Consider the following 72,089-nt stretch of genomic DNA (forward strand, 5'->3'; position numbering starts at 1 on the left):
GAGACAGAGACTTTGCACTGTGATAAAGATGACATGACACTGTGTAGGTGAATTGATTAATTAATCAGACTCATATTTTAGCCTACTAATGGCAATGTTTCATAATTACATTCCATTTAAGATGAGGAGGAGCAGTCACATGTAGGGATTTTCATGACTCAAGTCATGTTTTTCTATGTTATTATTAGTAGTAGGGGAGAGTGGGGCACAACCTAACGCTTTTTGACTTTCTCAGTTTGTGTAAATCCACTTGGGGTTCAGAGTATTTATTGTTTCCCACATTAATTGCACACATGTCTAGTACAATTATGTGGTTTTGTTTCATTAATACAGTGTATACTTTTTTCTTGATTTACCCCGAAAGAATGGAAGTGAAATGTGACAACATGCCCCATAGGTGGGGTACATTGTAACATGAGCAAACAACAGCTTAAAATATTACCTGATATAAGCAAAAAAAATATACAAGACAAACTAAAATATTTTGTCACCAAAATACAATTATTAACTTTTTAAAATAAAATAATGGCATTTTTTAATCATTAAAAATATAAGCATTTTTGAGTTTGACTACGAACACATCGCTAAATACAGCTATACAGCATAGTTCAAAACATAATAATAATTAATAATTTCTGAACATTAACTCAGTCATTATTCAGTATTTTCTCATGGTTTTTCAAAAGAATTCATAAAAGTATATAATATAATGGCATATATCTAATAGGGGCTCATTGTAACGCAGTGTTAACACACACACCATCTGCACAACTGGGATTTAAACCCGGCTCGTGTCTTCTGCTGTTAGATCAGCATTAAAGAACGATCTCAACTGTTAAATAACAGATATAAGATTAAAATAATATCGGATTTGTCTTATTTTAAATAAACACAAAAAACAGAGATGAAAACTAAACTTAAGTAAGAAATTTACTTTTTGCTATGGTTAAATACATGTTCAGTAATATCTTCCAGAGATTTTTTAATTTTGGCGCTATTTTTTCTCTAAATAATGCTGATATGGCAACTATTAAATACACCAAGTTTCGTCATTCTGGCATGTGCGGAAAGGGTTAAAACTAACCCCGCGTTAGGTTGTGCTCCGCACTCCCCTAGTAGTTAAGGTGATTGAGTGCTTTATTTCAGTGTTTCTTTGTGTATATATATTTTAATAAAGACCCTGTTATTCTAAGTCATATAGCCCGGGAGTTGGTAGGGGAGTGCCCTTTTTTTTTTTTTTAGATCAGAGCAACTGCCCCTCAAAATTCCTGTGCACGTCCCTGATTGTATTCATCGTTTTTATTGTTAACAAACAAAGCACATCCATCCCCCACACTTTTGAAAAGCTTGCTACGCCTCTGCTTTACACCACTGCTTAACTTTCACTTTCACTTTCACACTTTCATCGATTGATCCAGAGGATGAGGAAGACCATGACGGTCCCCTGACAATCTGTGCTGTTGTGTCCAAACATTCGTGTGGCTGCTCTCCATCAACAAGACTACCTGTAAAACATTTAAACAGGTTAAAATGTTTAAAATGCGGTTTCAAACGCAGCCAACGTGAGCAGGCTATCTTGGTCCTGTCCCAATTGCGGATCGAGGGCGCATATGAACCGCATGGTTGCGCTCGCGAGCACCCTTCTGAGACCTAAAATTACAAACGGGACACCCTACGGTCGCGTGGACTTAACGGACACACACACACACACACACACACACACACACACGCACACGCGCGCGGCCACTGGAAGTCCACAAGACCGAAAGTGCAAGTGTGGCATTTTGGACAGGGCCATACCTACTCTTTTAGCACTGGTTAAGTAAGTACTTATTGAAATTAAGTACCTATGCATTGAGTACGCGGTTTTGAACGCAGCCAGTGTACCAGCGCCATTTTACGCGCGGTTTTAAGAATCTTTAAAAAAAGAAAATCTGAACGTTCAAGTATCCGGTGATGTTTTTATATGTAAGTATGTTTATGTATGAAATTAGTTACGTGCCATTGATGTGAAAGCTCGAGGTGTTTAGAATAATAACGTTCATATAACGTATAGCAAGTGTTCAGGTGTGGCGCATGGAAAATGACTTCCTCAATAACGCAAGTAAGCATGAAATATTAAAGTAAATTGCGCATGAAATGCTTAATATGCATTTTGCTTATCAATTGTGTTGATTGTCTTTGCACATAGACCCTATATGTTAAAACACACCTTTACACTTTTTTTATAGGCCTAATTTCCAGCAAAAATAGGGGAGCATTAATTAAATTACTAAAAGTTTCTAAATTATAAACCACAGTTGCAACACTTTTCACTTTATCATCTGTAGTGTTTGTTTTAACTGTGTTTGTGCTGTGTGTCTCAAACTTTGATATAATTTTCTGTGTAAATGAATGTCGAGTATAAAGAGTGCTCTTGTTATAAACTCACTTTAGGTAAAGTCAGTTTTATTGAACATTTAATTAAAACTAATCAAATAGGAAACAATTTATTTTAAAACATTTTACACAGTTGAAAATCTTGATCAGATATCTGTGCATGTTAGTCAGTTTCACAGATGTATTAAACGTGGGCTTACAGGAAACAGTCCTGTTTGTACAATATTTGAGGCTTCAGTGGAAGAACATTAAACTCTAGTGTTACACAAACTTCAGTCTGTTCAGACGAGATATTTCTGTTTTATACACACACAGATGAAATACTGGAGCAAACGTTACATATCTGACTGAACAAGAGAATCTGCTGATTCAGATGAGACCAGTACCTCAACATTAATTAACATGATTGTATATCAAATTAAATGAAATGTATTGTATGTGAATGTGTTTCTGTACCCGAGCAGCTCATGAAGACTGAATGAATCATGGACGACACACACACATTCAGAGATGGAGATTCTTCTCCAGAATGCAGGTACTTCAATCTTCATATGATCTTAATGTTATAGAAGACATATTTTCTGCTCATAACAGGGTGTTGTGGGTGTTTGCCAGGGTTGGTATAGTGATCTGTTGTCTCTATCATTTTCTGGTGCCTGATATACAGTATTTGGAGCCACTCAGGGTCTTTAAACACTGTCCAAAGACACACAGATACAGTAGACAGCTAGATGATATATGACATTATCATTGGACAGTCTCATCCCTATTCAACACACTATCTTACACTTTTATTGATAGAAAACCTCCTCATGTGGAATTTATTTTCATGTAATATCAACCAAATTGTTTCTTTTCTCTATCGATGGATAGATAGATCTCTAAGTGAGGTTTATCTACTTGTATTGTAATATAATCTAAGAATTCTTGTCTCTATTCTTTTGTCTCTATTGTATTAAAGTCAATGTGAGGGTGACAGACCAATCTCACCGGCGCTCAGCTGTGTGTCCATGAGGAGTGACCGGTCTATGGACAAGCCAGTGCACTTTAAGGGAAAACACACATCAACTGATCTGAGGTACAACATTTCATAGATAGATAGAGAGATCGATAGATAGAGAGATCGATAGATAGAGAGATCGATAGATAGAGAGATCGAGATAGATCTCTTCAACAGCGCTTGTGCAGTGTATTGTGATTTTTAGGATTTTTGTGTTGTAAATACAATTTATTCTGAGGCGATATTCACACCAGTGTTGTATCAGTTCTATCGGCTCGCTTTTTTTCTTATCAGTGCCCAAGAGACTCAAATAACTTTTGAGTCATTCATGCAAGTGTTATACATCATTATAATCTGTTAAGTTTCTATTTGTGTACAGTCACAATAAAAACAAAATGTTTTGCTTTTTGCAAAATAAAGAAAACAGACATGATGCGCGATCTGCAGCCTCTCTCTCAAAGACATTCATTCAGAAAAGGAACTCTAGCTTAGTGAATACTTGTCTCACAAACATGAGACATATGTCTAAAGAAACGTTGAAATGTCAGGTTTTAAATAATGTAAACCAAATCAAAAACAAATATTCTGTGTTTATGTAATCTGGTTGAAAAGCGATAGATGTCAGTCACTGGTGAGCCACTTCATTATCCGCTAATGCGACCACGCCCACGGATCGCACGCTCTTTCAGATTCAAATACTGACGATCCCCACATTAACGCCCACATCAACTCACACAAACACATCTAGTGAAACGCTGTAACGTTACTTCAGTGAATAATCCTGCATTTATTCTGCTCATGAAAAGCTGTTCATTTCTAAGAGCAAAGGATTCTGTCCCTGATTGTAAGGTCAGTTTATTCTGTTAGCATCTGTGAATATTAAATACAAAAAGACTGTTTAAATATGAATACTTTTGCAACATTAAATGTCATACACGCAAGACTGTTATTTATTGTAAAAGAGCCTAGTGTCACATCAATAAAGCTTTTATTCGCAAATGTCTGCACAGATGCTATAAATATAGTACCAGTCAAACATATTTTTCTTCATATTGATGTTTAAATATTATAGCCTAATGTTATTTTTTTTTTATTTAATATCAAAGTTTGTCAGAAATTATTCTGGAGTTTTGTTTTGTAGAAAGAGAATTGCTTTCTTTAAAGTGAATTTCATTTTGTATAAATTGTATCTTAATTGTAATTATTTATTATTAATTTTTTTAGCATGAGACTACTTTTAAAAACATAAAAAATAGTAATTTTATTTTGAAAAAATGCCTTTCTTAGTCATTTTTGTATTGTTTCTAGTCTAAATATTTAAACATTCTTAAATCAAGATGCATTTACTAGATAAGTACAATATATAATATATATGTCCTTTGTCCTGTTGCTCTCAGTCACATACCTGAAGCTCATTATAATGAATGAGCTTCAGGTATGTGACTGAGAGCATAATGCAGCTCATTATATGGGCTATTATGTTCTTTTGTCCTCTCAGGTGTGATTCCAGCATTATTCATTAGCTATCACGCCTCCTCGCATATTGGCTTTGTGAAGAAAAACTGTCTTACAAATTGTAAATGAATATATTGATTTATGTGAATGAGTAGGCTCAATGATTCTCACATCAGTTTGAAGCAAAAACTCTAGGGAAATACACCCATTGGTCAAAAGTCTTGTGGACACAATTTTGAGGCAATTTTTTTTTCTCTCAAAAATACAAGCATGTACATACATGTTGCTCACATATTATGGTAGCCCAGTTTGTGTTGAATACAGTGTAATTACACTTTTGCCATTAATGTGTTTATAAGCAACTGAAAAAAGCACAAATGTCAGAGCATATCAAAACTTCTAAAGGTCCCCAAAACAGCTCAGACTCCTAAGGGTTAAACATTAAACTAAACCATCAGGGCTTGACGCTTACTTTTTCCCAAGGTGCATCTGTGCTCCTAGTTGAAAAATTTAAGAGCGCATTTAAACACTTTAGGGGCGTAATTATTTCTGCATTTATATATAAAGCACTGTAACAGATTTGGCCATACTAGTGTTATTTTAGTGTCACTGCAATACTGTATAGTTTTTTATAATATTTTGAATAATTTTAATTCTGTTGTTTTGTCATTTTTCTTTATTTTTTTTTTATTTTTTATTTTTTTTTAATCTCTAGTTTTTATAAATTTTTATTTCAGTTTTAGTTTGCTACATCAGGTTAATGAACCTAGGCTAAATAACAAGTTAATTTCAAGGTTTTTTTGTTTTATTTTATGTCAGTAAAAAGTATTTAGAGATTAGTAAAGAGATTTTTTTTAATGGTTTTAGTTATTTTTAACTATAATACCACTATTTTTAACTATAATACCACTAATACTAGTAAAATCTATATATTTAATAATATGTGTCAAATAATATTCTCAGTCGTTCCTGTGACGTGGCGTCTCAGACAGAAGATACAATAGTTAAAATTTAATTAAATTGCGTACAGTTTGTGTATCCAGGGGGTTGAAATTGGACACACGGCGTGACTTTTAAACAAGCCCGAAAAACACCAGGGTTCTTATTTTGAAATGTCTGTGCTTTATTATTGCAGGCCAGGACGCTCATTCAAATTCAGGTGAGGAAGATAAAATATGCGTTCTTACAACCGATTACAACATATAACAATATAAAGACCGTACAGTAAACATTGTCATTATTGATCAGCATTAGTTCATAAGCGATCTCTGGCATAAATGTGCTCTATTCATTGATTGGTCGAGCCTGTAGATGCACAACATCGCCACCTTCAGGCTTTGAAATGGGAATCGATCACATAATTGAATGAGATTATGGCCTTTTTTTGAAGATTAATAATCACATTATGTTTTTCCATCCCCAAAATATAAGATGCCTTAATTTGAAAAATTTGAATTTATGATCTTGCATTTAAGAAGAAATCTGTGCGGATCAGTTTTATTTGCACACATGCTCCAAAACACATCGTACCGTTCACACGCATCTATTTTTAGTCGCAAATGCGAGTGCAGTGGTCGCACTGTTGAGCCCTGTCAATGTCACATTTTCAATAGGGATGGAATTCAGGAAAACAAATGTTGGTTAACTGTATCACATGTTAAAAATATAAAAACTCCACATTTGGAATTTTAACCTCAGTATGTTAATTGAGTTTATTTGTGTGTGCTGCTCTGATTTGTTTTGATATCTCCTTGAGAGGCTGCGCATCATCAGTGCAGCTCTGCTTTAAAGTTTAATTGATTATGTGATAGAACGGTGGATCAGTTCACAGCAGGCACATACTGTTCAGTAATTAACAAACGTTTTATAGAGAAATTAAAACAGGTCGCACCTCAACAATTATTTGTACTCGCACAAATGCTCCCAAATATATTTTGAGGTTGCACAGATTAAATTTTGGGCACATATGCGACCAAAATGGTCGCAATTCCGAGCCTTGATATTTTATAATGGTTCTGTTGTCTATGACATTTGGACATTGAGATGGTGACAACATACAAATACCTGAGTGTTCACCTCAACAATAAACTGGACTGGTCCAACAATACAGAGGTTCTGTATAAGAAGGACCAAAGTCTTCTTCACCTGCTGAGGAGACTGAGGTCCTTTGGTGTGTGCAGGTCATTGCTGAAGTCTTTCCATGACACTGTGGTGGCTTCTGCTTGGAGCATTGCATTGAAGTCCGAGCCCGACGGGCCCCGACTTATTTATGCCCCTAGGGCCGGGCTTCGGGCCAATTTTTACGTCATACCTAACACACGGGCCGGGCTTCTGGCCTGTTTTAGGCTTCCCCTTCTTTTTATATTTTAGACATTCATTAATTAATTAAAGGAAACTATGAGATGTTTTTTTTTCTTCCTTGTTATTTGGATCTGGAGCTGCTGTAATAAATGAATGTCCCCAGTGTGGGATTAAGTCTACTTTACCATAAATAGATAGATAGATAGATAGATAGATAGATAGATAGATAGATAGATAGATAGATAGATAGATAGATAGATAGATAGATAGATAGATAGATAGATAGATAGATAGATAGATAGATAGCATCTCTATATAAAGTTTATCTACATGTAAAATCAGCAATAAGAATTCTTGTCTATTGTTATCTTTGTTTTTTGTTTTTTTCATAATCTGTTCTATTGAAGCCAAGTTCTATACTATTGAAGTTCTATACAACATTTCATAGATAGATAGATACCAGGGCTTGATATTAACGCTTGTCCGCTTGTCCGAGACAAGTGGATTTTTTTGAATGGGCAAGTGAAAGAGAATTTTACTTGCCCGACAGGACTAGTATCCTGATTAAAACGTCCAAAATAAACTAGGGTATCACCATAATGCAAGAATGATTCTGCATTAATTTAGTTTAAGTGGCGATCGATAGTGGATAATAATATATAATGTATAATGAACTGACGGTAACAAGGTTGTGCTCTTGACGCTCGCACAGCCTCTCGAGGAGGAATCGCAACAAATGAGCGCCACTCAAACAGAGAAACTCTGTTAATATGCACGGTTAAAATTACAAATTGTGGAGTTTTTATATTTATAACATATGATGGCCTACAGTTAAGCATCATCACACAACAAGAGTGCTGTTTTCATGAATACCATCATGTGACACATGTGACACCAAATGTAACACTGATTTCATATGACAGTTCCATAAACAATGAATTAACATTGTCACGCAATATTGACTGTTTTTTTTCGATTTCAGCAGCGAAAATAGTTCCAAACAAAGATCACAGCAGAACCATAACGTCTCTCACAGCAACAGTGTGTGTGTTACTTAATGATTCAGCATTTGAATGAATCGGTTGAATCAAAGATTCAATGACCCATTCGTAAACGACTGCCTCATTCTTGAATGAATCAGCCGTTTGAATGAATCATTTGAACAAATCGACTCAATGAGTCACTCATTAAGACGGTCACAGCGCCACCTACTGGTGGTTTAGTTTCATCTTTCCAACATTTCTTATTTGTATATCAAAACATATTTAAAACAATCTCATAACATTATTTAAAGCAGTTGTAATTTTTTGTGTGTAAATTATTTAATTTGATTGGTAACAGCCCTATAGTATCTTATTCTATAAAAAAATGCCCTTTATAAAAGGTAAAAATATCACAAATATGCAGATTTAAATATGTCAAAGCTGATTGAACACTGGGGAGAATATTGCATCAGGTACAAGCTATTTTTTTACTCTGACAAGTGAGTGACAGATTTACTTGTCCAAAGGACAAGTACGTGAACCGGCTTAATGTCGAGCCCTGGATAGATTCTGTTATCTTTGGGGATTTTTCAATAATCTGTTCTATTGAAGCCAAAGCCACAGGAAGAGATCAATCTCACCAGAGCCCAGCTGTGTGTCCATGAAGAGTGACTGGTCTATGGAACAGCCATTAAATTTTGAGGGAAAACGCACATCAACTGATCTGAGGTACAACATTTCTGTTCATATAGGTTAGATCAGTCCTTCTCAATCCTGTTTTGGAAGCCCTATTACTACACGTTTTGTATGTCTCCCTCAGCAGCTTTGGGAAGCACTGACTAGATGGATCTATAGTAGGGGTGTAACGGTTCTAAGTAAAAAAAATCTAACCGTACCGGCGTTCTCCACCCACGGTTCAGCACGCACTTGCACCGTGGTTCCTCTCGAATCTGACATCTGACGCATCTATAATATGGTTTGTTGTAAATACAATGCGTAAAACAGACAGACAGAGTTAGGCTAACTCCTGCTTTATGTTTTTAATGTTAATCAAACAACAATTATTCAGTTTCCTTTAGAAATGTTAGATTCTGATTTTCTTTATTTTTATTTGACAGTTGTCCTAATTTCCTTGAATATAGCTCATACCAAACCGTACCGAAACCGTGACCCTAAAACCGTTAAAACCAAACCGTGAGTCACTTGAACCGTTACACCTCTAATGGATAGATTCAGATAAAGCCAGTGGCGGCTGGTGGGTTTTTAAATAGAGGAGGATTTTTTTAACTGCTTTAAAATTGCTTTTTTGGTCACTTTTAGACAGAAGACTTGCTTCACTTGAAGCAAACATCAATTTTTCTGCCCTATAAATATTTGTGTTAAAAGAGCAGGTGTGGCCATTTAGTGAAGCTGATTGCTGTAGCCTTTATCTCATTTTTAATTTGTAGCTGTTGTTCGAATGGTAGTTTGATAAATTTGTTTGCAATCAAGTATTCAATATCTCTGCTCTCCATATAAAGTTGATACATCAGCTGTAGAAGTTTAAACTAATATCACGTAATTACATCTCTTCAATGATTGGTTGATATACCAAGGGAGGCTAGCCTCCTCTGCCATGTTACTTTTCTCAACACTCCTAATCACTGAAAGTGAAATACTCTATGGTGATTGGCAATTTTTTTATAAAATAGGCTCAAGTCTCCGGCTATGGATTTGCCTCCCCTTCCCTTTTACTATACCGTCAGTTAGAGTTTAGATTCTCTGCCCAAGCGTGAGCCCGAACTTGAGGCCGAGAATTCCCGGCACTATCCTCGGGCCGGGCCCTTGATCAAGCGTTTGTGTTTTTTTAATCATTACTTTGTTAGCCTAACTGGGTGGGCAGAAAGCTATGCCATAATCAGAAATAATATACAGTGGGGCAAAAAAGTATTTAGGCAGCCACCAACTGTGCAAGTTCTCCCACTTAAAAAGATGAGAGAGGCCTGTAATTTTCATCATAGGTACAGTTCAACTATGAGAGACAGAATGAGGAAAAAAAATCCAGAAAAGCACAGTCTGATTTTTAAAGAATTTATTTGCAAATTATGGTGGAAAATAAGTATTTGGTCAATAACAAAAGTTAATCTCAATTCTTTGTTATATACCCTTTGTTGGCAATGACAGAGGTCAAAAGTTTTCTGTAAGTCTCCACAGGGTTTTTAAACACTGTTGCTGGTAGTTTGGCCCAATCCTCCATGCAGATCTCCTCTAGAGCAGTGATGTTTTGGGGCTGTCGCTGGGCAACACAGATTTTCAACTCCCTCCTAGGATTTTCTATGGGGTTGAGATCTGGAGACTGGTTAGGCCACTCCAGGACCTTGAAATGCTTCTTACGAAGCCACTCCTTCGTTGCCCGGGCGGTGTGTTTGGGATCATTGTCATGCTGAAAGACCCAGCCACGTTTCATCTTCAATGCCCTTGCTGATGGAAGGAGGTTTTTACTCAAAATCTCACGATACATGGCTCCATGGCTCCTGATTCCTTTGCAGAAAAACAACCCCAAAGCATGATGTTTCCACCCCCATGCTTCACAGTAGGTGTGGTGTTCTGTGGTTGCAACTCAGCATTCTTTCTCCTCTACAAGTTGAGTTTTTACCAAAAAGTTCTATTTTGGTTTCATCTGACCATATGACATTCTCCCAATCCTCTTCTGGATCATCCAAATGCTCTCTAGCAAACTTCATACGGGCCGGACATGTCCTGGCTTAAGCAGAGAGACACGTCTGGCAGGATTTGAGTCCCTGGTGGTGGAGTGTGTTACTGATGGTAGCCTTTGTTACTGTGGTCCCAGCTCTCTGCAGGTCATTCACTAGGTCACCCCGTGTGGTTCTGGGATTTTTGCTCACCGTTCTTGTGATCATTTTGACCCCACGGGGTGGGTTCTTGCGTGGAGCCCCAGATCGAGGGAGATTATCAGTGGTCTTGTATGTCTTCCATTTTATAATAATTGCTCTCACAGTTGATTTCTTCACACCAAGCTGCTTGCCTATTGCAGATTCAGTCTTCCCAGCCTGGTGCAGGTCTACAATTTTGTTTTTGGTGTCCTTTGACAGCTCTTTGGTCTTGGCCATAGTGGAGTTTGGAGTCTGACTGTTTGAGGTTGTGGACAGGTGTCTTTTTATACTGATAACTAGTTCAAACGGGTGCCATTAATACAGGTAACGAGTGGAGGACAGAGGAGCCTCTTAAAGAATAAATTATAGGTCTGTGAGAGCCAGAAATCTTGCTTTTTTGTAGGTGACCAAATACTTATTTTCCACCATAATTTGCAAATAAATTCTTTAAAAATCAGACAATGTGATTTTCTGGATTTTTTTTTCTCATTCTGTCTCTCATAGTTGAACTGTACCTATGATGATTACAGGCCTCTCTCATCTTTTTAAGTGGGAGAACTTGCACAATTGGTGTGTGTGTGTGTGTGTGTGTGTATATATATAATATATTTATTCTTATTTTATATATATTTATTCTTCTCTCTATTCTGTTGAAGTCGATTCAACCTGCAGAGATCCCAGGCACCAGAGTCCAGCTGTGTGTCCATGAAGAGTGACCAGTATATGGACCACATAATAAGTTTGAAGAGAAGACGCACATCAGCTGATCTGAGGTACAACATTTCTGTCTAGACAGACTCATCCTGATACTAACTCACTGTACTCTTTAAGTTTTAACTTCTTGTTTATTGAAGTATTGTAAAAAGTATTGTTAAAACTATAACACTCTTGTGAAGTCTTGCTATTGGTCTGAATATCAGCATGGCATTGCATTCTTCGTTTGAACAATCTGAATATCGATTACTAAATCCCAAGATTGATCTTTAAGCTATGATTTTTTTTTCCAGTTTATTAGTGAATGCAACTTCTCTAAACATTATTTCTTGCACACTTTCAATTGAGTAATCGCAGCTTTCAAATTCTGTCAATTTTATCACAAAATGCAAACAATAAATGTTGTTTTGGTGCTCTTTCGTGTGGCATGACAGATTTATCAGATTTAACTTTATCAACCCTTAGTTTAAACAGCAGCAAGGAGCAATCATATCTTTTCTGCTAGTTATAGCATGAAATAAACATGAACAAACATTAGAAACTATGTTGAAATATACATTACAAATTACTGAAATGTGTTTCAAGCATGATGAAAAGTTAGACAATGGTCATACAGTAGTTCATTAGTAAGATGGAAAGAACATTGGAGAGTAGGGCTGTAATGATTTGACCAAAAATAAAAAATTCTCGATTAATTGAACATTTTACCTCGATTACGATTAATGAACGATTATTTTGCTCTTTTTTTTTTTCTTTCCTTTTTTTTGTCCTCATAGTTCACTGATAAGGTTTGTACTGTAAATATGTTCTACTATTGACCCCTAGGAGTCTGAGCTCTTTTGGGGCACTTTAAAAGTTGACATGCTCTTACATTTGTGTTTTTTTCAGTTGCTTATAAACACATTAATGGCAAAAGTGTCATTACACTGTATTCAGCACAAACTGGGCTATCATAATATCCGAGCAATGTATGTACATGCTTGTATTTTTGAGAGAAAAATGTTTATGCATGATTTATAAAAAAAAAAAAAAATTGTTTTACAATTACGACCTCAAAACACACAATAGATATGTGTCCCCAAGACTTTTGACTAATGGGTGTATTTGCATAGTTTTTGCTTCAAACTGATGTGAGAATCATTGAGCCTACTCATTCACATAAAACAATATATTCATTTACAATTTGTAAGACAGTTTTTCTTCACAAAGACAGTATGCGAGGAGGTGTGATAGCTAATGAATAATGCTGGAATCACACCTGAGAGGACAAAAGAACATAATAGCCCACCCAATGACCTACATAATGAATGAGCTTCAGGTATGTGACTGAGAGCAACAGGACAAAGGACATATAATATATATTACATATTGTACTTACCTAGTAAATACATCTTGATTAAAGAATGTTTAAATATTTAGAATAGAAACCAGACAAAAATTACTAAGAGCATTTTTTCTAAAATGTTTTGTACTATTTTTTGTTTTTGAAAGTAGTCTCATGCTAAAAAATGAAATAATAAATAATTAAAATTAAGATACAGTTTATACAAAATGAAATTCAATGTAAAGAAAGCAATTCACTTTCTACAAAACAAAAAATTCACTTTCTACAAAACAAAACTCCAGAATAATTTATTTAGAATGTAGTAAACAAAGGCCTATTATATTTTAAATGATCAAAAGATTTGACTACACTGCAAAAAATGCTCTTCTTATTTAGTTGAAATTGTACTATCTAGTAAATGCATCTTGATTTATGAATGTTTAAATACTTAGACTAGAAACAAGACAAAAATGACTAAGAGCATTTTTGTCTAAAATTTTTTGTACTATTTTTTGTTTTTGAAAGTAGTCTCATACTAAAAAATTAAATACTAAATAATTAAAATTAAGATGCAATTTATGCAAAATGAAATTTACTGTAAAGAAAGCAATTCACTTTCCACAAAACAACTTGATATTAACTCGATAAAACAAACTTTGATATTAAATTAAAAAAATACCATTAGGCTATAATATTTAAACATCAGTATGAAGAAAAATAAATTTGACTGGTACTATATTTATAGCATCTGAGCAGACATTTGCGAATAAAAGCTTTATTGATGTGACACTAGGCTCTTTTACAATAAACACATATATATAATTATAATCTGTCCAAAACAAGCCAAATAAATCTTGTCTAAACAGTTTTGCGTGTATGACATTTAATGTTGCAACAGGATTCATATTTAAATGGTCTTTTTGCATTTAATATTCACAGATGCTTAAAGAATAAACTTGGCCTACCTTACAATCAGCCCTGAATCCTTTGCTCTGAACAGAACATGAACAGCTTTTCATGAGGAGAATTATAGCTCAACGCGTCTCAAAACGATGTAGCTGAAGTAACGTTACAGCGCTTCACTAGATGTGTTTGTATGAGTATATATGTATTGATGTGTGGGCGTTAACGTTTGGATCGTCAGTATTTGAATCTCAATAGAGCGTGCGCTCCGTGGGCGTGGTCACATTACCGGATAATAAAGTGGCTCGCGGGTGACTGACACCTCTCTCTTTTTAAACAGATCACATAAACACAGAATATTTGTTTTCGATTTGGTTTACATTGTTTAAAACCTGACATTTCAACGTTTCTTTAGACATGTCTCATGTTTGTGAGACAAGTATTCACTAAGCTAGAGTTCCTTTTCTGAATGAACGTCTTTGACAAAGAGGCTGCAGATCGCGCATCATGTTTGTTTTCTTTATTTTGCAAAAAGCAAAACATTTTGTTTTTATTGTGACTGTACACACAAAAAATAGAAGCTTAACAGATTGTAATGATGTATAACACTTGCCTGAATGATAAAAAAACGACAGTTATTTGAGTCTCTTGGGCACTGATAAGAAAAAAAGAGAGCCGATCGCACCAGCGCGACCGCATACTCGAGGGGGTTAAAGGTGGGAAATTTTTTTTCTAATGAAAGTGCATTTCTTTGTGATTTTAAAATACTTGAAGGAAACTGCTCACTTTTCAGCAGTTATTGTCTATGGGGCAGATTTCTGTTTGTTGTACATCAGATACATTAGCACAGTAGGCCTACATTTCCTTTATTTTAATGCTTTAACGAGAGAAGGATTGTGTGTGAATGTCATACAGTCTCTATTCATTATGAAGCTGTGATTTGTAGTTACTTCAAAGGTATTAAAATCTATGCTATAACGGTTGAGTTTCTAAGCTACTTTAGTGATAAATCACAGGACAGCGTTGACAATGAGTTTCTGCGCTCCTCTCTGTGCGCAATCTTCTCGTGATGTGCGAGCTACTGTCTGAGTGTTCGTGTGTCACAATATATCAGGCATTAGTTCAACATAATACACATCTGATGGACTAAAATCGCTTCAATGTTCAAACTGCTTTGTGAGGATGCAAGTGAACGTGATCTGGCTTCAGGGTGCGCTCGTTGTCTGAGACAAGGCTCGGCTCTCTTTGTCACAGAAAAAATCTCATGAGCACTGAACGGAGAAGTTTTCCATAACGTTGTTCTTGAATAATGCACAATTGCTTTAATGTTCAAACTGGCAAGCCTTTAAACTCCACTACCAGGTCGTGCTTCCCAACCGTCTTACCTTCTACATGGGCGTGATAGGTGGATATTGCAGCAACATAAACCTTGAGGGTGGAGGGCGACAGCCTACGCTCCAACCCCTGTTGCAGGAAGGAAAGCACAGACGCGATCGAACATCTTCGGGGGTCTTCTTCGGGGGACTTCAAGGCGTAAGCCTGTCTTGTAGACGGTGCTTGTGCCAAAGTGATTGTGTTAACTACCTCTTGGGGTAAGTCACCTAGAACCTCCGTGTCCCGTCCAGGGGCCAGACATAAAGCTTCCACAGGTCTGGACGCGGGTGCTAAAGGGTGCCCCGTCTCTGAGTCAGAAGGTCCTTCCTCAGAGGAATCGGCCAAGGAGGGGCTGTCGCGAGGAGCATAAGTTCTGAGAACCAGGTCTGGTTGGGCCAGTACGGCGCCACCAGCAGGACCTGCTCCTCGTCCTCCCTGACCTTGCACAGAGTCTGTGCAAGTAGGCTCACTGGGGGAAACGCATATTTGCGCAGCCCCTGGGGCCAGCTGTGCGCAAGGGCATCCGTGCCGAGTGTACCCTCGGTCAGCGAATAGAACCACTGGCAGTGGGACGTTTCTGGGGAGGCAAACAGTTCGACCTGTGCCACCCCGAACTGTCTCCAAATCAGCTGAACCACCTGGGGGTGGAGTCGCCACTCGCCTGGGAGCGCAGCTCGTGAAAGCTCGTCGGCCACACGGTTGTGCACACCAGGGACATGAATGGCCCGAAGCGACCTCAGACACGTCTGACTCCAGAGGAGGAGATGGCGGGCGAGTTGCGACATGCGACGGGAGCGCAGACCACCTTGTCGTTTGACGCAACGGTTGCAGTGTTGTCCGTGCGGACCAGTACATCTTTGCCCCGTAACCACGCTTTGAGGCGGCTCAGAGCAAGATGCACTGCTAGCAACTCGAGGCAATTGATATGCCAGGTGCGGGCCCATCCAAACCCCTGACACTGCATGCCCGTTGTACGTGGCTCCCCAGCCCATGGCAGAGGCATCCGTGAAAACCACAGCATGCCTGGACACCTGTTCCAGGGGCACTCCGGCCCAAAGGAACGAGGGGTCTGACCATGGACTGAAGGAATGGCGGCAGGCCGGTGTGATGCTCACCCGGTGAGTGCCGCGTTGCCACGCCCATCTCGGGACTCGGCCGTGTAGCCAATGCTGAAGCGGTCTCATATGAAGTAGACCGAGCGGTGTTACTGCCGCAGCGGCTGCCATATGCCCCAGGAGCCTCTGAAAGTGGAGCAGCTCAGTGGAACCGCCATCCTGCCTTGAAACGTGTTCTGGCAGTTCAGCATCGACTGGACACGCTCCTCCATGAGGCGCGCTGTCCGTTCGACCGAATCCAACTCAATACCGAGAAAAGAGATCCTCTGCACGGGGGTGAGTTTGCTCTTTTCCCAGTTGACCCGAAGACCCAACTGGCTGAGGTGTCTGAGCACCAGGTCCCTGTGTTCGCACAACTGATCCCTGGACTGTGCTAGAATGAGCCAGTCGTTGAGATAGGGCGTTCGCATCCTCAACTGTTCTCTCATGGGCACAAGGGCCACCTCCGTGACTTTCGTGAAGACACGGGGGGACAGGGACAGCCGGAAGGGCAGGACTCTTTACTGATATGCTCGACCTTCGAACACAATGCGCAGAAACGGCCTGTGTCGAGGAAGAATCGAGACATGAAAGTACGATCAGGTCGATTCAGGTCGACCTTCAGGTCGATCGCTGCAAACCAATCTTGGGGACGGATACATTCGAAAATGCGTTTCTGCGTGAGCATCTTGAACGGTAGCTTGTGGAGGCTCCGATTCAGGACTCGCAGGTCCAAGATTGGTCGTAACCCACCGGTTTTCTTGGGTACAATGAAGTACGGGCTGTAGAAGATGGTCTTCATATCGGCTGAAGGGACCGGCTCTATGGTGTCCTTCGCTAGTAGGACCGCGATCTCCGCACGCAGGACATGGGCATCTGCTGCATTCATCGAGGTGAAGCGGACGCCCTTGAACCTGGGGGGGCGCCGGGCGAACTGAAACGCATAGCCGAGCCTGATGGTCCAAATGAGCCAGCGAGACGGACTGGGGAGCTCTAGCCAGGCTCGCAGAGACCGTGCAAGCGGGACCATAGGGACCACCGGCGTACCCACCGTGGGGCAGCTAGGTGGAATGCAGGTACCGTCTCGTGGAGGCGGCCCGCAGCGAGGTGTGAGTGTGCTGTGCAACACTTACCTGATTCCACAGGTGGGCAGGAGGAACGTGAGGAGGTCGTCCACTGCTGCCCGCTGGCGAAGGGGGAGGATGAGTGTGGTCCGGCGTTTGACCGGCCACAACTCTCGAGCCCCCTGAGGACTCGGAGAGGACGAGGAAATTGCTCTTTTATTGAAAATTTGGGCGGAACAGAAACTAAACGGAACACAAGATTCTCCTCCCGGCCCTCCTCCGGGGGATGGAGCGGTGCGGTCACAGTCTCCAGAAAAGCAGTCCTCCCCATCTCCGGGTCGCCCGTCTCAGGGCCCCTTGCCCTTGCCACCCATCTTGGCAGGAGCCTGGACGGGCGGGGCGGCCTGCTTGCGCCCGGCTCCACGACGTCGCTTGGGTGGAGGCTGCTGCTGCGATGCGGGAGCGGAGGGAGACGCAGGCGGCCGCCCTCGGCGATGAGCAGACTGAGGTACTGCCGGTGGCGGGGTGGAGACAGCAGCTGACTGCCATGGCAGGATGTGACTGATGGCCTCAGTCTGCTTCTGTGCGGCCGAGAACTGCTGGGCGAAGTTCTGGACCACGTCGCCGAAGAGGCCGGTCAGGGAGACGGGGGAGTTAAGGAAACCTGATCTTGTCGGTCTCCCTCATGTCTGCCAGACACAGCCAGAGATGGCGTTCCTGGACCACCATAGTGGACATCGCACGACCCACGGCCCGCGCCGTAACCTTCGTCGCACGAAGCGCGAGGTCCATTGCGGTTCTCAGTTCTTGGAGAACTGCAGGATCGTGACCACCCTTGTGCAGGTTCTTCAGTGCCTGGGCCTGATGAACCTGCAACAACGCCATAGCGTAAGGCGGAGCCTGCCTCTCCACAAGCCTGGTAGGCCTTTCCGATCAGATCGGACGAGTACCTACAGTCCCGGGAGGGGAGACACGGGTTCCCCCTGGATGTGGAGTTAGGGTACAGTTGCATAGCAACGGCCTGTTCCACGGGAGGAACCTGCGTATATCCCTTTGCAGGTCCGCCATCGAGGGTGGTGAGGGAGGAGGATCCACTGGGCCGGTTTCGGGCAGTAAAAGGTGCCGTCCAAGGCCTAGTGAGCTCCTCGTGCACCTCCGGGAAGAAAGGAACCGGGGTGGGGCGCTGAGAACCAGCACGGGCCACCCTTAGAAACCAATCGTCCAACCTCGAGGGTTCGGGACATGGTGGAGGGTTCCACACAAGCCCAACTCTCTCGGCGGCCCGGGAAAGCATGGCCATAATTTCTGGATCAGTATCGGGCACAGCGAATCTTCCCGAAGGAGTCCCCTGCGCCGACACGTCATCTCCTGAAATATCTGACCCTCCCTCCGATGCAGCGATGGACATCTGGTCCTCGAGAGGACCCCCGAAGGATACGGATGGTGCACACCTCGTGGATGGCCCACCACGTTCCAACGGCAGCTCTACTGGCTGCGGAGTGCGAGAGGGATGAGGGTTCCCCGGGGGTTGGTTCCCTGGGGGAAGCGCGCTCACCGTAACCCTCAAATCACCTGCGCTACTGCCTGTGGAGGGTTAGATCAAGGCAGAGGCACAGGCACTCCACCCCTTGCAAGATGGAGTCTAGACCGCAACTCCGAGATGGTCATGTTCCCGCAGTGAGAACATGAGTCATCTACCAGCGCTGCATCACCGTGCTGAACGCCCAAACACGAGATACAGCGCTGGTGACCATCCCTCGGTGACAGGTAACCACCGCATCCAGAAACACACAGATAGAATGTCATCTTGAAAAAGACGCAAGCTCTATCTGTGTTTGCTCTTTCAGAAGGACGCTCTGCTTGGTGCTGAAGCATGCAGGGGGAGGGGTCGCGGCAACACAGTCAGGGGGTGGGTGCAGCCTGACGTGCGCGCTCTCTCACACGAAGGCGCTCTCTTACCAGCCGTAAGAACGGCTTTTCAGCGCTCTCCACCTAGCGCACCAAACCAGCTGTGAGAACAGCCTTTGTGATTGCTCTAACAAACAACACAGAGAGATGATCCGAAAACCACACGACCCGCTGCTGTGCCGTCACACCAACACTGACTGAAGAGATCGCTTCCGAAAGGCGGCTTCCGTCTTCAGTCAGGACTGCGAAGTAGTGAGTGATATCTGGCGTTACCATCTACCACTCTGCTCCGAAGAAAAAGGTTGATTTGATGCAATCACCTGTGTCTCATTTATACCCGCACGGCGTAGCATGAGTACCTGGTGCAATCATTGCATGCCAATGTGCCAATGCTCGTTTAGTTACACTCGAAGTAGATTGGCTCTCGCGAGTGAGATTCCTATTCGTCGGTACTCCGACGTGGCGTCGAGAGTGACTGGCTGAATGGGAACTGAGTGATAGGGAGAATGAGCAGAGAGCGCCTCCCCCGTGCGCACACTCTTTTCAAACTAAGCACTGTCTTAGCTCATTCTCACTTTCACATATTAAGCAAAATCAACTGAACTGACACAATGGTAAAAGGTCATAAGACCTTTGAGGAACAAAAGAAACAAACATCAAGGTAAGAGATCAGAGCCTACATAATGAGATATCAAAATACGATAAGCAAAACATCGCACACATTTTTCTTTGCATTTATTGTCATTATTGGGCACACAGATCACGTGGGTAGGATACTTTTTTACTGTGTGTGTGGATGACCATGTCTGTCAGCCACCACAGAAGACCATTTTTTTACCCAGGAAAAACCCTGTATATCAATGTCTAATTCTAAAGACGTGTGCAAACTATGCTGATATATAGACCAACAGCACTGTTGCTTGTCTGATATTGCCTAATTATTTAATTGGAAAGTGTGAATTTATTTTACTAACACTTTACCCCTTTATGTTGTAATCTGTTAATTTTATCTTTTACTGGTCTAAAGCACATTCAAAACAAATCTGCTGAAGCAGTTTCAGTGTCTGTGTGAAGGAACAGCAAAGCAGGGAAACCCAACACTCCTGAATGAGATCTACACAGAGCTCTACATCACAGAGAGTGAAAGTGGAGAGATCAATAATGAGCATGAGGTGAGACAGATTGAGACACAATCCAGGAGAGCAGCAACAGAGGACACAACAATCAAATGCAATGACATCTTTAGACCTTTACCTGGACAAGACAAACCCATCAGAACTGTGCTGACAAAGGGAGTCGCTGGTATTGGAAAAACAGTCTCTGTGCAGAAGTTCATTGTGGACTGGGCTGAAGGGAAAGAGAATCAGGACGTCCAGCTCATATTTCCACTTCCTTTCAGAGAGCTCAACTTGATGAAGGACAAAACACTCAGTCTTTCAGATCTTCTTCATGTCTTTTTCCCTGAAACCAAAGAAATTAAACCATTCAGTGGTGAATATAAAGTGTTGTTCATCTTTGATGGTCTGGATGAGTGTCGTCTTTCTCTGAACTTTGAGAGCAAAGTGAAACTGTGTAATATATCTGAATCAGCCTCAGTGGACGTGCTGCTGATGAACCTCATTGAGGGGAATCTGCTTCCCTCTGCTCTCATCTGGATCACCTCCAGACCAGCAGCAGCTGATCTCGTCCCCTCTGAGTGTGTCCATCGAGTGACAGAGGTACGAGGCTTCAATGACCCACAGAAGGAGGAATACTTCAGGAAGAGAATAAGTGATCAGAGTCTGGCCAATACAATCATAACACACCTGAAGTCATCAAGGAGCCTCCACATCATGTGCCACATCCCAGTGTTCTGCTGGATCTCAGCCACTGTTCTAGAGAAGATGTTGAGTGAAGCAGAGAGAGGAGAGATTCCCAAGACTCTCACTCAGATGTACACACACTTCCTGATCATTCAGACCAACATCAAACATGAGAAGGACTATGAGAAGAAATTGAAAGATGAAGACATGATTCTCAAACTGGGGAAACTGGCCTTTGAGCAGCTTGTGAAAGGCAACCTGATCTTCTATGAGGAAGACCTGAGAGAGTGTGGCATTGATGTGACAGAAGCAGCAGTGTACTCAGGATTGTGCACTCAGATCTTCAGAGAGGAGTTTCGCTTGTATCAGGGGAAAGTCTTCTGCTTTGTTCATCTGAGCATCCAAGAACATCTAGCAGCTCTATATGTGCACCTCTCCTGTACAAACAACTGCATAAATGTATACTGGAAGGCATTTAATCCATTATATGACCTGCATCAGATAGCCGTGGAGGAGGCTTTACAGAGTAAGAATGGACATCTGGACCTTTTCCTGCGTTTCCTTCTGGGTCTCTCATTGGAGTCGAATCAGACTCTCTTACGCAAACTACTGACACAAACAGGAAGCAGCTCCTACAACAAAGAGGAAACAGTTCGGTACATCAAAAAGATGATCAAGAAGAATCACTCTCCAGAGAGAACCATCAATCTGTTCCACTGTCTGAATGAACTGGGTGATGATTCACTGATGCAGGAGATCCAAGATTATCTGAAATATGAAAGAATAGGAGAAACCAAACTCTCCTCTTCAAAGTGGTCAGCTCTGATTTATGTGTTGCTGACATCAGAGCAGACGATGGATGCTTTTGATCTAAAACCTTTTATTGGATCAAAAATTACAGTAAATGAAGTTCTTCAGAAGCTACTGCCTGTGGTTAAAGAATCCAGATCAGTTCAGTAAGTCACACTGACAACAATCACTACACTGATAAATGTTTCCTCATAATCTCATCTCTGTCAGTGAGCAGGAGAGTGTGTGAGACACACTAAAGCAGCTGAGGAGGTTTGTGTTTGCCTGTGTGAGAGCTGATGATTGTAGAGGTCAGTGTGTGAGACGTGATGAAGGATTGAATGTGACAGGGATCAAAACTGACAGAAAACAGAAACAGTGTCTTTTTATATATACTGATGCTGTATGTCAAGTCAAGTCAACTTTATTTATATAGCGCTTTTAACAATGCAGATTGTTTCAAAGCAGCTTCACTGTGTTAAACAGGAAAATAATGCAACAGAATTTTTTTCAGCCGTTTAGCCGTTCTGGAGAAAACGGTGATGTCATCAGTTAATTTCAATTATCATACAGTGACAATGTAATTAGATCAGCAATTTAGTTTATATGGTTAATTTAGTTTAATAATTAGATTTATTTGGATATTTAGTTGAAAAATGTAGTGTCCCCAACTGAGCAAGCCAAGCCAAAGGCGACAGTGGCAAGGAAATCAAAACCCCATCAGGTGACCTAATGGAGAAAAATAAACCTTGGGAGAAACCAGGCTCAGTCGGGTGCCAGTTCTCCTCTGGCCAATTAACAAACAGCGTATGATTATTATTCTGGCAACTTTACAGGTCTGAGGTCATAATAGATCGGAATATTCAAAAGATCGGAGGCAACACGCCGGAGACGGGTTTATTAAGGATGATGTGTCGATTAAATAATTAGGACTGTCCTCTAATGATGTTTATGTGAATGTTTTAATGCCTCCAGAAATCACAGTTGTAGTTTACACATTTTATTCTATAATTGTTGCTGGTATCAGTTCACCATGCACCTTTAATCTCTACAGGTTGAGTGATTGTGGTGTCACAGATGAAGGTTGTGCTGCTCTGGCTTTAGCTCTGAGATCAAACCCCTCACACCTGAGAGAACTGAATCTATATGGAAATGAACTAAGAGGCTCAGCAGTGAAGCTGCTCTCTGATGGACTGAAGGATCCTTACTGTAAATTGGAGATACTGCGGTAAGATTACTGTTATTTAAATGAATATACAATAAAACAAAAATAACACAAAAACAAAAAATTTGTCCTGTCAAATAACGGAGATGTTCTTTTAATTGTCACTAGGTTCTTTACAAATTGTCTGATATAATTTTACATATTATCTTTATGATAGTAGGTCTACACAGGTCCACTTGGATCTGAAAACCTAAGGTCCGACCTGAGACCCGAGTGGGTTTGGGTCCAAAACTTTGACGAGTGTCTCGGAAACGGGTCGGAGGCTTATATTAGTAGCCTCGAATCTCTGGTAATTTAAAATAAATGTGCTTTTACTGAATGGACCCAAAGCGCAGAAATGGCCTTTGTTGAGATAAATTCGAAACATGAAAGTAAGCGTCCTTCAGGTCGATCGCTGCAAACCAAACGCGGGGACAGATGCATTCGAAAATGCAAACTTTACTTAAACTTAAAACTTTACTTAAAAACCCTTGTACACATTCCTGGTGTATTGTATAATATAATAAAATATAATATAATTATATATATATATATATATATATATATATATGTATATATATATATATGTATATAAGATTTACGCTGGCAGCTCAGAGCTGTACAGCAGCATTTAAGTATGAAATTGAATGAATAAATGTAAAATTAAAACACTACATAGACTTCACTATAAAATATAAACTCATTCTTATTAAAGCTACTGTATTAAAGTTTTTCAGGCAAGAGCAGTGAGTGATTTTCTCTTTGTCTTTTGTTGTTGTATTAACATTAAATGGATAGTTCACTCAAAAATGAGAAATGAATACAGGTTTGGAACAATATTAGAGTGAGTAAATAATGACATCCTTTTAGAGGTGAACTGTCCCTTTAAGGATCGCGTTTTCACTATAGCCTGCTGTCAATTTGCTTTCAAGACCTGCGTGCATCTATATACAGACACGCCGATTTTACTTTCACTTTTGACATAACCTACTGTGTTTATGTAAACCTTGTGTGTATTTGACAGTATTAGCGCAGTAAGACGACTACTTAGTCCAGTAATCACGTGTTTGACAAGCGTTTCGTGCGCGCGCTCTGAGAAGCTCATGTTAAAACCGCACACACGCCGGCAAGGCTTTAAAACGCATGCAAATAATGAACTTTCGTGATTGTGAATATCTATAGTGTTCCGTGAGTATAACTCTACCACTAACGTGTGATGTGAATGTATGTCGCGTTGTTCAGTATATTGGGATGGAGGCAAATGATAGAATTTGTAGAAAAATACTTAATTAAATGCAAAACCGAAAAACCGCAATTCACAAGCGCGTATTGAACCGCGAAGGCCGTACCGAACGGTTCAATATTATTTTGAGAATTGTGGCATCCCTAATAAATATATATATATATATATATATATTAATATAAATATTAATATTAATATAATAATATAAATATTATTATTATTATTATTATTATTTTAATATTTGTATTAATAATTTCACAGTTACTCTCCAAATTAATGTAGAAACAACTTAGACAGTATATTTAAAATTTTTGATCAATGGCATCTTTTTATAAATAAAGGCCAGTATCATTGTGTCACAGGGTGTTTTGGTGTTGGTTCATGTTCATTGTTCCGTGTTCATGTTTTAAGTTGATTATTTTCAAGTTATGTTTGAGTGTCATGTTTCTAAGTTTGTCTTGTTCTTTCACTTCCTGGTTTTGTCATGTTTTATTGTCATGTGATTCCCATGCCCTCATGTGTTGTGTCATGTCATTGGTTCATTGTTTAATCACTGTTCACAGGTGTCACTTGTCTTGTCATTATGCTGCGTTCCAGGCAGGTTTTTGAGCCCGTAAATTAAAACTTCAAACCACGACTCACGACTTTGTAGTGTTCCAGACAAAGTCACGCCAAACTGCCTGAGCACAAGGAATTGTGTGGTAGTTAGATGTAAACAAAGCGTGGCGGACCGTACGGGGTGTATGCTCATTTACAATCATTTCTATCGCCAAAGGTGCTTTACTCCTTGCTTATTTGAGGCAAACGGAGGAGAAAAACAGCGCAGATGGCAAGAAAAGCTGTTATACCTTTTATTTTACGTTATTTGTATATTTGTTTCATAAACACCGCATCCGTAGGGGGCTGCTATTGTTGCTTCGCGGGCTATGTGACGTCAAAACTCGTAACTGGGAGTACATCTATCTAGTACGAGTTCACGGGTGGGAAGTCACGGGTTTGACTGCCGTTCCAGTCCACTTTCACGGGTAGAAGGTTGGAAAAACACGGGTTACGGGTTGCCTGGAACGCGGCATTAGTCTGTGTGTATTTAGCCCTCATGTTTGCCATGTGTCTTTGTCTGTTATTGATGTTGTTACCTGCTGAGTAGGTGAGGTTTATGTTTAGCCATGTCAAGTCTTTGTTTTGAGTATTGCCAAGGTTTTGTTTTATGTTTTGATTAAACTGCACTTGGGTTCAACAACTTGCCTCATCAGTGGATAAACTGTGACACATTGATACTAATACTGGTACTGATGTCTCTATGTAAAAAAATAAATAAAATAAAAATAATTCTAGACATTCAGCATTACAATATAGCTTAAAGCTACACATTATGTTTGACAGCCTTAATTTGTGCACATAGGGTTTGGGTAAGAAGTGATTGAAGTTGATTCGGGTGGTTACAGATTTTAGGTCCCAAGAATACCTCTACCCTCAAGCAGCATGTAGAAGTGGGTCTGTCTGAACCTTAGACTGAACCTGTTAACCCCTATGAGCTGTTTTGGGGACCTTTAGAAGTTTTGACATGCTCTGACATTTGTGTTTTTTTTTCAGTTGCTTATAAACACATTAATGGCAAAAGTGTAATTACACTGTATTCAGCACAAACTGGGCTACCATAATATGTGAGCAACATGTATGTACATGCTTGTATTTTTGAGAGACAAATGTTTATGCATGGTTTTTGAGAAAACAAAAAATATTTTTTTAAATTAAGGCCTCAAAACACACAATAGATATGTGTCCACAAGACTTTTGACTCATTGGTGTATTTGCCTAGATTTTTTGCTTTAAACTGATGTGAGGTAGCCTGACGTCATCATACTCAATTCTAGTCAGAATATGAGTCTGATTCTGCTCCATTGGGCTGCGATTATGGGGCGTGTTTCAACCGAACCAGGAAAGACCTCAATTGGATAGACCTACAACCAATCAGAGTAACGGAGCGACGCATAACGTTAGTTGTCAAATGTCAACAGAACTCAACTGCACTGTGTTGCCAAGTCCGCGGGTTGAAGCGACCCCAATTATGTGATATACAGACCCAGGAATGCGAATTTTAGCAGGCAGCCCTGGCAAAATGTTACCCCCCAAATGCCATTTTTTTCCGGAGAACCCCCGACCCGGAAAGCTATTGGGCTTGTATTGGTCTAGATTTGAGTAGCAATTGGGCGGGTTTTGTTGTAAAAACTTGGCAACCCTGTCTGCACACACGCTGGAATAAGTAAGATGAGTGTAAACGATCTTTGCCGGTGTTGTAAAAAAATAATTTAAGGATACACAGAATACTTACCAACATAATCATCATTTCTGAGAGAAATAGTGAAGGTGAATGCATATACGAACAAGCTCTCTGATTAGGATTAGAACAAATTCAACCGAAGCGCTCTTTGGTGACGTGGATGATTTCGTTACTGTTTATCATCTGTCCATCATCGTCTAAAGCCCGCCCTGACAATTTCATTGGACCGAATCAAGTCCAGACCGAACTGCCCGAGCTCAAATGTTGTGGGCGGGGCTAAGTTCGGCTGGCATCCAGGCTAGATGTGAGGATCATTGAGCCTACTCATTCACATAAAACAATACACTGATTTAAAATTTGTAAGACAGTTTTTCTTCACAAAGCCTGTATGCGAGGAGGCGTGATATCTAATGAATAATGATGGAGATCACCTGAGAGGAAGAAAGAACATAATAGCCCGCATAAAGACCTGCATAATGAATGAGCTTAATTCAGGTGTGTGACTGAGAGCAACAGAACATATATTATATATTGTACTTATCTAGTAAATGCATCTTGATTTAAGAATGTTTAAATATTTAGACTAGAAACAAGACACAAATTACGAAGAGCATTTTTGTACTTTTTTTTTGTTTTTGAAAGTAGTCTCATGCTAAAAAATTAAATAATAAGAAATGAAAATTGATACAATTTATACAAAACAAAATTCACTCTAAAGAAAGCAATTCACTTTCTACAAAACAAAAAAATTAACTTTCTACAAAACAACTCAATATTAACTTGGTAAAACAAACTTTGATATTAAATAAAAAAAGTAACATTAGGCTATAATATTTAAACATCAATATGAAGAAAAAGACGTTTTACTGGTACTATATTTATAGCATCTGAGCAGACATTTGCGAATAAAAGCTTTATTGATGTGACACTAGGCTCTTTTACAATAAACACATTATAATCTGTCCAAAACAGGCCAAATAAATCTTGTCTAAACAGCCTTGCGTGTATGACATTTAATGTTGCAACCGGATTCATATTTAAACGGTCTTTGTGCGTTTAATATTCACAGATGCTAACAGAATAAACTTAACAGAATAAAGCCTACCTTACAATCAGCCCTGAAACCGTTGCTTTAAGAAATTAACAGCTTTTCATGAGGAGAATTATAGCTCAACGCGTCTCAAAACGATGTAGCTGAAGTAACGTTACAGCGCTTCACTAGATGTGTTTGTATGAGTTGATGTGTGGGCATTGACGGATAGATCGTCAGTATTTGAATCTGAAAGAGCGTGTGCTCCGTGGGCGTGGGCGCATTAGCGGATAATGAAGTGGCTCACGAAAGACTGACATCTATCACTTTTCAACCAGATTACATAAACACAGCATGTTTGTTTTCAATTTGGTTTACATTGTTTAAAACCTGACATTTCAGTGTTTCTTTAGACATATGTCTCATGTTTGGGAGACAAGTATTCACTAAACTAGAGGTCCTTTACTGAAGACTATCTGAATGAATGTCTTTGACAGAGAGGCTGCAGATTGGGCATCATGGTTGTTTTCTTTATTTTGCAAAAAGCAAAACATTTTGTTTTTATTGTGACTGTACACGAAAAAAATAGAAACTTAACAGATTATAATGATGTATAACACTTGCCTGAATGATAAAAAAACGACAGAGTTATTTGAGTCTCTTTGGCACTGATAAGAAAAAGAGAGAGCCGATCGTGCCGGCGCGACCGCAGACTCGAGAGGTTTAATTATGCCGTGGATTAAGTCTTTCTTATTGTAAAGTTACTGTTTATCTGTGCTGCAGATCCTGAACTAAGAAACTGAAGCGTTTCATTGTTGTCTACAGGTTGAATGAGTGTGGTGTTACAGATGAAGGTTGTGCTCCTCTGGCTTCTGCTCTGAGATCAAACCCACACCTGAGACATCTGGATCTGACATGGAATGAACTAGGAGACTCAGGAGTGAATCTGCTCTCTAATGGACTGAAGGATCCTCACTGTAAACTGGAGAAACTGTGGTAAGATTATATAAATGTCAAAATCATTCTTCATTTTCCACATGTGGTGAATAATCAACAAAATTAACACAAAAACTAAAGGCTAAATATGACCTGCCAGATAATTGAAGATGATTTAAACTTGATTCGATTCTTTCCAAAGTTTTTGACATAATTTTACAATATTAATGATAGTATAAACACAAATGGATGATGTAAAGATGTGACAACTTTGTTTATTAGGGATGTTTATCTCCATAACTGAGGTTGATGCGATACGCATCTCGATGTATGGTCAACAAAACGACACATTAAAGATGCATATGAAGCAGCAACCGATGCGATATGATTCACCCCTATTATGATGCAGTGAGATCCAATTTCAATTCGATTCAACACAATGCGATTCAATGCAATGGAAAAAATATGATGCTATGCAATCCAATATGGAACAGATAGTTCGCTTTTATTTCTTTGGTCCAGAGAGACAGCAAATCATAAATTAACTTAAGTGCCTTCTGACTTTGTGTGTTTCTAAACATTAGATTTGTAACTATTTTGTGGAAGAAATCAGCTCTACCTCTGCCATGTTAACCTATATTCTATGTCAGTGGTTCCCAACTAGGGCTGTGCGATATTGAAGAAAAATGCGATATGCGATATCCTTGTTAAATAATGCGATATTCGATATGCGATATGATATTGCTTTAAGTGTGTAAAATCTATTTAAATTATATAAAAAAAAATATATAAAAACTGAGAATGATACCATTTATGTGTTTCACATTCTTTCTGGGAAAAGAAAGCATCGCTACAACTTCTGAAAGTGACCAGCAGTGTTTTAGCAAAAATTTATGTCACAAATCTGACAATGTAATTTTAACATCAATGTAAACAAACAAAACATGTAATGCCAATATTTAAATACCAAAAACTATTTGCTTGACTTGGTAATATATAGTTACATCAACCTAAAACTTAACATCAAGAACATCCAGGTAAACAAAGACACCTGAACTAGGGGTGGATGGTTATTTTTGTTTTAATTTATTCTTTGTTATTAAAAATTTGAACTAAAAACAGTAGTCTTCACATGAATTAAATATACACTGATACATAATAAAGCTACAAAGGTTATTCAGCCAAGAGCACTGAGTGATTTTCTCTTTTTCTTTTGTTGTTTGACAGACAGCTGCAGGTTTACTGTATTAGCAGGCTGTCACTTTAAGACCTAATGCATGGATCCTATTGACACGCATTCGGTTTCTTTCCCCAACTGATATTGTTCACTTAAAGCATAACCGACTGTGTTTACATGAATACTCATCAAGACCATTTTGACATAACTGTGTGTATTTGACAGCTCGAGTGTGTAACAAGACACGAAAAAAAGAACGGCTTGTGCACACGTTTCGGTGTGTGTCAGACAGCAGACAGCGCGAGACTGCAAAGGAGTTGTTTTTCGCAAGTTATTGTGTTTAATAACTCTTTTTAACGTCAAGCAAGTTTTATCGAAAAGTATTGCGATAATTTCGATATATTGTGCATCCCTATTCCCAACCTTTTTTTGTTATCCATAATAACTCCATGTTATTATTTCTTAAACAAAAGAAATTCAAGATAGATTTAAATCTTCAGTTTTCTTCTTTGCAAACATACGTTGCAGACATTATTTTCAACTTAAAAGTACTTACTCTGCTCAGTTATACAGTAACTTAAATAAGCTCAAGTCAGCCTGCCATACCAAACAAGAGAGAGAGAGCAAAGGACTTCATACTATACATTCAGATTCCGATCCTTCAGAATGATTAAAAACAACAAAATACAAATGAAGAATAAAAACATTCTAAAAACGTGGTAACTCTGTGATCTGAAGGCGGGTCGATGTCATCAGTGGACAGTTCCTCTGTTAGAGCAAGCATTTGTGTCCATGTTTGGAGCATCTGATGCCCATGTGTACATAAACACCACTGATCCTCACAAACATCTCTTTAAAACACGCTGCTTCGGCGTCCGTTATAAAACACTCACAGTACACTAATTATGACACTATGCAAATATGTTGAACTGTGTTCATGCAGAAATACGATGTTATAGCAATCAGTGGGCTGAGAGCACACATACATGGTTTGTTTGTGCATCAGTAATAATGGGCTCGCGCATGCCTAATGTCTGACTCCTGTATGTCACTGTAGTCATCTTTATCACAATCGCAGGTTGAAAACCACTGTTCAAGTCAAGTCAAGTTTATTTATATAGCGCTTTTAACAATGTAGATTGTTTCAAAGCAGCTTTACAGTGTTAAACAGAAAAATAATGCAGCATAATTTTATTCAGCTGTATAGCCATTCTGGAGAAAACGCTGATGTCCTCAGTTCATTTCAATTATCATACAGTGACAGTGTGGGCTTTAGATCAATAATTAGATCAGTAATTTAGTTTATATGGTTAATTTAGTTTATTAATTAGATTTATTTCGATGTTTAGTTTTTTTAGTGTCTAGTGTCTTTAGTGTTTAGTTTTAATTTAGTGTCCCCAACTGAGCACGCCAAGCCAGAGGCAACAGTGGCAAGGAAACCAAAACCCCATCAGGTGACCTAATGGAGAAAAATAAACCTTGGGAGAAACCAGGCTCAGTTGGGGTGCCAGTTCTCCTCTGGCCAATTAACAAACAGCGTATTATTATTATTATTATTATTCTGGCAGCTTTACAGGTCAGAGGTCATAATAGATCGGAATATTCGAGGGACCGGAGGCAACATGCTGTTGACGGATTTATTGAGGTTGATGTTGATTAAATAATTATTAAAGTGCAATATTCGAATGATAGGAGTCAACACGCCGGAGACGGGTTTATTGAGATGCCGTGTCGATGAGGCAGTTGCAGGGGGAGTCTAATCATGGTCTCTGCAGACACTTCAGGGTCCTGTGTTGGTCTTCTCTGGGCGCAGGTCCACCATCTGAACTGGATCCGGCCCGGGATAAAACCGAGTAAACCTCGGGATAAAACAGAGACTATCATTAGCGTAGATGCCATTCTTCTGATGATGTAACGAGTACATCAGGTGTTATGGGAAGTGTTCCCGGTTCCGGCTGACCTAGTTAATGCAGCCTAACAATCATTTCATTGAAAAAGTGTTTTATGTGTATGCCACAGTAAAGAGATGTGTTTTTAGTCTAGATTTAAACTGACAGAGTGTGTCTGCATCCCGAACAATGTTAGGAAGACTGTTCCAGAGTTTCGAAGCTAAATAGGAAAAGGATCGACCGCCTGCAGTTGATTTGGATATTCTTGGTATGATCAACTGGCCAGAGTTTAGAGACCGCAGTAGACGTGATGGAGTATAATATGTTAAGCTCGCTCAAGTATTGGGGAGCTAAATCATTTAGTGCTTTGTAAGTAATAAGCAAGATTTTAAAATGTATGCGATGTTTAATAGGCAGCCAGTGCAGTGTTGACAGAACTGGGCTAATATGGTCATACTTCCTGGTTCTAGTAAGAACTCGAGCTGCTGCGTTTTGGACCAGCTGGAGTTTATTTATTAGGCGAGCAGGGCAACCACCCAGTAGAGCATTACAATAATCTAGCCTTGAGGTCATGAACGCATGAACTAACTGTTCAGCATTTTGCATTGAGAACATGTGCCGTAATTTATATATATTTTTAAGATGGTAGAATGCAGTTTTACAGATGCTAGAAACGTGGCTTTCAAAAGAAATATTGGTATCAAAGAGCACACCCAGGTTCCTCACTGACGACGAGGACTTTACAGAGCAGCCATCAAGTGTTAGAGAGTATTCTAGGTTACTGCTTGTGGAGCTTTTTTGTCCAATAATTAAAAATTCAGTTTTTTCTGAATTGAGTTTCAGGAAATTACCGGTCATCCAATGTTTTATATCAGCTATGCATTCCGTTAATCTTGCGAATTGGTAAGTTTCTTCAGGGCGTGAAGAAATATAGAGCTGAGTATCGTCAGCATAACAATGAAAACTAACGCCATGCTTCCTAATGATATCTCCCAGTGGTAGCATGTACAGGGCGAAGAGTAGCGGTCCTAGCACTGAGCCTTGTGGTACTCCATACTGAACTTGCGATCGGTGTGACATCTTTTCATTTACTGCTACAAACTGATAACGGTCGCATAGGTATGATTTAAACCATGACAAAGCAATTCCACTAATACCTACATAATTTTCGAGTCTATTGAAAAGAATGTTGTGGTCGATAGTATCAAATGCAGCGCTAAGATCGAGTAACACTAATAGAGAGATACAGCCACGATCGGATGATAAGAGTAAATCATTTGTAACTCTGATGAGAGCAGTCCCAGTGCTATGATACAGTCTAAATCCTGACTGGAAATCCTCACAGATTCCATTTTTTTTCTAAAAAGGAACATAATTGTGAAGACACTGCCTTTTCAAGTATTTTTGACAGAAAGGGTAGATTTGAGATTGGTCTATAATTGACTAATTCTGTAGGATCAAGTTGCGGTTTTTTAATAAGTGGTTTAATAATAGCCAACTTAAAAGTTTTCGGTACATATCCTAATGACAAAGATGAATTAATGATATTAAGAAGAGGATCTATGACCTCTGGTAGCATCTCTTTTAATAGCCTAGTCGGTATAGGGTCGAGCATACATGTTGTTGATTTTGATGATTTAACGAGTTTAGCCAATTCTTCTTCTCCTATAGCAGTGAATGATAGTGGTGTCAACAATAATCGATTCAGCGATGCATCGCAATGCGGGGCATGCACGATTCAGCATCGATGCGGCAAAGTGCCATAATCGATTATGTCACCGTTTATTTTCTGGACTTGAGTTGGACAATAAAGTTGTGAAGTTTCAATTACTTCCAGGGTCATAACAACAACAATCAAGATGGCTGAGGCGGAGGGAGATGACCGCGATAGACGGGTATTAAAAACGCACCCAAAGATTGGAAAGCGGACATCTGGGCACATTTCGGATTCTGACGCCGGCTTCACACCGCACGCGGAGCGGTGGGTATGGAGAGCCGGAGCCCGCGCCCCTATTGTGGATTCACACTGGCAGCGTTTGTCTCGCGCGGATATTGCAAATGCAGACAAATATTGTACATTATGTCACATTTACGGTCTTCTCCTCCGAGCCCCGTCTGTCTCGTGCTTTGATTTATGATGGGCAGCATGCTGCAAATGCGACCGTGTTCCCCTCTGTCCCAAACACATATGCATATAACTTGTTGTATATAAGTAGTTCACATGATAAATGTAAGTTAACATTAAAGTGAATATATGCTTCTAGTTTTAATAATTTAAACAGGCTTTTGAAGTTTGGGCAAAAACTTCTGGCAGTGTTGTGTTTTTAATTTTTTTAACAGCTCTGGATGTCATATGGTGATTGTGAAACACACGGGGCACTTCACTACATGATTTCATGGTGGAATTTGTTATTTTCCATGTTAATCTGGTCAGTTTTGATCAAGAACAATACACTGTGGCTTTAAATCAGCGTGAGCAGCGCGGCAAAATAGACTCGGCGCCGAAACGATCGCGGCACTACTGCTGCTTCTCCTCCTACGATGCGCTGCCGCGCCGCCTCTGCGTGCGATGTGAATGCTCTAATCTGTTAACATGGGCGCCGAAAAAAATATGCGCTGCTTACGCCCTGCTAACGCGCCTGCCACACTAAAATCAAGCACGAGAATTGACGAGTCCCTAGTGTCAACGTTACTGTGTGTGTTGCACTGAATATTTTTATTGCTGGGTGCCTGGGTGGTGGTTGTTGTTACAATAGTGTGACTGTAATTACGGATTCATATTTGCACAGGAGTTCATGAAGTGCCCTGTCTCAAAGCTTTTTACTGTACCATTCAATTTTATTTTATTTAATGACATTTATGTCAAAGATACAGGAGAGTGATAATACACACATAGCAGCCAATACAATCTGTTGTTCAATATCTGACTGCTTGTATTGCCTCATGACTGATTAAAAATTTGCCTTGTTGTGTGCAGTAGAATTTTGATGCATCGCAATGCATCGTAGAATCGAATTGAATCGAATCGTTACCTGGTGAATCGTAATCGAATCGAATTGTGAGGGCAGTGCCAATGCACACCCCTAGTGAATGAGTGTAATTTTTCCTCAGTGACGCTACAATACTCTGTCTGATGTGATATTTGTAGTAGACGGCTGCATGGTTAAAATTTTCTTCCTAATATTATCAATCTTACATGTGAAGAAGTTCATAAAGTTATTACTGCTGTGCTGTTTACAATCATCAGAAGTTGAAGCTTTATTTTTGGTTAATTTAGCCACTGTATCGAATAAATACCTTGGGTTGTGTTTGTTTTCTTCCAAGAGAGTTGAGAAATAAGCAGATCTAGCAGTTTTTACGGCCTTTTTGTATGTGATCATGTGCTCTTTCCACGAATTACGGAATACCTCTAGTTTTGTTTTCTTCCAGCTGCGCTCCATTTTTCTGGCTGCTGTTTTAAGGGCCCGGGTGTGCTCGTTGTACCACGGCGTTGGACTATTTTCTTTAATCTTCTTTAAGCGCAGAGGAGCAACTGTGTCTAAAGTACTGGAAAAGAGAGAGTCAATAGTTTCTGTTGCAACATCGAGTTCTTCTATACTATCTGGGATGCTGAGCAGATGATACTGATGAGGAAGATTATTTAAAAAGCAATCTTTAGTAGCGGCAGTGATTGTCCTGCCATTTTTTAAGCGAGGGGGCAGCTTTGCAACCTTAGCTAAATTAAGTATACATGATACTAAGTAAAGATCTGAGATGTCATCGCTCTGCTGCAGAATTTCAACGGTATCAACATTTATTCCATGTGACAATATTAGGTCTAAAGTATGATTATGGCGATGAGTGGCTCCTGACACGTGTTGCCTAACTCCAAAAGAGTTAAGTGTGTCTTTAAATGCTAATCCCAATACGTCTTTTCCGTTGTCTACATGGATATTAAAATCACCAACAATTAGTACTTTATCTACGGCCAGTACTAACTCTGATAGAAAATCAGCAAATTCTTTGATAAAGTCTGTATTATGCCCTGGTGGCCTGTATACAGTAGCTAACACAAATGTTGAACAGGTTTTATCATGTACACTACATAGCATTACATAAAGCACCAAAACTTCGAAGGAATTATATTTGAAACTAGACTTCTGAGTAATACTGAAGATATTATTATAAATTCAGACGCGGCTCATGTTTATAACAATAATCTTGGGGGGGTGGACTCATTTAAGGTAATGTAGTCGTCAGGTTTTAGCCAGGTTTCTGTCAAACAGAGCACATCTAGATTATTATCTGTAATAATATCATTAACAATAAGCGCTTTTGGGGAAAGGGATCTAATATTCAGCAACCCAAGCTTTATCAATTGTTCATCTGTTTTATATCTTTTGTTTATTTGTTGGACATCAATTACATTTTTACTGTTGAATGGTTTTGATGTTTTTTTGTATTTACTAATTCGGGGAACAGACACAGTCTCTATATGATAATATCTAGGTGAAAGAGTCTCTATGTGCTGGGATTTATCTGACTCCGGTAACGTGAGACAGCTAGCAGACGGTCGGTTTAGCCAGTTTGTCTGCTTCCTGACCTGGGCCCTAGTGAGTCAAGGTTTAGTTCTAAGACTATGTGCCAAATTACTAGAGAGAAGAGCGGCACCACCCCAGGAGGGATGGATGCCATCCTTCTTAAATAGGTCAGGTCTGCCCCAAAAACTTTTCCAATTGTCTATGAACCCTATGTTATTTTGCAGACACCACTTAGACAACCAGCCATTGAGTGATGATAGTCTGCTAACTATCTCATCACTCCTTTTTACAGGGAGCGGTCCAGAACAATAAACAGCCTCTGACATCGTACTAGCGAGTTCACACACCTCTTTAATGTTAATTTTGGTGATCTCCGACTGGCGAAGTCGAACATCATTAGTGCTGACGTGAATAATAATCTTAGAGAATTTACGATTAGCTTTAGCCAGCACTTTTAAATTTGCTTTGTTGTCAGGCGCTCTGGCTCCCGGTAAACAAGTGACTATGGTGGCTGGTGTCTCTATCTTCACGTTCCGTGTAATAGAATCGCCAATGACTAGGGCACTTTCAACAGGATACTCAGTGGGTGCTTCACTGAGAGGGGAGAACCTGTTTGATGTTCTAACCGGAACGGAAAAGCGGTTCTTTGGTCTGCGAATATACTGCCTCACTGTTACCCAGTTTCCCTGCTGCGAGGGCCCTGCAGCCGGAACCGAAGAATGTACAGAGTTCACTAAGCTATTCGCATCCAAATCAGTGTCTAAAGCTGTTACATCCTCACTACTCTCAGATAAAGTATGGATGCGTGTTTCTAATTCTGAAATCTTCTCCGTCAGCCTAACCATCTCCTTACATTTATCACATGTGAAGCCCTGTTCGTCAGCGGAGAAGCCTATACTGAACATGCGGCATGTGGTGCAAGTGATAATGACGGGAGAAGACATGACTTACCGTGTTTGTTGATTAATCCAACTTACCACTTACCACAATCGTTTGCTGGACACTATTTACTAATCCAACTTATGAACTCAGAAAAAGGGAGACCCGGGTGCAGAGATAACAAGCTAACAGGCTAGCGAAATGCTAACGTGTGATGGTGATTTAGATTAAAAGCTAGCGATGTCAAATTTAACGTGATAGGCAATTTTTAAACAATTTATGGTGATGAGTAAGTTATATTTAGCAGTAGAAGAAAGAGGAAATATCAAAATAAAGTTCTATGTGACTGTTCTATGTGACTCTCAGGACACGCCTCGGTCTCCGTAGTGTTGTGATGCATCATATTGACGTAGCAGCAGTGGTGATGAGAGAACGCTCTTGAGAAACAGTATAGAGAGGAGAAATCAATCTACATATAAAATATCGGTCACAAATTATTGGTTACTTTGTAAATAATAAAAGTATAATGCATCTCCTAATATTTATATATATATATATATAATCATTAATTTATAACTAAATAATTTCTACCGATGCAAATATGTTATAAACGATGCATTGTAAATCCTTCACTTTTTTATGCCAATGCACTGATGCGAACCGGTGAATCTTACCATCCCTAGTGTTCATATACAGCATGCATACATTTTGTTAAAACATTTTTTAAACATTTTTATGATATTGAAACTTACCCGCTCAAGCAGCATGTAGAAGCGGGTCTGAACCTTAAACTGGAGCTGTTAATCAGGGATTAATCTGTGGATTAAGACTTTCTGATTGTGAAGTTCCTGGTTATCTGAGCTGTAGATCCTGAACTGAGACTGAAGAGTGTCATTGTTCTCTACAGGTTAATGGAATGTGGTGTTACAGATGAAGGTTGTGGTGCCCTGGCTTCAGTTCTGAGATCAAACCCCTCACACCTGAGAGAACTGGATCTGTATGGAAATAAACTAGGAGACTCAGGAGTGAAGCTACTCTCTGATGGACTGAAGGATCCTCACTGTAAGCTGGAGAAACTGAGGTAAGATTGTATAAATGTGTCAACATCCTCCTCCATTTTCTTGATATGGTCAATAATGAACAAAATAAACAAATACTAAACAAGAAAAAATTGTCCTGTTAGATAATTTTGGTGTTTAATCTTCATTAGATTCTTATCAGTTTTTTACAGTTTTTACTTACTAGTACTTATATGTATGATGAATTATTGAAACGGTATAATCAATTTAAATCAGATAATAGCCACAATGTTCAAAGTGTCAAGTCACCTTCATTTATATAGCGCTTTTTACAACACAGATTGCTTCAAAGCAGCTTTACAGTGATAATAGGTTATTAATTTTGCGTTAGAAGAAAAGCTAAAGTAAGTTTTTGATTGATTTATTTCTGTTAAAAAACTCAGTAGTAATTTAATTTGACGACACTTAATCAACACAGTCTTCAACTAAAACAGAAAACCTCCAATGCGCAGCACCTTCACAGGGGAGAGTCTAGTTGGCACGGTCTCTGCTGACACTTCAGGGCTGTGTTGTGATCATGTCTAGGCGCAGGTCCACCATCTGATCTGGATCCGGCAGATTTGTTTAAACGATTTGTTTAAACTAGACATGTGCCGGTATACGGCAATACGATATATCACAATAATGAACATGCACAATATTATTATCGTGGGCACTTCAAAGAATTGAATGCATTTTAGAATGCAATTTTAGAATGCATTTTAAGAATACTTAACCAACGTGCATGAGCAACGCATGGCGGGATGAGTGAAGGAGGCACACTGAATGAAAATGCACTGTCACATTTTCTGACAGCAGATGGCGCTGATGGAACAGCAGAAATGCAGCCGTTTCCCCGGTAATCCTCGTAAACAAAACAGACTCACGCTACTAAACAGTATTCCCACAGCCATTCAGATTTCTGTCTTCGCTATGGTGCTCGTCACATCACCAAATACTTAATATTTAAATAATTACAGCTATTCTTTTTCAAACTTAAACATTGTTATATTTTAATCTGACTACCCCTGCTTCCTGCTTCGCTACTGTTCGGACGCTCTTGCTTACTGCTCCGCACTTTGCTCTATCGCTTCTATATTTTATCTCATAATTTCAACTTCAGCAAATCAGCACAGTGCTCAAACGACAAAGCTTGACTCCAATGATAAAATTAGAAACTCTGGTGACTGGATTACTAAACAAAAAGCGGAATATTTCAACCGACCAGGCTCCCACTGCCTTCAGCTTACATTCCGGAGAAGGGAAAACACAGCTGCCTACATTCAAAAGGATAAGAAAATGCCTCTTCTAGAATCTACTTGCTGCAAAAACTGCCACAGACTTTTACAAAGGATTGCAGTTCTTGAAACAAAGTTATTTGCGGAACCATCCAACCAGACGGATCACACAGCAGAGCTTCATCATGAACACCCTCTGCACACTGCCGGTGAGTCCCATAAATGTAGTGCTACTCAACAGGTAGAGAAACAAGTAACTGATCAACACACTAATCGATGGCACAAACAGGGAGCAAGACCCAAAGGCACTCGAGACATCAGATTGTCACGAGCATCACATATTGCCGCAATAGCATGCTCTACCCCAGACACAAGGATTGCAAACACTAGTTTCCTACCACCAAATATACATCTTGAAAACAGATTTGAAGTGTTAATGAATATGGGTGAGGAATCCCCAAACGTGATGAATGTGACCGAACACCGATCGAATCAGCCCGTAGCTAACACTGATGCTAACAGGCGCTCAAGGTCGAGCAGACAGCGGCCCTCAGCTCAGAGCGCAGCCGAGCCCAGGACTCTGATAGTGGGGGACTCCACAGTCAGAAACATTAGCAGCAGGGATACAACTACATGCTGCCTTCCACAAGCAACTGTCTCTGATGTAAACAGGGAACTTAAGAACATTCTGATGAAACATAAGACTGCAAATCGACTAATCATTCATGTGGGAAAGAACGATATTCAGAGAGAGGAGTCAGAACTCCTTAAGAGGGATTTCAATTAACTTTTTGAAACACTTAGAAAACTGAAAGTTCAGCCGTTCATCAGTGGACCACTTCCAGCAAAAGAACAAATAGGTTCTCACGGCTACTTGGGCTTAATACATGGCTGCAAAAAACCTGCAACATGAAGGGAGTGAACTTTATCGACAAAAACTCAAAGAGCAAGAGTGCTAAAGGACAATATTTATTTTTCCCTTCATCATTCTTCGCTGTGTGTGCCAACCCACTCATCCTGGATGGCACACACACACCATTAAAGAGTATGGACGATCACAGGACTTCATTTCAACACCTGAATGGATATGCGGTTGATACACCCCACAAGGACAATGATAACACCACACAGCCACAACAACCACTTCTCATGGACATACTCCCAGCTGAGCCCCGCCCTCAGAGCTCACCACAGACAGACTGTGACGGATTAGAACTGCTCCAAGTGACACAGATCGAGGCACTAAACAGTAGCATCTCAGCCCAGACTATGGAGGCACTGGTAAAAATGGGGACCATCGGGGGTCAGACTGGTGAACTTTTACGCCTTATGTGTGGTCTGAGCAATAAGCTGGAAGAAATGTCTAAGTCACTCCATGAACCAGACGATAACATATTGCAGCTTCCGTAAACACCAGAGCAACAGCACCCCTCACCAGACATGTTATTCCTCTCTACAGCATCCCCGCTTCTGAGCTTCTGAGCTGCTCTATTTAAAGATGTCTATCAATGTAAGCAAGTATCATTTGGTGACTATTTGTCTCTAGAATATCTGGGCATTGTGCTAAAAGGTGCACCACGCATCCTGCTTATCATTATTTACAGGCCTCCGAAATATTCTCCATTCTTTATTGATGACTTTACAGAGCTGTTATCAGCAATCACATCTGAGTACGACTGTTTTGCTATCGCTGGTGATTCCCTTTAAGACCTAAGGGTATTTTTACAATAAATTTTCCGCCTGGTTTTATTTACTAAAAAAGCTTGTAAAACATCAACCCTGTTGTGCACAGACAATTGAAACACCTCTTTTTTTTCAAGACAAGTTGCACTGTCAGTATATTTGTGTTGCATTGATGTCACCTGAATGTAAAATAAGTTATGGGACCATAAAGACAAATGAAAACATAAAACGGAAATTGAATCACTCAAATATTTATTGAAAACACACACAAATAAATAAAAGCTAAGCATATTTCCTTTGGAAAACAGTTTGTTCAAGTCTTTGGAGTCCTGGAACTCAGGAATAAACATGAGAACTTATACAGAACCAAAACTATTTACATTTTTCCAAAAAAAGTCCAGGCGTTTTTGGCCTCTTTGGATTTTGGATATTTACTGGTGCCAAGCCTCAAAACAGTTCCTATCAGGAACTTCTCCTCAAACTTTCTCCACAAAACTACTCAAAACTGCAGCGCGTCTCTCTCTCTCCTCAACACAACTTGCCGTGCGTCTCTCTCTCTCCACAATAACAGCGCTGTGGTTCATGCGTAATGACGCACACCAACGTGGATGACGGATCAGCCTGTCATTGGTCAAACCCTCATCCAAAATGGCAGCTAGCATCGAGCTAGCGGCAAAAATGACGGAAAATTTATAAATTATGGACATCAAGTGGATAAATCTTGGATGTAAGCGTTTTGATTTATTGCTGAACAACTCCAAAAAGATGCACATGTTCCAGGCTGGATAGAAAACCTTCTGTAAAGGCTACAAAGACACCAAAGACACCTCCGTGATGGCTAGCTCGTTAGCTTTCTGCTGGAAAAAACGGTAAAAAAATCGATAAAAGTTTCTTGAAATAATATAAATATTTATCGGAGGTGCCCTGTGACGTCGTGGGCGATGCCGTCGGGCTCTGAGGGTTAACATTCACATTGACAATGCTGAATCCAGTACAACAAAAGATCTCATGACTGTTCTTAACACTTTTGATTTGACACATGTTCACGGACCCACACATGATCGTGGACACACTCTAGATTTACTTATCAGTAAGGGTCTAAACATTTTATTGATAGTTATTAAGGATGTGGCGCTGTCTGATAATTTCTGTATTTTCTTTGATATTTCAATCTCTCCTGCCATTGAAACTAGATCTGTCTCTGTCAAAAAGAGATGCTTAAATGAGAACACTAGTGTGCTATTTATGAAGGCTATATCTCTAACACCAAGCATATCTGCAGACTCTGTTAGTTTTCTCCTTGACTCTTTTAACTCAAAAGTTAAGAGTGTTATTGATGATATTGCTGCTGTGAAAGTCAGAAAAAAGAGTGGCAAACAAAAAGCACCTTGGAGAAACTCAACAGCAGTGCAATTAATGAAAAGACAATGCAGGAAATCTGAAAGCATGTGGCGAAAGACAAAACTTGTAGTCCATCACAAGATCTATAAAAACAGTCTTTGTGCTTTCAATGTGGAACTAGGCAAAGTTAGACAGACCTTCTTTTCAAATATAATAAACAGAAACATAAACAACACACGCACTCTTTTTGCTACTGTAGAGAGACTAACAAACCCCCCGAGTCACATTCCCAGTGAAATGCTCTCAGACAGCAAATGTAGTGAGTTTGCTTTCTTCTTCTCCGAGAAAATCAATAATATCAGAAATGCGATCAGCACATCGTTGAGTTGCTCTGGGGTGAGTCAGATCAGACCACAACCTCAGAAAATTACTATGACTGATTTCGAAGCAATTGATGGTAAAATTTTAGAAGAAACGGTACAGCACCTTAAAACATCAACCTGCGCCCTTGACACACTCCCCACTTCTCTTTTCAAAAGCCTGTTTATCTGTATAGAATCAGATCTCCTAGAAGTGGTAAACGCCTCACTTCTTTCTGGGACTTTTCCAAACTCCCTTAAAACCGCAGTAGTTAAGCCTCTCCTGAAAAAGAGAAATCTGGATAACTCCATATTGAGCAACTACAGACCAATCTCAAATCTCCCCTTCATAGGCAAGATCATTGAAAAAGTTGTTTTCAGTCAGCTGAACAAATTCTTAAGCTCAAACGGATACTTTGACAATTTTCAATCTGGTTTCCGACCGCATCACAGCACAGAGACGGCGCTCATAAAGATAATAAAGGATATTCGCCTAAATACAGATACAGACAAAACATAAATTCTGGTACTACTCAACCTCAGTATGCATTCGACACTGTTGACCACAACACTTCTTGACAGGCTAGAAAATTGGGTTGGGCTTTCTGGAATGGTCCTCAAATAGTTCAGGTCATACTTAGAAGGGAGAGGCTATTATGTGAGTATAGGTGACCATAGGTCTGAGTGGACATCCATGACATGCAGAGTCCCACAAGGGTCAATTCTTGCACCACTCTTATTCAATCTGTATATGCTGCCACACCAAATAATGAAAAATAACAAAATGGCTTACCACAGCTATGCTTACGACATCCAGATCTACTTAGCCCTATCACCTAATGACTACATTGACTCTCTATGTAAATGATGAATTGATGCATTGATGAAGTTAACAGTTGGATGTGCCAAAACTTTCTTCAGTTAAACAAAGACAAAACTGAAATCAGTACATTTGGAAACAAAGATGAAATTCTCAAGGTGAATGCATATCGTGAGGCTAAAGGTCTGAAATAAAAAAATCAAGAATCTGGGTGTGATTTTGGAGTCAGACCTGAGTTTCAGTAGTCATGTCAAAGCAATAACTAAATCAGCTTACTATCATCTGAAAAATATTGCAAGAATTAGATGCTTTGTTTCCAGGCAAGACTTAGAGAAACTCGTTCATGCTTTTATCACCAGTAGGGTGGACTATTGTAATGGTCTCCTCACCGGCCTTCCCAAAAAGACCATTAGACAGCTGCAGCTCATACAGAACGCTGCTGCCAGGATCCTGAGCAGAACCAGAAAATATGACCATATCACACCAGTCCTCGGGTCTTTACACTTGCTTCCAATTACATTTAGGATCGATTTTAAAGTGCTATTACTATATACTTAGTATATAAATCACTCAATGACCTAGGACCTCAATACATTGCAGATATGCTGATTGAATACAAACCCAACAGATCACTCAGATCATCAGGATCAAGTCAGTTAGAAATACCAAGGGTTCACTCAAAGCAAGGAGAGTCTGCTTTTAGCTATTATGCCAGCCGTAGCTGGAATCAGCTTCCTGAACAGATCAGATGTGCTCCAACAGTAGCCACTTTCAAATCCAGACTCAAAACGTCTCGGTTACGTATGTAACCCTCGTTCCCTGAAGGAGGGAACGGAGACGTACGTCGGAACTGACCGACGAATTGGGATCTGTTTCAGAGACCAATCTACTTCGAGTGTATTAAAAACGAGCCAATGGACATTGGCATGCGGTGCACGCATTCCACGCGCCGCCCCGCATTGCGGGTATAAATACGGAAGTGGAAGTACCGCATATTGTTTTCAACTGAGGAGCCGAGAAGAGTGGCTCGGGCCTTCAGCTGAAGCACAGCACCTGGCGACGGGACGTACGTCTCCGTTCCCTCCTTCAGGGAACGAGGGTTACATACGTAACCGAGACGTTCCCTTTCAGTCGGTCACGTTCGACGTACGTCGGAACTGACCGACGAATTGGGATCCCTACCAACACGCCAGGAGGCTGGCCCTTCCAGCGTCCTGCCTGAGCTCGCTGGACCACTCCTATGTTAGAGTGGGAGTCAGGGCTCCGGGCAGGGAAGGACAGTCACTGCTGTTCCTGCAAGACCCACTCAGCGTGACTATTGGATAATGCTGGGAAAGCGTGCCCGTCTCGGGAGATGGTACGCTGCGGACCACATCCTTCAATGGAAGGAGAGGTGGAATACACATAAGGACTAACCTAACAGGGTAGTGCAACAAATGGCAGTCTCTGGAGTGGACCCAACCTGGTTCCAGGGGGGGAAGAACACAGCCAGAGACGACAGAGGAAGCTCTGTCGAGGGAAAGACACGGGGCTAGCCGAGTAGGGTAGCTGGTACCGTGGAAAATACACATATGGGGTAGCCTAGAGGGGACCGCAACATATGGAACCCAGCCTACACACACGTTCCACAAGCATACGGGTGCAGGCCTAGCATCAGACGGCCGCCACGTCTGACACGAAGGGGTGACGGAGGAACTCACAGGGTTAGCCGAATTTCGGGGAACACAACTGGAGCAAAATAGACGCACGTATCCGGCCCAGAGGGCGGGAGTGGCGTATGCAAGCCGACACTTAGAACGGGCACTTAGCGCTGCTGGCCACTGGGGGCGAGAATGTGGGAAGATACCGGCTCTACACGGAGGCTATAAAATCTAGCGAACGTGTTAGGTGTCGCCCAGCCCGCAGCTCTACATATATTTGTCAGCGAGGCGCCTTGAGCCAACGCCCAGGAAGAAGCAACACTCCTTGTTGAGTGTGCTCGCAACCCGAACGGGCAAGGTACGTCTTGGGACTGGTAAGCCAAGACAATGGCATCCACTATCCAGTGGGCCAACCTCTGCTTGGAGACAGCCTTCCCCTTCTGCTGGCCTCCGTAACAGATGAAGAGCTGCTGTGAGGATCTGAAGCTCCGAGTCCGGTCAACGTAAGCGCGAAGAGCGCGGACGGGACATAACAAAGCTAGGGCTGGGTCTGCCTCCTCCGAAGGCAGTGCTTGCAGGTTCACCACCTGGTCCCGAAAGGGAGTGGTAGGAACCTTGGGCACGTATCCAGGCCGGGGTCTCAGGACAACGTGAGAGTTGGCCGGCCCGAATTCTAGGCACGATTCGTCGACCGAGAGTGCATGCAGGTCCCCTACCCTCTTGATTGAAGCCAATGCAATCAGGAGAACTGTCTTCACAGACTGCAAAGGCTCAAATGGGGGACCCTGAAGTGCTCTGAGCACCAGGGCTAAGTCCCAAGAGGGTATCGAGGTAGAACGAGGAGGATTTAGTCTCCTCGCACCTCTGAGGAACCTGACGATTAAGTCGTGCTTACCTAAGGATTTACCATCTACTGCATCGTGATACGCCGCTATTGCCGCGACGTACACTTTGAGGGTGGAGGGAGACAGCCTTCGATCCAACCCATCCTGCAGGAAGGAAAGCACAACGTTAATCGAACACTTTCGGGGGTCTTCCCGGCGGGAAGAGCACCACTCGACAAACAGGTTCCACTTCAGAGAGTAGAGGCGCCTCGTAGAGGGGGCTCTAGCTGAAGCGATGGTGTCTACCACTGCTTGTGGTAGGCCACCTAGAACCTCCGCGTCCCGTCCAGGGACCAGACATGGAGATTCCAGAGGTCTGGACGCGGGTGCCATAGAGTGCCCCGCCCCTGAGAAAGCAGGTCCTTCCTCAGGGGGATCGGCCAGGGAGGGGCTGTCGCGAGGAGTGAGAGTTCTGGGAACCAGGTCCGGTTGGGCCAGTAGGGCGCAACTAACAAGACCTGCTCCTCGTCCTCCCTGACCTTGCACAGTGTCTGTGCGAGAAGGCTCACTGGGGGAAACGCATACTTGCGTAGGTCCCGGGGCCAGCTGTGCGCCAGTGCATCTATGCCTAAGGTACCTCTGGTCAGGGAGTAGTACCACTGGCAATGGGTCGAGTCCAGAGAAGCGAACAGATCTACCTGTGCAACTCCGAAGTGGTCCCATATCAGCTGGACGCTCCGGGGGTGGAGTCGCCATTCGCCCGGAGGTGTCGACTGGCGAGAGAGCTCGTCGACTGTCTGGTTCAGCGCACCTGGGATGTGAATGGCACGAAGTGACCTCACAAACTTCTGACTCCACAGGAGGAGATGGCGGGCGAGCCGGAGCATGCAACGGGAGCGTAGACCACCCTGTCGGTTGATGTACGCAACGGCCGCAGTGCTGTCCGAACGGACCAGTACGTGCTTGCCCCGAAGCGGTTTCTTGACCGGGCCAGGGCAAGACGTACCGCCAGTAACTCTAGGCAATTGATATGCCAACGCAGTTGGGGCCCCGTCCACAGACCCGAAACTGCGTGCCCGTTGTACGTGGCCCCCCAGCCCGTGGATGAGGCATCCGTGAAGACCACAGCATGCCTCGACACCTGTTCTAGGGACACTCCGGCCCGGAGAAACGAGGGGTCTGACCACGGACTGAAGGTTTGGCGACAGTAAGGAGTAACTAGGACCCGGTACTGACCGCTCTGCCATGCCCATCTCGGGACTCGGTCGTGCAACCAGCGTTGAAGCGGTCTCATATGAAGCAATCTGAGTGGCGTTACCGCGGCTGCAGATGCCATATGCCCCAGGAGCCTCTGAAATAATTTCATTGGGACCGCTGTCCTGCCTTTGAACGTATTCAAGCAGTTCAACACTGACCGGACGCGCTCTGGAGTGAGGCGCGCTGTCCGGCTGACCGAATCCAGCTCCATACCGAGATAAGAGATCCTCTGCGCGGGGCAGAGTTTGCTCTTCTCCCGGTTGACCCGAAGTCCCAACAGGCTGAGGTGACTGAGCACCATGTCCCTGTGTTCGCACAACTGCTCCCGAGACTGGGCGAGTATGAGCCAGTCGTCGAGATAGTTGAGTAAGCGAACGCCGCGTTCTCTGAGCGGAACAATGGCTGCCTCGACGACCTTCGTGAAGACGCGAGGCGACAGGGACAGCCCGAAGGGCAAGACTTTGTACTGATATGCCCTCCCCTCGAACGCAAAGCGCAGGAACGGTCTGTGTCGAGGAAGGATAGAGACATGAAAGTACGCGTCCTTCAGGTCGATCGCTGCGAACCAATCTTGGGGACGGATGCATTGGAAAATGCGTTTCTGCGTTAACATTTTGAACGGAAGCTTGTGCAGGGCCCGATTCAGAATGCGCAGGTCCAAGATTGGCCTTAACCCACCCCCTTTCTTGGGTACAATGAAGTAGGGGCTGTAGAACCCCGACCTCATATCGGCAGGAGGAACCGGCTCGACCGCGCCCTTCGCCAGCAGGACATCGATCTCGGACCGCAAGACATGGGCATCGCTGCTCCGCACGGAGGTGAAGAGGATGCCCCTGTACTTGGGAGGCCGGCGTGCGAATTGAACCGCATAGCCGAGTCTGATGGTACGGATGAGCCAGCGAGACGGCCTGGGGAGACCTAGCCAGGCCCCCAGAGACCGAACTAGCGGGATCAACGGCACCACAGACGTACCCGGGGTGAGGCAGCGAGGTGGAGTATTCAGCCCCGACTCGGGAGGCCCGGAGGCGGCCCGGAGGCGGCCCGGAGTGTTGCCTGAATACTCCAGGTGGGGCAGAGAGTGGGTGAGAAGGCCCGGGGGCGTCCTCGGTGCCCAATCTGCTGCCCCCTGGCGAGGGATGAGAGGGGAGGAAAGGAGTGGCAAGGCCCGGGGGCGTCGCACACTGCCAACCTGTCCCTCTCTGGGCTCAGGGAGGGAAGAACTGCTCTGAGAATGTGGGTACCGCTGGACTCCGGGGAGCCAGCGGCAGGACCGGAACCAAAAAAATATTCTCCCCCCGGTCCTCCTCCGGGGGAGGGAGGGGTGCGGACACCGTCTCCCCGAGCAATTCCTCTCTCGCTGGGCTGCCCGTTTCAGGTTCGCTTGCCCTTGTGCTTGCTAGCAGGCTTGCGGGACCCTGGACGGGTTGGGCACCTCCCTTGCGCCCGGCCACCTGCTGCCTGGGTGGAGGCGGACGCAGGGTGGCGCCCTCGGCGACAAGCAGATGGAGGTGCTGCGGCCGACGACTGGGTGTAGGCAGCAGCTGGTCGTCGGGGCAGGTTTTTTTTTAAATTTTTTTTATTTATTATTATTTTTTATTTTTTAGCCACCTCCGTCTGCTTCTGCTTTCTGGCGTCGCCGAAGAGGCTAGCCTGACAGACAGGGGCGATGAGGAACCGAACTTCGTCGGGCTCACGCATATCTGCCAGGTTTAGCCCCAGCTTCCTGGACCACTGGTGTGGACATCGCCTGACCCAGGGAGCGTGCAGTGACTTTTGTTACTCCGGCGAGCGAGGTCCATCACCGCACGCAGTTCCTGCATAACCCCTGGGTCGGGACTACCCTCATGCATGCAGGACAGAGGGCAGTGAGAGAGGGAAAAACTTATACAGGTTATGGCCCTTTTGGTGTTCCATATTTTGACACCAAATAGTTCCATGCTGTTAAATTTTTCCAATGCACATCCGGGAAGCCACCCCGGAAAGCATTGCTGACAACTCTGAATCTGATTCAGCATGAGCACACACCATTATAGTGGGAAACTCAGCATTATCATTTCCAGCGCATAACAGGCCTCTCTCCGATGCAGCAATTGACATCTGTCCTCCGCCAGAGCGCCAAATGAAACGCTAGATCCCCTTTTTTTTTTTTTTAAAAAGGACCAGCAATCCCATCTGTAAGCTACCAGCAGGCATGTGAGACAATGAGCGTGGCCGTCAGACTTGACGGCACACGGCGCGCTGAACAATCCAGCCCCTATGAAAGAGCAAGGTGAACAACGCGCCGACGTGGTCATGTTCTCGTGAGAGAACATGAACCACCCACAAACAAAGTCTCAGCACGCTCGTGATGCGATAGAGGAGTGGGGGCCCGAAGAGATGTACTCGGCGGGGAAGCCCCACTGTAATCCTCAGGTCACCAGCGCTTATTAGCCAAAGTAATCCTTTTCTGGAGCCCCAGAAAAGAAACTAGATCGGGGAATAAGTGAAGGGACTCAACCCCGTTTGAGGTTTCATAGTCTCGACCGCGCATCAGAGCGCCGAGTGACGCGCTGGGTTGCCGTGACAACCCCCGCTATCAGCCGGCGCGAGACGGCACACGGCGCGCTGAACGCTCAGCCCTTACGAGAAAGGTGAGACGAACAACGCGCCGACGTGACCATGCTCTCCTGAGAGAGCATGGATCACCCACGAAAGCAATCACACATGTTTATATGCGAGAGAGATTGTGGCCGTCAAATGAGGACAGGAAACAACCGCATCCAGAAACACACGGTTTGAATGACATCTTGACAAAGACGCAGGGTCAAACCATATTGCTCTTTTAGTGACAGAGAGAAGAGAAAACCGCTCCGAACGTGCCGAGGCACACAGGGGAATAGCCGCGGCTTACAGCGGTTTAAAGGTGCAAGCCCGCTGTAAGCACTCAGAGGGAAACGCCCAGCGAACCAACAGTTTCACTTCTGGACGCGACCACCGCTGTATAGCACCGTCACACCGACACAGGAACAGGTAAGCTGATCTTCTCTCGTAATGTCTTGAAACTCGTTCGTAGAACACACTCTTCGCAGGAAGCATGAAAGCTCGGCTCCGAAGTTGAAAGCAATATGCGGTACTTCCACTTCCGTATTTATACCCGCAATGCGGGGCGGCGCGTGGAATGCGTGCACCGCATGCCAATGTCCATTGGCTCGTTTTTAATACACTCGAAGTAGATTGGTCTCTGAAACAGATCCCAATTCGTCGGTCAGTTCCGACGTACGTCGAACGTGACCGACTGAAAGGGAACACATCTGTTTAACTGTGCATTTACTGAATGAGCACTGTGCCACTGTACGTGCTTTGTCCGAACTGCTTGCATTTTAATTTATATGTTTTGATTTAACCCTGTTTTTTCTTTTAGTTTTAATTATACTCTTTATTTTTATCTTTCAATATTTTTATTTTGTTAAGGCTGTCTGGGTGGAGGAGGTTGAGAGACGGGGAGCGATAAATAAGTGGGGTGGATAAACCATAGGTGGATGATTCTGTGGTAAATGCAACGTGATTTGAAATTGAGAATTTTGAGATATCACATGGGCGAGGAGGCCGTGCTGTGGGCTGGTTAAAAACCACAGAAGCAGACAGGCAATATGGGGAAGTCCCAAAGTAAACCTGACTCTCCATTTTCTTCCACCACAGATTGGGGTTTTCATCTTTATTTTTTATTTCTTTTCATTCCTATTATAACTGTTTTAATTCACTTACAAATATTTTTATTTCATTTCTGTGTAAAGCACTTTGAATTGCCACTGTGTATGAAATGTGCTATACAAATAAACTTGCCTTGCCTTGCCTTGCCTACATGCCCTAGATATTGTTTGAATATGTTCTGATTTCTTTATTTTTCAGTCACACACTTTACAATAAGGCTCCATTATTTAACATTAGTTAATTCATTAGTTAACAAACTGAAAATGAAAAATACTTCGAAAGCATTTATTCATCTTAGTTAAATGTACATTTCAGCATTTAATAACACATTAAAATCAAAAGTTTTAACTGTATTATTTAATGGACCTGAGCTAACACTAACAGTTGCTTTTTTTTTAAACAAACGTTATCAAAGAATAATAACTTGTAGCTATTCGCTCTTTGTTAATGTTAATGCATTAACAAGTGAGACCTTATTGTAAAGTGTTACCCATTGTTCTTTATAATTCTTTTGCACTTTAATCTGTTTTAAATATTTGTTTACTTTATACATTTTTGTGTATTGCTTTATTGTATTTAAATTTTCGGTTCTTTTTGTTATAATAGTTATTAAACCTCTTATAGTATGACAACACTTTTTTGCAACATATTTCAATATCGTGATAATACCGTATACCGTGATAAAAGCTTCAGAAATTAATCGCAACATGAAAACTTGATAACGGCACATGCCTAGTTTCAACGGGTGATTGATTAAAAAAAGTTGTTTATGAATTGGTCATTGAATCTTTGACTCAACCGGTTTGTTCAAAGTTCTGAATCATTTAGTGATGAAAATGGTAAATTTTACCTGTGAGATGTTTTGGTTCTGCTGTGATCTTTGTTTGAAATATTTTTGCTGCTGAAATAGAACAAAATATTGCATCTAAAATGTAAGTGACTTCATATAAATTAATTGTTTATTGAACTGCCATATAAAATCAAATTTTCAATCATTATGATATTCAACATTCTTGGTCGTATGATGTTGCTTAACTGTATTATATGTTATAAATACAAAAACTCCACATTTTGAATTTTTATCGCATTATCTGAGTTTCTTTGTGTGTTGCGCTCATTTTGTTTCCATTTATCCTCGAGAGGCTGCGCGAGCGTCAACAGCGCAACCTAGTTAGACTCTGTAAATTATACATTATATATTATTATTTACTATCAATCGCCACTTACACTAAATTAATGCATAACCATTCTCGCATTTTGGTGATTCCGTAGTTATTTTTGCTATTGGCTTTTTAAGAAGGCTACTTGTCCAGTCGGGCAAGTAAAATTCTCTTTCACTTGCCCCTTCAAAAAATCTTGTCCCGGACAAGTGTCAATGTCGAGCCCTGCTATATGACATCAGTGATTTTAAAGTTGGAGGAGAACATGAGATGGAGTTTTTCAGCACTGGGTCGGTACTTCCACCTATGTCACGGACGTGACCTTTCCAACGTGATGACACAAGTCCTGAAGAATCACAACACCGAAGTCAAGCATTTGAGGTTGTATATAAAGTATATAATTTTTTTTTAACCTGCACGAGGATGTCGACGCACTGAAGCTTTCTTTGCTTAATTAGCTCAAAATTACTGTCAGATGTAAGTAAATACCTTGACAAACTATACATCGTTAAAAAGATCTAATACTCAAGTTTTCATTTTTTACCTGTTTTATTCTCAAAATCTTATAGCGACCGTAATTTGTTAATATGTGTCAGGAGTTATTAATATGAAAACCAGCGTTGGTACCTTTTGATTGTAATATCAGCTGCTCTCATTTATAAAAAACTCCTCTATGCTCATCATGAAGACTTGCGACAAAACAACATCCCTCAGGGCTTTTAGTTCAAAAGTGTGCAGATATTTAGAAATATTGATATATTCTCATATGTTTGTGTCAAATTTCTATACAGAGCTGTATTATTTATTCAATCGTTCCCCAAAATGCGCAGATGTAATCATTATGAGCGCTGGATACTCTGAGTTGTGTTTTCAGTTCATACTAACAGCCTGAGGGCGACTGTTTATTACAGTAACAACTGTTTACTTATGCATTTTGCACTACCATACCTTAACTGGATTATGCTCATTTGCACTGCCGACTGTTTATTACAGTGCCTACTGTTTACATTTGCATTTTGCACCGTACTTCTAACTGTAATATGCAACCACTTTCCACTGCACTTTTACACTTTCTCGGATAGCTTCTGTCCATAATTTATTGCACTACCTTAATCCACTACTATATTCCTCATTTAGCCTAACATATCATTGTATAACTCTATCTGTATTCTGTTTATAGTAATAACCATCTGTATATTATATTCATAGTACATATTCACCTTTAAATTCTGTTTATAGTAATAGCCATCTGTATACTTATTCACTGTACATATTCACCTGTAAATGCTGTTTATAGTAATTACCATCTCTCTATTTATATATATTTATATATATTCAGTACATATCCATGTCCTGCACTTATGCAACCGTTGTATATCCTGCACTTGCTGCTATTGCACTTCTGGTTAGACCTAAACTGCATTTTGTTGCCTTGTACTTGTACTTGTGTAATGACAATAAAGTTGAATCTAATCTAATCTAATTATCTGGTAATGCGACCACGCCCACACAGAGCACGCTCTATTGAGATTCAAATACTGACGATCCAGAGTTGGCACCCACACATCAACTCATACAAACACATCTAGTGAAATGCTGTAACGTTACTTCAGCTACATCGTTTTGAGACACGTTGAACTATAATCGTGGATTTATTCAAAATAAAAATGTTCGGCCGAAAATGGCATTATCGGTTTCAGGCCGCAATAAAAAAAACAGCCGAAAACGTAAACCGAAAATGAATGTCACCCACCCCTCCCATGCGTGCGTAAGCGCTTATGCTTCACTCACGGTCGAGCTGTTACGCGTCTGCCTATCAAAGATTAAGCATGTCAGCGGTATGAGATCAAATAGAGACGTATCCAGCTGAACTACCCATTGCCAGAAGCGACAATCCCCTTGACTACTGGCGCGCAAACGGAGGCTGCTTTCCATTGCTTGCGCGGATTGCACACAGGTATTTATCTGCCCCAAGCAGCGTTGCCAAGTCCGCGGTTTTCCCGCGGGATGTTTTTCCATGTCCGCGGCTTGAAACGACCCCAATTATGTGATATTTAGACCCAGGAATGCAAATTTTAGCAGGCAACTCTGCCAAAAAACCCCCACATATTTTACCCCCCAAATGCCATTATTTATAACAAACCTAAAATATTTTTATTTTAGCTTCCCGTGTGCTCGCTTCCCATAGTCAGTAACACCAGAGTGCCTGTTATAGTGTCGGCTTGCTGCGGCATTCCCTTCCCTATGGAACGTATACGTGCGCTTATCTGCTCCAGTCGAGTTCCCCTAAGGATAGGCGAACGCTGTCGAGTCCTCCGCAACCCGCGGCAGTCGGATGTGGCGGAGCGTCCAACGGCAGGTCTGGCACTTGTATGCATTGGTGGAACTCGTGTCAGGCTGGGTTCCATATGTTGTGACCCCCACGGCGGTCCCATATGTGTATTCTTCCATGGTACAGCTCCCTACGGCGGGCCTGTGTCTTTCCATCTGCAGAGCTCCTCTGCCATCTCAGTACGGTGTTGTTCCCCCACCGTAAATTGGCCGGGGCCACCCCTGGGACTTCCATATGTTGCACTGCCCAAGGCCAGTCCATACGTGTATTCTCCACATGGTAACTCCCTCTGGGCATGATGTGGCTTCCGCAGCGGCCCTCCCGGGCACGTTTTCCCAGCGTTATCCAATAGTCTGCTGATTGGGTCTTGCGGAACAGCAATATGACTCCCTGCGTGAGTTTTCCCGCCCGGTACAGACGGGGTCTGAGGGGCTTTTCGCTGGGCGCTTGATGTGGTAGTAACTGTGGCGTTTTCTAAAGTCTAACTTCTTCGGTGACGTCTGACGTATATCGAATGTGACCAACTGAAAGGGAACGTCTCGGTTACGTATGGTAACCCTCGTTCCCTGAAGGAGGGAACGGAGACGTACGTCCCGTCACCACAGTTGCTGTACCATCACTGTATGGCCGAGTCACTAGTTCGGCTCCTCAGTGAAAAACAATAGTGCGCTGCTCTCGCTTCCTGTTTATACCTGCGATGCGGGGCGGAGCGCGAGATGCAAATCTCGCACACCAATGGCCCATTGGCCCGTTCTCTATATCTCGAAGCTGATAGGGGCTCCCTGAAGTGATCCCAATTCGTACGTACGTCTCCGTTCCCTCCAGGGAACGAGGGTTACCATACGTAACCGAGACGTTACATGTTGTTTGAATTCTCCACTGTAATATGATCTCATGTGTAATACAGCACAGTAATTTGTCTGAAAGAGTTCATTCTCATGAATAAATGCAGAGCAGCGCTCTGAACCGGATGACGTAGAATCGTGCCTCTCCAGCCCCAGCAGCCAATCACAAACTCAGAAAGCATGCTTCTATGTCAGATTCTGTGACTTTGCTTCTGCTTTGATTTTTAACCCGGAAGAACGAAATTGCTCAGAAAAATAAAATAGAAACACTTGTTGTTTAAATTTATGAGTGCTTTTAGTGTTTTCAGTCATGTGCAGCCTGTACATATCTATTCACATCTCAAAAAACATGTTTGGGTGTTTCATGACCCTTCAAGGAGCTGTTGATGAGATATTGTTGAATGGACATGTTCTGTTGTTTGACGGGTGAACAGACAAACTAAAAAAATGTAGAGAGACTGAATAAAGGTATACTTTGAGATTGTGAGAAGTGTAATAAGAAATGGCGTCTTCTACTCCTTACTGAGTTGTAACTCTTGTTAACTAACTTGTAATATATTTACCTCTTTTTTTAAAAAATTTTTTTTATTTATAATAAATCTTATGGCTTTAATTTTGAGTTTAAATTAAATAAATACCAATAGAAGTCTATGGTTTACAAAGTGCACATTTGTCCTTGTGCATGTGGTAGTGTGTTTTCCCAGTAAAATTGTTAACTGTACTATATATTGAACTTTTTATGTTTTATCCTTAAACCTGTAAAATTCGAATGATCCGAAAATAGTATAATTCCTCCAAACTTCTGTCTCACTTTCACTATGCCCTATTTAAAAAGAAAATACAGTGGCAAGCGGGTCGATGATAAACATCTCTGAGGTTTTGCACGCAGTCAGCGAACATTCATGCTGCAGTGCAAGAATAAATAAAATGCTTAAATTAGACTGTTAATCTTGCTGTGGATTAAGTCTCTCTGATTGTGAAGTTCCTGCTTATCTGAGCTGTAGATCCTGAACTGAGAGACTGAGGAGTGTCATTGTTCTCTACAGGTTGAGTGGTTGTGATGTTACAGATGAAGGTTGTGCTGCTCTGGCTTCAGCTCTGAGATCAAACCCCTCACACCTGAGAGAACTGAATCTGTCTGGAAATAAACTAGGAGACGCCGGAGTGAATCTACTCTCTGATGGATTGAAGGATCCTCACTGTAAACTGGAGAAACTGTGGTAAGATTGTATACATTTGTCAACATCCTCCATTTTCCTCCTGTGGTAAATAATGAACAAAATTAATACAAAAACTAAAGACTAAATATGACGTGCCAGATAATTGAAGATGATTTAAACTTCATTATATTCTTTCCAAAGTTTTTGACATAATTTTACAATATTAATGAGGTATACACATGACTAGATTATGTAAAGATGTGACAACTGTGTTTATATACAGATATGTTGAGGAATTTGGGGTACATGCATAAAAAATATTATATATAGATATTTATGATATTGAAACAAACCTCCTCAAGCAGCATGTAGAAGCGGGTGTGAACCTTAGACTGAAGTTGTTAATGGTGCCGTGGATTAAGTCTCTCTCTTTCTGATTGTGAAATTCCTGCTTATCTGAGCTGTTGATTCTGAACTGAGAGACTGAAGAGTGTCATTGTTCTCTACAGGTTGAAGGAATGTGGTGTTACAGATGAAGGGTTTGCTGCTCTGGCTTTAGCTCTGCTATCGAACCCCTCACATCTGAGACATCTGGATCTGACCGAAAATAAACTAAGTAAACCAGGAATGAAGGTGCTCTATGGTCTGAAGGATGATCCATATTATAAACTAGAGTCACTTGAGTGAGTAGTGATGATTCAAATTGTTCATATTTTAATTGAAAGTAGGGGAGGGAGGAGAGGGGGAATGGTTGCAGCTGGTGTGACCTATGCCATCCTATGACATGAAATAGTTATTTTACATTTAATGGATTTATATTCATATTGCAGCAAATGATAACTTCACATTTGAAATTAAATTATGACACTATAATCACTATTCGGACAGGACTAATTTTCTAAATGACATTTGAGTTTCAATTCTTATCACCTGACATCTGTGATTTCATGTACTCATTCAGACAGTACTCATTTTTTTAAAACAGTGTGTGTTTTCTATACATGGGCGTTACAGAAAGTCATGTGCTGTGTTTGCAAAGATCACTTTTGACATGTCTTTAAATTAATTATTTACTGATATAATTCAAATTAATAAAAAAAAATTCACATGATTTTTTCTAAAAGTGGCTGTATATAATAAACTTCCATAACATTTAGACATGCATATAACTCTTACCTGACACTGATATTAAAATCATTGTTGTCTGTGATTTGGCTCCATTTATTAATTTTGTGAACATTTTTTTATTGGATACCACCCATATTGAAATGAAAGCACACTTTTTGGTGCATAAGATTGGTGAACGAACTGTAGCTAGGGTAGGCCAAAAACACATGAAGGGAAGTGTTAAGATAACACAAGATCAGCATTCGGACGGTAATCTGCACACATCTGAAATTTACATTTGACATCATCTGACATGAATTGATTAATTTAATTGATCTCATAGATGTCACTGTTGTGGTTTGTGGTCATAGGAGCACCAACTGCTGCTGTTAATGTGGTGAATTCAAATGACTTTGACCTTTTATGTTTTCCGATTTTAAATGCCTGTTGCCTGTCGTGCACAGTTAAGCTGATGCCACTGGGGTGGCGGTGCCACTGGCTTGGGCCCGTCATTTAATTTAATATAGTAGTTTATACCATAGTAACAATTACATATTTGATTTAATTTAATAAATAATTATTTATCACTATGTAACAGTGTTATATTATAATCTGTCACTTAATAGTCTTAAGTAGTTTCTTTCAGTTGTTAATGTGGATATGGATAATGCAATAATGTCATGCAAACACATTTGACTGTCTGTGTTTTACTTACTTAGCTCTGGATCAGCTGATGGTGAATAAAGAGCCACTACAGACACATCACATTCAACAGAATCAACAAACACAAACCCATAGTGATCATCACACGTGTTTGTGTAACTTTACAGAATGATCCATTCCTTCATCCAAAGTCAAACAAGGAAACCTTTTGTTTCTTCAGAAGTGACATTTATACTGGCAAATGCTCTACTACAGACGTCTCCATATTTAATGTTTATTTAATGACATGTTATGTTTATGCTTGTACAGTTTCCCTTCAAATTCATTATAAAATTGTTAAATGTTATTTTTCTAATATTGATAAATAATGTTTTATTGCTTATTTGTACGTTATGTAAAAATTATACATAATAATAATATGCATTATTTTGTGTGATGGAAAATGTTTGAAATCACTTTTGTTTACAGCCAATCATTACTGTGCAAAAAATGTGATACATGTGTTGATAATGTGCTGAGCTTTTGTTATATGCATATGCTTTTATTATTTATTCATTAATAATAAATACAACAAGGAAGCCATCGCAGCAGCACTCTTCTCTAATTCTTCTTTATTATACTTTTCAGGAGTACTACACATTGCCACTTTTAAAAGTTAAATAAAAATAATTGAATTCATAATTTATGGACACCTTTCAGTAATAAAATGGTTGATCAAGTTTTGATTTTCATTTAGAGTGGCAGAATACACGTTCCACATGCTGTCTTTTATGGCGGGCGGGAAGGTCCAAAATTAAGACTACTGATTTGTCTTGGGAAATCACTATGCTATAGTGATTTGCTACTGACTTACCCACTGATAAGCCAGCGGTGGATCTGTATAAGCACTTATCTCACATGGCAGACGACTCACTTTCCTCACACAGCGACTGACTCTCCTCACGCGGCAGGCGACTCACTTTCCTCACACAGCGACTGACTCTCCTCACGCAGCGGGCGACTCACTTTCCTCACCAAGCGACTGACTCTCCTCACGCGGCAGGCGACTCACTTTCCTCACCAAGCGACTGACTCTCCTCACGCAGCGGGCGACTCACTTTCCTCACCAAGCGACTGACTCTCCTCACGCAGCGGGCGACTCACTTTCCTCACCAAGCGACTGACTCTCCTCACGCAGCGGGCGACTCACTTTCCTCACCAAGCGACTGACTCTCCTCACGCAGCGGGCGACTCACTTTCCTCACCAAGCGACTGACTCTCCTCACGCAGCGGGCGACTCACTTTCCTCACCAAGCGACTGACTCTCCTCACGCAGCGGGCGACTCACTTTCCTCACCAAGCGACTGACTCTCCTCACGCAGCGGGCGACTCACTTTCCTCACCAAGCGACTGACTCTCCTCACGCAGCGGGCGACTCACTTTCCTCACCAAGCGACTGACTCTCCTCACGCGGCAGGCGTCTCACTTTCCTCACCAAGCGACTGACTCTCCTCACGCAGCGGGCGACTCACTTTCCTCACCAAGCGACTGACTCTCCTCACGCAGCGGGCGACTCACTTTCCTCACCAAGCGACTGACTCTCCTCACGCAGCGGGCGTCTCACTTTCCTCACCAAGCGACTGACTCTCCTCACGCAGCGGGCGACTCACTTTCCTCACCAAGCGACTGACTCTCCTCACGCAGCGGGCGACTCACTTTCCTCACCAAGCGACTGACTCTCCTCACGCAGCGGGCGACTCACTTTCCTCACCAAGCGACTGACTCTCCTCACGCAGCGGGCGACTCACTTTCCTCACACAGCGACTGACTCTCCTCACGCAGCGGGCGACTCACTTTCCTCACCAAGCGACTGACTCTCCTCACGCAGCGGGCGACTCACTTTCCTCACACAGCGACTGACTCTCCTCACGCAGCGGGCGACTCACTTTCCTCACCAAGCGACTGACTCTCCTCACGCAGCGGGCGACTCACTTTCCTCACCAAGCGACTGACTCTCCTCACGCAGCGGGCGACTCACTTTCCTCACCAAGCGACTGACTCTCCTCACGCAGCGGGCGACTCACTTTCCTCACCAAGCGACTGACTCTCCTCACGCAGCGGGCGACTCACTTTCCTCACCAAGCGACTGACTCTCCTCACGCAGCGGGCGACTCACTTTCCTCACACAGCGACTGACTCTCCTCACGCAGCGGGCGACTCACTTTCCTCACACAGCGACTGACTCTCCTCACGCAGCGGGCGACTCACTTTCCTCACCAAGCGACTGACTCTCCTCACGCAGCGGGCGACTCACTTTCCTCACCAAGCGACTGACTCTCCTCACGCAGCGGGCGACTCACTTTCCTCACCAAGCGACTGACTCTCCTCACGCAGCGGGCGACTCACTTTCCTCACCAAGCGACTGACTCTCCTCACGCGGCAGGCAACTCACTTTCCTCACCAAGCGACTGACTCTCCTCACGCAGCGGGCGACTCACTTTCCTCACCAAGCGACTGACTCTCCTCACGCAGCGGGCGACTCACTTTCCTCACCAAGCGACTGACTCTCCTCACGCAGCGGGCGACTCACTTTCCTCACCAAGCGACTGACTCTCCTCACGCAGCGGGCGACTCACTTTCCTCACCAAGCGACTGACTCTCCTCACGCAGCGGGCGTCTCACTTTCCTCACCAAGCGACTGACTCTCCTCACGCAGCGGGCGACTCACTTTCCTCACACAGCGACTGACTCTCCTCACGCAGCGGGCGACTCACTTTCCTCACCAAGCGACTGACTCTCCTCACGCAGCGGGCGACTCACTTTCCTCACACAGCGACTGACTCTCCTCACGCAGCGGGCGACTCACTTTCCTCACCAAGCGACTGACTCTCCTCACGCAGCGGGCGACTCACTTTCCTCACCAAGCGACTGACTCTCCTCACGCAGCGGGCGACTCACTTTCCTCACCAAGCGACTGACTCTCCTCACGCAGCGGGCGACTCACTTTCCTCACCAAGCGACTGACTCTCCTCACGCAGCGGGCGACTCACTTTCCTCACCAAGCGACTGACTCTCCTCACGCAGCGGGCGACTCACTTTCCTCACCAAGCGACTGACTCTCCTCACGCAGCGGGCGACTCACTTTCCTCACACAGCGACTGACTCTCCTCACGCAGCGGGCGACTCACTTTCCTCACCAAGCGACTGACTCTCCTCACGCAGCGGGCGACTCACTTTCCTCACCAAGCGACTGACTCTCCTCACGCAGCGGGCGACTCACTTTCCTCACCAAGCGACTGACTCTCCTCACGCAGCGGGCGACTCACTTTCCTCACCAAGCGACTGACTCTCCTCACGCGGCAGGCGTCTCACTTTCCTCACCAAGCGACTGACTCTCCTCACGCAGCGGGCGACTCACTTTCCTCACCAAGCGACTGACTCTCCTCACGCAGCGGGCGACTCACTTTCCTCACCAAGCGACTGACTCTCCTCACGCAGCGGGCGTCTCACTTTCCTCACCAAGCGACTGACTCTCCTCACGCAGCGGGCGACTCACTTTCCTCACCAAGCGACTGACTCTCCTCACGCAGCGGGCGACTCACTTTCCTCACCAAGCGACTGACTCTCCTCACGCAGCGGGCGTCTCACTTTCCTCACCAAGCGACTGACTCTCCTCACGCAGCGGGCGTCTCACTTTCCTCACCAAGCGACTGACTCTCCTCACGCAGCGGGCGACTCACTTTCCTCACCAAGCGACTGACTCTCCTCACGCAGCGGGCGTCTCACTTTCCTCACCAAGCGACTGACTCTCCTCACGCAGCGGGCGACTCACTTTCCTCACACAGCGACTGACTCTCCTCACGCAGCGGGCGACTCACTTTCCTCACCAAGCGACTGACTCTCCTCACGCAGCGGGCGTCTCACTTTCCTCACCAAGCGACTGACTCTCCTCACGCAGCGGGCGTCTCACTTTCCTCACCAAGCGACTGACTCTCCTCACGCGGCAGGCGACTCACTTTCCTCACCAAGCGACTGACTCTCCTCACGCAGCGGGCGACTCACTTTCCTCACCAAGCGACTGACTCTCCTCACGCGGCAGGCGACTCACTTTCCTCACCAAGCGACTGACTCTCCTCACGCAGCGGGCGACTCACTTTCCTCACAAAGCGACTGACTCTCCTCACGCAGCGGGCGACTCACTTTCCTCACCAAGCGACTGACTCTCCTCACGCAGCGGGCGACTCACTTTCCTCACCAAGCGACTGACTCTCCTCACGCAGCGGGCGACTCACTTTCCTCACCAAGCGACTGACTCTCCTCACGCAGCGGGCGACTCACTTTCCTCACCAAGCGACTGACTCTCCTCACGCAGCGGGCGACTCACTTTCCTCACCAAGCGACTGACTCTCCTCACGCAGCGGGCGACTCACTTTCCTCACCAAGCGACTGACTCTCCTCACGCAGCGGGCGACTCACTTTCCTCACCAAGCGACTGACTCTCCTCACGCAGCGGGCGACTCACTTTCCTCACCAAGCGACTGACTCTCCTCACGCAGCGGGCGACTCACTTTCCTCACCAAGCGACTGACTCTCCTCACGCAGCGGGCGACTCACTTTCCTCACCAAGCGACTGACTCTCCTCACGCAGCGGGCGACTCACTTTCCTCACCAAGCGACTGACTCTCCTCACGCAGCGGGCGACTCACTTTCCTCACCAAGCGACTGACTCTCCTCACGCAGCGGGCGACTCACTTTCCTCACCAAGCGACTGACTCTCCTCACGCAGCGGGCGACTCACTTTCCTCACCAAGCGACTGACTCTCCTCACGCAGCGGGCGACTCACTTTCCTCACACAGCGACTGACTCTCCTCACGCAGCGGGCGACTCACTTTCCTCACCAAGCGACTGACTCTCCTCACGCAGCGGGCGACTCACTTTCCTCACCAAGCGACTGACTCTCCTCACGCAGCGGGCGACTCACTTTCCTCACCAAGTGACTGACTCTCCTCACGCAGCGGGCGACTCACTTTCCTCACCAAGCGACTGACTCTCCTCACGCAGCGGGCGACTCACTTTCCTCACCAAGCGACTGACTCTCCTCACGCAGCGGGCGACTCACTTTCCTCACCAAGCGACTGACTCTCCTCACGCAGCGGGCGACTCACTTTCCTCACCAAGCGACTGACTCTCCTCACGCAGCGGGCGACTCACTTTCCTCACACAGCGACTGACTCTCCTCACGCAGCGGGCGACTCACTTTCCTCACCAAGCGACTGACTCTCCTCACGCAGCGGGCGACTCACTTTCCTCACCAAGCGACTGACTCTCCTCACGCAGCGGGCGACTCACTTTCCTCACCAAGTGACTGACTCTCCTCACGCAGCGGGCGACTCACTTTCCTCACACAGCGACTGACTCTCCTCACGCAGCGGGCGACTCACTTTCCTCACCAAGCGACTGACTCTCCTCACGCGGCAGGCGACTCACTTTCCTCACACAGCGACTCACTTTCCTTTCCTCACTCTTGTAGGCCTACAATATTATAATAAAATGTATACCCTTTTCAAACACTGTGATGGTGCAATAACAAACTACATTCAGTAAACTTTATCATTTTTGTGACACAAATGTAATTTGTTCTGAATCTGAACCAATATTCCAGTCAGTGTTCTGTAATTGATTTTCATGGCATTTTTTACATTTATAAATTTAATAAATGTAGGCCGTCATCTTTCATGTCATCTATGTATATCTATGTCTATTGTTATTGTGCATAAAACATTATGCAAGTAGCCTCCTATGGCTGACATGGCTAATATTTTAAGAAACCAATTAAGTGGATAGTGGTTCTTAGCTGCTATGTAGGGTGTGGTGATTTTTGTTAGATCAGAGATCATGTTACCTGTTTATAAATCAGGATTTTTGTAGGTCAGGTCAGTGAAGTAACTACTGGTTAATGGGTCGTGTTAGTCACTATTTATATTGGCACGCTATGTATATTTTCATTATTAGGCTATTTGTTTACATATTCATAGCCACTGTGGTTCAGGCAACGCGTAGGGCCTACATTGATTATCTTCACTGAATTTCTATATTTATAACAAAACGAGATATAAATTAAAAAATATTTATTTTATGTATGTATATTATACATATTATATAATATGCATATATTAAACATATTAATATGTGTGTCAGACAACAAGTGTGCATATATATATATGATTATCATTGTAATACAATTAAATATGACATAAAACACAACCCATTCTCACATTTTTGGTAAATGTCAGTTCATGTGTGATCAATAAAAGAAAAGTGTTTGGCAAAACACTTGGGAAATAGAGAGACAAAAGCTTTTTCCAAATGGTTTTTTTTTTAAAGCGATTTAAAATGTGCATTTAAACGATATATTAATGCTCTTTTTATTGTTTTATTAATATATGTTTTAAAACATTAATTAAATAAACAGTTTTAAATGTGTCTATTTATTTATAGCCTAAATTTAAAATGTTTTTGTAAATGTATTGTTTTATTAAACTACATTTAAAAACACAAATTAAATAAACAACTTTAAATATGACTATTGATTTGTCCATTTAAAAGTGATTTATTTATATAAGTTTTTATTTTTTAAAAATGATTAAATCGATATATTAATTCTTAATTTTATTTTAAGTGCATGGTACGCTGGTCCTCCATACATTTGTCCTGTATGTAACATTTTAGAATCCATAAAAAGTAGGCTACAGTAAAATGTTCGGTCAAATAACAACAATCTTTAACAAATGCCTTAACATGCAGTCAAGCCAGTCGTGTGTCGTGGCCGAGAACGCATGCATTCAGATAATTCAAACAAAGTTATTAATTCTGGTTTCAGCCTTCAATAACATCAAATCTATCAAAAACATCAAACACTATACTAAAAAAAAAAATTCTTAGAGACAGATGCAGCTGTAACCTTAACTTACTATTTGTGTAACCTATATTTAACTTCTTTAAATAGTCTAGCTTAACTGATGCCGTCTTAACGATTTTAGAATTCGTTTAGAGCTTTATGGTTTAAAGTAAACCAACTCTATTTATTATTTGGATTGGTCTGAGATAAAATTATAGTACATAGGCCTATTAATACATATAGGCTATTTATACAATTATTTTAACAAAGGGCATTGTTTTTGATTTTCACTTGTAGAGTAGCAAGATCCTGCATGAAATCGTGATTTTATGGCATTCATTTTATTTATTCAGATATTCAGTATTGGAAACTCCAACGGCCTTCCTTCGTTTGACAGACGTTTTTTTATTGACAAGCTGCAGATAATTTCAAGGCGCCATATTTCCTCATCATTTTTTCAAAATTGTGGGCCCTATATCCTACAATTATTTTTATTAGTAGCTAAGTGTCATGTTTTTTTTTATTTAATTTTTTACTTTGTTATAAACACTGTTCAGATCAATAGCCTACTTGATCAAGCAATATTCAGAAATTAAGCAGCTATTTTTCTGATGAACTTTTATTAGATTGTAAAAAAACAAACTTACAAAAATAAGAATGAATGTTTGAGAGGTAACATGTCTTATCATAAACTTTAATGAATGTATATTTCTAATTGCACCATCACAGTGTTTGAAAAGGGTATACATTTTATTATAATATTGTAGGCCTACAAGAGTGAGGAAAGGAAAGTGAGTCGCTGTGTGAGGAAAGTGACTCGCCCGCTGCGTGAGGAGAGTCAGTCGCTTGGTGAGGAAAGTGAGTCGCCCGCTGCGTGAGGAGAGTCAGTCGCTTGGTGAGGAAAGTGAGTCGCCCGCTGCGTGAGGAGAGTCAGTCGCTTGGTGAGGAAAGTGAGTCGCCCGCTGCGTGAGGAGAGTCAGTCGCTTGGTGAGGAAAGTGAGTCGCCCGCTGCGTGAGGAGAGTCAGTCGCTTGGTGAGGAAAGTGAGTCGCCCGCTGCGTGAGGAGAGTCAGTCGCTTGGTGAGGAAAGTGAGTCGCCCGCTGCGTGAGGAGAGTCAGTCGCTTGGTGAGGAAAGTGAGTCGCCCGCTGCGTGAGGAGAGTCAGTCGCTTGGTGAGGAAAGTGAGACGCCCGCTGCGTGAGGAGAGTCAGTCACTTGGTGAGGAAAGTGAGTCGCCCGCTGCGTGAGGAGAGTCAGTCGCTTGGTGAGGAAAGTGAGTCGCCCGCTGCGTGAGGAGAGTCAGTCGCTGTGTGAGGAAAGTGACTCGCCCGCTGCGTGAGGAGAGTCAGTCGCTTGGTGAGGAAAGTGAGTCGCCCGCTGCGTGAGGAGAGTCAGTCGCTTGGTGAGGAAAGTGAGTCGCCCGCTGCGTGAGGAGAGTCAGTCGCTTGGTGAGGAAAGTGAGTCGCCCGCTGCGTGAGGAGAGTCAGTCGCTTGGTGAGGAAAGTGAGTCGCCCGCTGCGTGAGGAGAGTCAGTCGCTTGGTGAGGAAAGTGAGTCGCCCGCTGCGTGAGGAGAGTCAGTCGCTTGGTGAGGAAAGTGAGTCGCCCGCTGCGTGAGGAGAGTCAGTCGCTTGGTGAGGAAAGTGAGTCGCCCGCTGCGTGAGGAGAGTCAGTCGCTTGGTGAGGAAAGTGAGACGCCCGCTGCGTGAGGAGAGTCAGTCGCTTGGTGAGGAAAGTGAGTCGCCCGCTGCGTGAGGAGAGTCAGTCGCTTGGTGAGGAAAGTGAGTCGCCCGCTGCGTGAGGAGAGTCAGTCGCTTGGTGAGGAAAGTGAGTCGCCCGCTGCGTGAGGAGAGTCAGTCGCTGTGTGAGGAAAGTGAGTCGCCCGCTGCGTGAGGAGAGTCAGTCGCTTGGTGAGGAAAGTGAGTCGCTTTGTGAGGAAAGTGAGTCGCCCGCTGCGTGAGGAGAGTCAGTCGCTGTGTGAGGAAAGTGAGTCGCCCGCTGCGTGAGGAGAGTCAGTCGCTGTGTGAGGAAAGTGAGTCGCCCGCTGCGTGAGGAGAGTCAGTCGCTTGGTGAGGAAAGTGAGTCGCTTTGTGAGGAAAGTGAGTCGCCCGCTGCGTGAGGAGAGTCAGTCGCTGTGTGAGGAAAGTGAGTCGCCCGCTGCGTGAGGAGAGTCAGTCGCTGTGTGAGGAAAGTGAGTCGTCTGCCATGTGAGATAAGTGCTTATACAGATCCACCGCTGGCTTATCAGTGGTAACCGTCAGTAGCAAATCACTATAGCATAGTGATTTCCCAAGACAAATCAGTAGTCTTAATTTTGGACCTTCCCGCCCGCCATAGTCTTTAATCTATTGGCAACTCCACGTTAAATCTTCTATATAGATTATTGACTATATATTCTATATTGTTCTGTTATAAGTTAATTTAACAGTCATAGATCAAATAATGAAGAGTGACTGTTCTGGACAAACCAGTGAAACTTGAGGAAAACGCATATCAACTTTTTTATTTTATTTATTTATTTAATTATTGCTTGTTTTGTTGTTGATTGTACTGGTAATTTTGTTTTGTAATGTTTTTGTTACTATGTTTTTGATTGGTGTATGTTAGGACCCCCTTGAAAACGAGATGGTACATCTTAAGGGGTTAATCCTGTTAATAAATTAAATATGAATTATCTCAATTTAATTTTCTCTTTTCTATTCTATTACTTATACCAGCTCACATTACTTTTACCTCTTTAATTATTTTTTTTAATATTTTGTTTATGACTTTTAATTTTTCAGTCGTGAAGTTCAACTGTTTGAAAAAGAATACAAATTCATATTTTTTTATGAATTTTCATAATGAAGAATATTCAATAAGTTTACTGTACTTCACTGTACCGTCACCAAACTCAGTTGGCACATCGCCGCTGGCCAGATGGTTGTAGTACAGCAGTTGTTTTTGGAAAAGAATATGAATTCATATTTTTTATGATTATTCCGTTACAGTTTAGTAGTAATGATTTTATGAATTTCTTCACTGAGAAAATAGAAAGCATCAGAAACAAAATTGTAAATGTACAATCTTTAATGATGTCTTATGATTCAACCACAACTATCGCCCGTCAAGAACTACTACACCGCTTTACAACTATAGGACAGGAAGAGCTAAATAAACTTATCATTGCATCTAAACCAACAACATGTTTATTAGATCCAATACCCACTAAACTACTGAAAGAATTGTTACCTGTAGTGGAAGAGCCTCTTCTCAATATTATTAACTCATCTTTATCTTTAGGTCATGTTCCAAGAATATTCAAGTTAGCAGTCATAAAACCTCTCATTAAGAAGCCACAATTAGATCATAATAACCTAGCAAATTACAGACCAATTTCAAATCTTCCATTTATGTCTAAAATACTAGAAAAAGTTGTGTCCGCTCAATTGTGCGCTTTCTTGCAAGAAAATGATATCTATGAAAAATTTCAATCAGGATTCAGGCCGCATCATAGCACAGAAACCGCACTCGTTAAAATCACAAATGATTTACTTCTAGCTTCTGACCAAGGCTGTATCTCAATACTAGTTCTACTCAATCTTAGTGCTGCGTTTGATACCATAGATCATAAACTACTCTTAGATCGACTTCAAAATTATACTGGTGTTCAGGGACAGGCATTAAACTGGTTTAGATCGTACTTATCAGACCGCTACCATTTTGTCTGTCTAAATGGGGAAAAATCAAAGATGACGTCAGTAGACTATGGGGTGCCGCAAGGATCCGTGTTAGGCCCTCTGCTATTCTCTATATATATGCTGTCACTTGGTAATATTATAAGAAAACATGGAATTAATTTCCACTGTTATGCTGATGACACTCAATTATATATTTCATCACGACCGGATGAAAACGCTAAATTATCTAAACTGACAGCGTGTGTTGAAGATATTAAATACTGGATGACGTGTAATTTTCTGCTATTAAATTCAGATAAAACGGAGGTGTTACTTATTGGTCCAAAAAACTGCCCACAAAACCTCTCGCAATACAATTTTACCTTGGAAGGATGTCCTGTCACTTTATCCACTACAGTAAAAGACCTGGGTGTTATATTAGACCGCAACCTGACATTCGAAAATCATATTTCATATGTTACAAGAACGGCATTTTTCCATCTTAGAAACATTGCTAAGCTACGTAACATGCTATCTATTTCTGATGCAGAAAAGTTAGTTCATGCATTCATGACCTCGAGATTAGATTACTGTAATGCTTAATTAGCTGGTTGTCCTGCATCCTCAATAAACAAACTACAGTTAGTCCAAAACGCGGCTGCTAGAGTTCTTACTAGGTCAAGAAAATATGATCATATAACACCAATTTTATCATCTCTACACTGGTTACCTGTGAAGTTCCGTATCAATTACAAACTATTGCTACTAACCTATAAAGCCCTAAATGGTTTAGCTCCAGTGTATCTAACGGATCTTCTATCGCCCTACAATCCATCGCGCTCTTTAAGATCACTAAACTCTAGGCTTCTGGTCATTCCTAGGATATCTAAGTCCACTAAAGGAGGGAGGGCTTTTTCACATTTAGCTCCTAAACTCTGGAATAGTCTTCCTGATATTGTTCAAGGTTCAGACTCGCTGTCCCAGTTTAAAACTAGATTAAAGACGCATCTCTTTAGCCAAGCATTCACATTATAATTATCTTTTTATACTACAGTTAAATCGGATCAAAAGCATTAATATAATATTCTGAACAGTAGCTACGCTAATTATTTCCCATCTGCTTTTCTGTTGTTATCTCGGGACACTAGTCCCGAGGTAAATAGTTCATCAGCTCCAGTTTGTATCAGCCTCTCATGGAGACTTCGGATGCCCCGACACCTGTGATGAGACGACTCCACGCCTGTGAAGAGACGACTCAACGCCAGCGTTGTTATGGCCTAAATTAATACACGATTGATTAACTTTTTCGAACATTATTCTTTAACATTGTCTTTCTAACATTTTTACTGTACATCTATGAAATGCACTTTCTGTAAAGCTGCTTTGAAACAATGTGTATTGTGAAAAGCGCTATACAAATAAATTTGAATTGAATTGAATTGAACTTGAGCTGAATATTGACACTATATTGGCTTGTTAGAGCCGGTTTACAGCAGAATTTGTTTTGAACTTGTTACTGAAGCTGCTATGAAACAATATATTTTGTTGTATGCATGTTCTTTCTTTCTCAAACCTTAGTTTTGATTTCTAAGTGATCAATTTATGTATAAGTGTTTTCACACATGATCATTGGCTGTATGGGTCCTCAGTAAATTAATGTGGCATTTAAATGGCAAAAGTTATTCTTGTCTCTATAACTTATGGCTTCCTAAAGACACGTTTATGGGTAAATAAAATATTAATAATATAAATAAAATGAATATCAAAACATATTTTAAATATAATGAAGTCATTTTATTATAGCACTCATCAGATGTTCCTGGAAACAAAACAGAGACAGAACAGTATAAACAAACTATACAACAAACTAAACACCAAATTACAAAAACATTATTATGTGAAAGTGAATAAAGTTGTGTGTGTGTGTGTTTTCAGTTATAAATATGTGCTGTGTAAATTAGCCTATACTTTTAGAAATTATATATAGCCTAACTTTAAACAACCAACAATAACCCATATAGATAAATTATAATAATTGTATAATATTAAGCATTTACTAAATATACATTGTAACATTAGGCTACTTTACTCTAGCACAGTAGTCAGGTAAGCAATTAATTAATATCTTATATTAATATACATAGCCTAGGCTACATCTAAAGGTAAGTCTGCTTTAAAAAAAAAAATTACACTTCGACATGTACAGAATGTGCGCGTTAAGAAACACGTACAAATGTGTCTTCTTAACATGTTAAAACCGTGCGTCGACTGTGCGTGTATGCCTGTTACACGACCAGAATGTGCGTGTCTACACATACAAAAGAAACACGTACAAAATTGCTGCGTTGACGCGGAAAACAGGGCGTGTTGAAACGGTCTTAAGTCACGCGTTTCGTATAAAGAGATTTGGCCCCGGGCGCGTTCCATAGTAGAGCCCTAGTCCAATGACGTGCGAGGTCGAGGTCATGGCCATGACGCGTAGAAGACGAGCTTTAAGCTTTTTTGTTTTTTTACATTTCCTATGTTTTTTGCTGCTTTCCTTTTTCGTGATCAACTACGACAGGACGCCGTCTTCAACTCAATCTCTGCATGGACGCGACCAACTTTTTCGACTCATTTTCAGGAGGCTGTCTTCGTCTTCACAACTCTGAGGCAAACTGCAAGCGCTATGAACCACAGCATGGGTAATGTAACGTTACGATTTAAAGAATATGCTTTTATTCAGCTGTATAAGGAAATGGATGCGTTAATAGATCCGAGCTTAAAACTGCACATTTTGTTTACACAGACTATCCTCGCCTCATAACGAAGCCGTGAGCTCTTATCTGCTTGGAGCGATTTCCGCGAGTCCAGATTTAACCGCTGATCACGACGAAATTGTGTGTAACTTAAGTATAACTTCTGTTTTTCTCATTCCTTGTTTAATTTTACCGTCACTGTTTTTATTAATACCAGTCTCATGTAATTGTTTCCCAGCTGCCTGTAAAACGTATTATGATTCGACACGCCGGAGCTTCAGATACAAACAACCTGAACTTACATAGCAGGCGGAAACTGCGAAGTTTAGCTCGGAGTCGATCAAGAAGAAAAAGGGTAAGATTTATTATATTAGATCCGTTTTTTGTCAATGTGAGTATTTTTCAGGTTGCTTATTGTCTTTATGGATTGTATTACAGTTGCTGGAAGTGAGAGTGTGCTGGATGAGGTGGACGTTTGGAAGTCCGCGACCATTGAACTCATGTCTGACGAGGAAGAC

The 72,089-nt window shown here is 42.1% G+C and overlaps 1 protein-coding gene across 4 annotated transcripts; it reads left to right on the top strand.

The window, feature by feature from the left end:
• Positions 1-1,637: 1,637 nt before the first annotated feature.
• On the top strand, positions 1,638-58,891 carry LOC307133320 (NACHT, LRR and PYD domains-containing protein 3-like). Of its 4 annotated transcripts, none has more exons than XM_079828328.1 (13): positions 1,670-1,968; positions 2,695-2,761; positions 2,844-2,914; positions 3,341-3,457; positions 8,731-8,847; positions 11,648-11,764; positions 20,400-22,130; positions 23,018-23,191; positions 28,547-28,717; positions 38,030-38,203; positions 56,416-56,589; positions 57,039-57,212; positions 58,356-58,891. In XM_079828328.1, exons 3-13 carry the CDS (start codon positions 2,865-2,867, stop codon positions 58,378-58,380), a joined length of 3,024 nt encoding a protein of 1,007 aa, XP_079684454.1. In that variant the 5' UTR covers positions 1,670-1,968; positions 2,695-2,761; positions 2,844-2,864; the 3' UTR covers positions 58,381-58,891. The 4 variants fall into 4 exon arrangements, with proteins under 4 accessions (XP_079684452.1, XP_079684451.1, XP_079684454.1 ...); XM_079828327.1 differs by having other exon boundaries at positions 1,675-1,822; XM_079828326.1 differs by lacking the exon at positions 2,695-2,761 and having other exon boundaries at positions 1,638-1,822.
• Positions 58,892-72,089: the final 13,198 nt, after the last annotated feature.

Source organism: Gobio gobio (genome assembly GCF_949357685.1).
Source record: "Gobio gobio genome assembly, chromosome: 11".
NCBI classification, from domain to species: Eukaryota; Metazoa; Chordata; class Actinopteri; order Cypriniformes; family Gobionidae; genus Gobio; species Gobio gobio.

Bases quoted from the DNA above. Each gene is read 5' to 3' on its own strand.
- LOC307133320 (XM_079828326.1), top strand. From the start codon at position 2,865: ATGGACGACACACACACATTCAGAGATGGAGATTCTTCTCCAGAATGC. The intron at 3,458-8,730 runs GTACAACATTTC...GTTCTATTGAAG, and splicing joins CACACATCAACTGATCTGAG to CCAAAGCCACAGGAAGAGAT. The intron at 11,765-20,399 runs GTACAACATTTC...ACTGGTCTAAAG, and splicing joins CGCACATCAGCTGATCTGAG to CACATTCAAAACAAATCTGC.